This window comes from Suillus clintonianus, assembly GCF_016758775.1.
Source record: "Suillus clintonianus strain FC179 chromosome Unknown DEU56scaffold_101, whole genome shotgun sequence".
NCBI classification, from domain to species: domain Eukaryota; kingdom Fungi; phylum Basidiomycota; class Agaricomycetes; order Boletales; family Suillaceae; genus Suillus; species Suillus clintonianus.
In genome coordinates this window covers 1-65,519 of record NW_024539325.1, presented here as the reverse complement: position 1 = coordinate 65,519, position 65,519 = coordinate 1, and the positions used below count along the sequence as shown (strand labels likewise).

The following is a 65,519-nucleotide window of genomic DNA, read 5'->3' as shown; positions in this document are numbered from 1 at the left end:
ACGCCATCCTGCTCATATAAATTGTATGCGTACATGCTCATTCACGCGGCCACATGCAGCATTTAATTAACTAACCACATGCTATCAGCCAAAGACAAGTCTTTGAGACGCATGTTGGGTTGTCCGCGAGATGAGATTCAGGTGCTCCGGGATGGACTGGTTGAAAACCGACACATTGTTCGTTTGGTCTTCAAGATGTTCCAGACACGCCTGCGTATTACGCAGGAATTTGCAGTAGAATTTATTGCACGGGGTATGTAATCCGTGTCTTTTGGCTTGTTTTCATGCTGATTGAACATACTATTCACTGAAGGACGTATATGGGTGTTGCGAATTTATATGAATAAGAATGGGAGGTGGCACATTGGGTGTGCTCTTTCTGAATATGGCTCGCCAGTGGTGCATCCAGACGTCGACGTTATGATTCAGTCTCACAGGCCGTCGCCTGGCTTTGACACTTCGGAACTACTTCTACGTTTGTGATCACCATCGCATATACTTGAACCTAATGACTCGGAGCGGGTATATTGTTCCCACACATTCGAAGTCAGGGCATACTGATGTTATTGTTCTTCCTATGTAACCATTCTTTGTTTCCTTGCTCTGGCTAACACACATATCATATAAACGTTACACTGCGCCCAGTAAACCAGGCAAGTTGATAATCGAGATGGCCCTCCCGTTATATGATTGGGTAATCGACGAGAAAGTCTTCGTGTTCCATTGACGTGTTTTGCAAATATCCGTGAACTGACTCGGGTTGTATGGCCTTAGTGATACTATATATGTAGACTGCGATGGCACCCTAACTGTAGCATTGAGGATGACAATTACATAGTGCTAGGTCAGTTAGTCCATCTCTTCGATCCAAACAAGCGCTCAATGTCATTTGCATGCAATACAGCTGGCGGTGGTATTGCTATAGTAACGGATGCGAGCAGTGAACCCAGTATTAGTGTCGAGTTCGTACGAATACGGATCCAATTCCAATAGACCAAATGACTGTATTCTGGATATGCTATCCCACTGGCAGAAACATTGCGTGCGTATGTATCTTTGTCATCCCGTATTTCACCAAATCTTGGGGCCTGGCCATGGAGGCGCATACGCGTGCGTAATGTCATCAATGTCATGTATCGCTGGTATCAAACCAACGGAAGTATTTAGAATATGCTACCAGAGACGTCCACCCACCCCTGAAACAAAGCAGGAGGTTCATGCCGTGCAGATCTTCCGTGAAATTCACGACGTCCCGGCTTGCATCTCCGCGGTTTGGCACGCACCTGGGAAGTGCTGCCCTGAGGCTTCGCGGGTGTATGAACAATGGTTGTAGCATCAGAAAGGGTGGTCTTGCAGGTGGTACCCATATTGTATGAGATGAAGCAGCTACACGCAAGTTATCACATACCATTGTTGATCCTGAGCGGGGGGGAGACGCTCGGATGCCGCCTGCGCCCTTCAGCGCTAAAGATGGACCTGAGACGACGGAATTCAAAGTATCCTCCATGTCCAGGAAATTGACATGGCTGGTCTCCGGACATGGATGATCCTGTTGCTCCGTTATCGCAAGCGGTTTGACATCTGGTTGTTGTTGAAGGAGACTCCTCCGCTCCCGTATAATGGCGCTTTGCATCATGAGCAAGTCGATGTGCTCCTGGATTTCATTGATCTGGTGTCGAAGCGAAATTAATTGATCCTTAAGATATATGAATGTTTTAATTAAACGTTGATGCTGGAAGGAATTGCTTGCCTCGGTACCGAGGGCAACGTTGTCATGATTACTGTGCATTTTTTCGTCTAGTTCTAGTGACTAGCAAGAGAAAGTGGCTGAACGAGTGGAATATATGATCAAATGCTTCAGGAAAGGGTGGGATTCAGGAAATGTACAGACAATACCTTCACAGCCTAAGGATTGCGCCTTTATACGACGGTCTGATGACAACGCCGGGGAGAACCTTCGAAAGACGCCCATTGCTGAAATGAGATTTTTGGGTTCTTGATCCTTGCAGTTGCGCTGGTCACTGATCATCACTGCACTGCCTACGCGGTGGCACCTGCTTCTGTTGGTTGCACATGACGGTCAAGTATTACGATATAACGCCATGATTAGAATTTGGTACCTCTTCGTTTCAGCATGCATGTCGGAATGAAATCAACAGGCAACCACCAAGACATGCTGGCCCGGTAACCTTCGCTAAAGCTAAGCGGAAAAAAGACAGGTAAACGTCGCAGCCACCGTCAATAACGAGGACACACTTGTCACTGCTTCTAAGAGGTCCCCACAGCCTGTCAGGAAGTTCCCTCTGATTCCCTGAATGAGTCCACGGCCACCAACCTCGAATTTGGTACTGTATATGACCTACATGCGGAGAGACTTATCTGAATTTGAATTTCTCTCGCATTACACAGTAGGAAAAGGAAGACCGTCCATATGGGATCTCTTCCGTTACTGATAACCTGAAAATAACTGAAAACAAGTTTGATGATTAGTACAAATGAATGCTTCGTACTTTTGATAGGTTGGAAGCTTCAGCGAGGTCTAGAAGCTTGGCTAATATTAGTCAAGCCTCAGCTGGCGTGCTGAATTCTCTTGGCAACAAAACCTGAAGTTGCAGCTCTTCGAGTCGGGCTCGGAGGCGTAGCTTAGTCAGCAGTGTAGTAAACGTGACTTTTGGTTTGCACCGCTTCAGCGTACCTTGTCTTGGTCCTCGAGCTGGCATAACATCATTTTTTGAATTAAGTATCCTTCCGCCAGGTGTGCACTCAAATTACCTAAACAATAAGCCGCAGCCCCTCTTGCATAAATGACGTGGCAGCTCCTCACACTACCGAACGTTGGTCAACTGTGAATGCGTCATGACGATGAAGCTTCCGCAGCGGACTGATCTGCACTACTCAACTGGGCAACTGCCACGCAACTTATCCCAGCTGTTTCCTTTAACTTGCCTACTACTCCTAGTTCTGGGATCCTAATTGTTGTATGGTGGCGGTGCCACACCTTGAAGCTCTCGATAACTCCTGGTTGAGGCCTAGGGTCCGCTGGCCCCGACTTGAAAGGGTATGTAAACGTGTCGTTTCGAGCGGACCTGTCAGGATTTATAAAGAGCCCTCTCGAATTTCCAGTGTAGTAACATTGCCGAAGTAGTCACTTTTCTTGTCCCTAAACATGCAGCTTTCTGTGCTCTTTAGCGCGCTCATATCTTTCGTCGTTCTCGCTGCAGCGTCACCCACGCCAAGAGCCATCTCGATTGAGGAACTTTCCTGTGAGCATTCATGATCATCAGCATTATCATAGTTACTCAAATGCCTCGATGTATCACTCAGCTAAACGAGAGGAACTTGACACGAACTCTCAATGTGATCTCCTAGAAGAAGGTAGGAAACCCGACGAACTTGAGACCAACTCCGTGACTTATATTTCGTACGTTACACGCGATGGCCTTGTTATTCCTGAAGGTGGGATACATTGACTTGCCATTTATTCATTTACGCATCAACTCTGCACCAGGTATCACTAAGAAGCGCGATGAGCTGGATACTGGCTTTTTCTCATTTGCTTTCTACGACTGTCCATGTGGCGTTTGTAAAACGTTCACATCTGCACCAGACAAGAAACGCGAGGAGTTGGAGACCACTTTCGTGGACTATGATCCGCGCGAGGAGCTCGCGGCGGCTATTGATTACGTCGGCTAGGACAACAGACTAGTACTACATAACAGAAACAGACGGGCGGGAGAAAAGGAATACACCGATAAATGACGTCGGTAGAAGACTACTAGGCACAAATATTCATATCAAGCTCATATGTCGACGACTTTTAGCATCCAAACACAGACTTAGATCCACCTAGGCAGCTGCAAAATATTTCTCTAACACACTCTTCGACACGACATGCTTCGGGCATCTATGTCACGTCCAAGTTTCAAATTGCACACAGCCCTGCTCCAGGAGCACCTCAACCCCCATAACTCCCGCCCAGTTGGGAGCTGCACCGAGCAAGTAGCGTCTCGCAGAAAGCTGGCCCAGCAGGTTCAGCGCTTTCTGAATTTGGGCCAAAGAGAGCTACACAGCCTTTGAGGGGAGAAGTGGGTGCGTCACGGGGCTCAAAGTAGCATTCAGTATGCGCGAGTCATCTGAACGTTCAGCGTCCAGTTCAAGTTAACCGTGACAAAATTGCAGGACAATTCGAATTCCCATCTTCACCCAACCCTGCGTCTATTTTAATCTGCTTGGAGCCTCCTATTGCGATCCATCAAAATCACGAGGGCATGCAAGTTCAACAACTGTCACTACATATGAGATTCACTCTGACTATTGCAGTCAGCGAGTGTGCAATACCTTCCACACTCATATTTCTTAATTCGTTCGTCGTCTCCCTGATTATTTTTATTCCAGGCTGAAACAAATGGAACTCGCCGACTCCACGAGATGTGATATTTCACCGTTATCCATCATGGAGACATACGTTGTGACACCAACGCTTCTTGACGTGACAGACTCCTGCGCTATTAGTGCACTCTGATTTTCGCAGGACTTGGTGCTAATCAGACTTTCTCTTCCACATGCATCTGGGTGCATCATGTCATACGGCCTCTCAACTGTCTCCCGATATCACGGCTACATCCGCCGCAATCAGTTTCTTTACTTCTGATGCTTTTCATCCCCGAGACGTAGATCAAATAAGATCGAAGATATTCATGCTGTGCTTTAAGGACGACACGAGCATTCATGGCAGTTTACGGAGGGGGTAGTGGAACGAGCTTCATGCGAGACAGGTAAGTACTGCATTTCTAATCACTTGAACTGATGATACAATACCCGTACAGCGCTAAGATTCAGAAGCATGGCTGGGCGCATATCTGCGTAGATGACAAAATGCAGTCTCCCGTTTTCTCTCCACCGTTGGGGGCTGCCGAGGTTCGTTGAGAACACATTGAGTGACAACGGCACTAAGCCCATTTGGCGAATATGATACCGGGGAGAGCCGTCGTCCGGCGCTTAATGCCAAGATTTCATTAACGATCGATGATCCTCGAGACGGTGGTATTGGTAACGATGCCTTGGATATCGAGAACTAAGGTGGTCGCGCTTATTCAGGTAGCTTCCTTGCGGCGATACAAGCCTTTTAAGGATATGCTTTCCCCCACGCGTTGGTTGTGATAAAGCTTCAGAATCTAAATCTCTCAGGGACAGAAGAACAGGACTTCAAGAAATTTCATCATCTATCGCCCTTCAAGTTATAATGAACCGAAGCTTTGTTCTAGCAAAGCTATTCACAAAATCTTAGATCTTAGCCCCACCGCTTCACCAGTCCGGGCATGAACGTCATGGTTAACCATGATTGGCTTTCGAGATGTCGCTCTAGATCTGTATTCGTACTTGGTATATATACTTCGAGTCAAATGAACAGACAATGTACTGTAATGGTATACATCGAGAGTACATCGGGAGTACATCTAAGACAGACAACCAAGCATTAATGGTTATAATATTAACTGAAGCTGTTAGATGTGGGTATTCTTAGGTCCAATATGAACAAATGACGCCGCCAACAAAAATCCGTTTCCTGCGGTCATCCAATACTAATGTAAAGAGGGCGAGCAAAGTCTACTGCAGGGGCTGAGGGTATAGGGTATATATGCACCACAGCAGGCTTCTTCCATTGATAAGTGCATCGAGCATGCGACATGCAGATGAGAACCTGGTGGGCACGTGCAAAATTGAGCATGTGCGATGCAAGAAGAGACAGACAAAGTTACGAGCTGACCCTCAAAGGGTTGAGTTGCCTGATGGACCATTTATTAGCAACGGGCGGGCGACCTAAGTATAAGCGCCGCTCACTCCAACAACTCCACGGGAGCCAAGAACGCCATAGCGAAGGTCTAGCTTGACTTATAACTACTGTACTGAAAGGGGCGCTTGAGTTTGAGTTCCCAATCTCTGCAATGATCCCGCTGCGCTTAGGTTTCCGCTTCATTGTAGCAATCCTCTAAAAGGAGATGAGTACCCGGGATCCGCGTACGCTACACGTATAACGTGGACTTACATCTCGTTCTATGCCATGGACTTTGCGGTTAGCGCGACCAAATCGCATTTCGAGGATAAGCGCAGTGTGACCAGTGGGAGAACTGCAAGGACAATAATCACAAGACAGATGTGACTGTCATGTATTTAAACAAAGGCAACTGCTGTAGATCCACATGCTTTCACAGCATTCCTGTGGCTGTTATAACGTCAAACCGCAGGCCATAGCCTTGGTCCTTGACAAGGTACTGCCACAAATGGAATAATAGCCTTACCAAGAATGGCATCGATGCAGTGGACCTCCAGTATGCAGGATCCCTTAAAATCTCACGAGTTCCATACCCTACTTCAACTGTGACCACCACTTTGAGTTAACAACAATGGCACCACCAGATTTCAGCGCAATGTCGGTCAGTGACTTTCTTGGGCGAATGGATTCATGAGTACTTACATGAAGGACCAGAGGAATAGGGCATCTAAATCCAAGAAGATCATAGCAGAGACTGTTCCAACAGAACCTGACAAGAAAGAGAAAAAAACCCAAAGACCCTGGCCATTTGGGAAACACCGTAACGAGACACAAAAATCTAGTGTTCAAAAGGTGCGTTGGGTACTATTATCTTATGGGATCAAAGACCTCACCCGGATGAAGTGACGAATGTGATGATTTAACATTTGCTTCGTGCGGGAAGAATCGGTAGTACCGTGATTAGTACGTAAGCCGGAGTGGCGCGAGGACGCTGCGCGCATGAGGGTACCCAGGTTGTTTATCTTAATTCCATGAGCCCCAGAGCTGAGTAAAGGTGGTTTATACGATAGCTTGTTGCCATTACAGTACATATATTATACCCATTCTCACCTTGATACTACATTCTTTATCATTTGTACGTATACATGTACAACTTGGACGCTCAGACTCTACAACGTTTGCTTGATGCTTGACAGAAAGTCGAATTGTCGGGTGTGCGTAGTTCTCGAGGCCTTGCTGGAAAATTTTCACTCCAACTGCGTGTGCTTTAGTTTGATGCTTGGCTTCAAGCTCAGTTGAGGCTAGCACCAAGTGTAAATTCCGAGAACGTATTTCATCTACCCACAACTTGAACCCGTCAAAGTCAGATGCTGGACTTGTATTATGTTACTCCCCAGGATGCTTTGGCTCAAAAACGTCAGTTGATTTACATAGTGGTAAAGCATGTCTTGAGCTCGGACCTTGTTGGGTGTCATTGTCTCCCAATTTCTATGATAGAACGGTAAGCATAGCTCAGATATCACATCCCTGGAGCATTTATTTCAATACGCAGTCCTGAAGGAAGATGTCAGCTTCAACGTACGTACCATACACCGCGATATCGACGTTAGTGAGCACAACGGCTTTAAATCCGTCCGCAGAATCTGTTTTCGGGATCCAAGATGCACATGGATAAAGAAACAAGCTATGAAATTACCCAGCTGATAAGCCGTATCACCTGTAGTTGAATAATATACCGACGCAAGACAATACATAATCGGAATATGCCACCCCACACGTCTACAGCCCACGAGCCTCAAGACGACTGCGGAAGGTCTTCTGGAAGTGTGGGACGTATTCAAAGTCCAGGAGCGTCGTGTGTTCCCCAGGCACCTCAATATACGATACATCACCGCGGCTGAAGCCAGACCATGCCTCGCCGCGGCTCCAACCAGTCCATGGCTTGAGCTGGTTGTTGAGCCAGTCAACTCTAGAACCGGCAAAGGGAGTTGTGTAAAAAACATCGATTGCAGCTGAGGGGTGTATGTGAGTAAGCGGTTCTGAAGTGAGAAAGTGAACAACTTACAAACTGAGCCTGATGGGTTGTAGTCTAGTCCACAATTGATGAGAGACTTGGCGACGTCCGTCCATTTTTCCAACTTCTCGATCGTCAGCTGGAGCTCAGCGATACGTTGAGGAGGCGACAACTTCCACACGAACTCGAGCTGCTCCTGCCTCGCGAGCAGCCTCAGGGAAGGAGGCGGATCATCAGCATAATGTTTCGACACGAAACCGAGGAAGGCCGCCAAGGAGAGCAAGGCGGCCGTCCAATCAAGCTCATGCATGCGGCTGGAGATATTAGGAGGAATGTTGATCGGAGCGAATAACCTCACTTCCTCGCCCATGGCCTCGAGCCGCTTGGCAACTTCAAACGCGACAACACCGCCATAACTGTAGCCCGCGATAGCGTAAGGTCCTGTCGCCTGAATCCTCTTGGCTGCTGCGGCATAGCAAGAAGTCATCTCATCCATGGAGGTGAGGAAAGGGTGGCCAGGTTCGAAGCCACGAGCACGGAACGCGTAGAAGGGACGCTCATTCTGGAAGTATTTGGCAAGATTGACGAAAATGAGGACCTCTCCGACACCAGGGTGAACGAAGAAGACTGGCGTCTTATTTCCGGTCACTGAAAGGGGGACGATGGGGTCGTACTCCTCAGTCTGGGTGCCCTTGGAGAGCAAGGAGTTGACGTAGTTGGCCAGGCTCGAGAGAACGGGGTGCTTCAGGATTTGGATGGGAGGGATGTCAGGAAGGCCGAAGTATTCCTCTCCTTCGCGCTTGAGCCTGGATTTTATCAGTAAATGTCGTTTGAAAGCGGAAACATATATATTCACCGGATAGCATCAAGAGAAGTACCGCCGATCTCGAAGAAGTTGTCGCTCACCGACACTTCGCTTTCTGCGAGGTTGAAGATCCCAGCAAATATCTTAACAAGCGCCTTTTCCGCATCGGTGGATGGGGCGATGAAGGAAATACTCCGTGCCTCACTGAGAAGCTCCTCAGAGCGGGTGATGTGTTCCGCAAGCTGGCCTTGCTTGAACAGACTCATGAGACGCGCACGAGATAGTTTTCCGAGAGTAGTCTTCTCCATCTGGTTCACAGGGATTGGGATGATGAACTGAGGTGGCAGGGTGATCATCTTCACACAGATATCCCGCAGGGCACGGTGCGTGGCGAAGAGCTTGGTGGAGGCATCTGTTCCATCAAGGTCAAAAGTTGGGGAGTAGAAAATGATGAAGCCTTCAGTCTCCTGGCCAGGAGCGCGGTAGGGAGCAGCAGCGAGGAACGAGTGCGTGACCCCTTCAACGGTCTGGAGGTTGGTTTCGAGCTCAGGGATACCGTATGAGACACCATGAACGATGATGGTGTCCTTGATACGACCACCAAGACGCATGACACCATTCTCGATGATGCCAACATCGCCAGTGCGGTACCAGCCGCCCTCAACAAAGCTAGAGGACGTAGCCTTGGCATTGTTGTAGTAGCGTACGAAGACCATCGGTCCACGAATCTGAAGCTCGCCGCTCTCACCATCGGGGCGCAGGGTAGTGCCATCCGTAGGGTCCACGACGCGCATCTCGCAACCATTGATGGGACGTCCGAGATCAAGAAATTCGCGAGTATGCTCAGTCGTGAGGACATCTACAGGGTAGTTGTAAATACATCCGGCACTGCAAAGGTCCATCAGCTGATATCAATATGCTTGAAGTATCCTTACCAAGTTTCTGTCATTCCAAACCCAGAGGCGATCACAAAGGACACGGCAGAGGGGTTCTTGCTAAACCTTTTCATCATAGCAACAAAGGCTTGCGCGGTCTTGGTAACAATAGCTTCACCTCCGCTGTTGATCCGCTTGATGGAGGACAGGTCGAAGCATCCGAAGAGGTCTGTGCGCTTCTCCAGATCACGAGTGAGCTTGGAGAGCAGAAAGTTCGGGGCATAAGCCAGTTCGAGTGACTAAAGTAGAATGATAAGATACACTTTAAGCTATGGTTCAGTATCGGCATACTTTTTCGTCGATCAGACGTAGCAGCCGAAGGGGATCAGTAATAACAACAGATGCGTGCACGTGGAGTTGCGAAGCACCATATAGAAGAGGTGTGATGTGAAATGTTAGTGATCCCCCGACGTGATCAAAACCGACCCCTGTATGTCACGTCAGTTCTGGAAGAAAGATTAAATGATGTGCGCCTTACAGTTCAACACTTGAGATTCAGAAGAAAGGCCGTAGTTTTGCCCCTGCGCACGACATGCAGCAAGGATGGTACGGTGCGTGTGGACGACCGCTTTCGAGAACCCAGTCGACCCTGAGGTCAGGAACAGCATGGCATCGTCGTCCGGCTTAGCCTCGTATGCGACCCAGTCAGCTGCTACAGTAAATTTCTCCCCTGATGATTTCAATCGGGAGAACAAGTGAACCTCCAGACCAAGAATGGAGGTGATCTGCTCAGCCCCAAGCTCACTGGTCAGCCAAGTTGCAGACCCAAACAATTCCTTGAGATGCGCAACATGGGCCTCCTTGTGCGCTTGTTGTGCGCTAAGTGCGGGCTGTAAGCAGGGCAGATAGCCAGCAAGAAGACACGCCCAGACAGCAGCCATGTTATCTTCATGCTCCGTCAGGTACACGACGATAATTGAGCCTGTGGGTTTCCCCAACTCGAGCATGGCCCGTGCAAGTTTGCGAACATATTGGTTGAACGCGCCGAAGGTCTTCGTCTGAATGGAGGAGTCATGTGCCGAGGAGGTTACGAAGCCAAGCTCATGTAACGGATACCGGTCAACAGCTTGAGCGATGACGTCGTGGAGAGTATTGGGTGTGGTAACAAAGTCGGTGGTGGTATTGGGGGAGACTGCGACGGGCGCCATCGTAAGCTGCGTCTCAGGCTAGGCTAGATTATAAAGAAGTAATTAAGAAGAAGATTGGAAAAGGTGCCTAGGATAACGGTCGAGTACTTGCCGACTTTCTTATACATACAGTAAAACATACCATTGACCGCTTTGTAAGGCAAACGAGAATTCTCGCTGGCGAGTGACCTAAAACTAATTGATTGGATCTTCGACTGCACGATGTCACTCTATACGGGGGAGATACCTGTCCGTTATAGTGGCTCGTCACTGGCACCCAGTGGCCACGTCAACCGGAGTTGATTTCAGACACGGTTGGGGACATCGAGGGCACCGGTTACGGAAGGTTTGACTACATAGAGCATGTGACCAGCTGGCACAGAGATGCTGACAATATTTTGTGTGCTGGCGCTCGTCCCTGGAACAATAGAGAGGAGCCAGGCAGTAGTATATAACTTAGTTACCCGCATGGTGTAGTACTGGATTGACATTTTAACCGAAACAAGCATGCACAAACAAACCTGGCTCTAGTGCCACAGTGTGCTTGGCATACTTATAGTCTCCCGTACTGGTCAAAAATTCGAGCTTGGATCGATAATGGGCGCTTCCAGAATCCACATACACGTTCGTCAAAAATCTTCTGTGCTGATGTGGTATCCACCTGTGCGTGCCATCCACCACGTTCCTCGTCCTTTTTGCACCTAGAGACCTCTTCAGAGTCCAGACTCATACTTAGTCGTGCTCAATGAATGAAGACAATGCTTCTCGGAAGAAACACTGGAGGCGGTTGAAACAAAGTCATTCAGACCTTCGATTGGCAAAGGAGAGGAGACAGCCGTCCACAATGATATACAAATTACCGCCTTACAACTATGCGTTATTTCCACGATATCATTCTGGCTATCCTCTCCCCCGCCTTTGAAGAACCGCAGAGGACTCTCGGGGTTGGTTCCCAAGTTCTTGGGCAAGAGTATCGACCGTTCTGCTCCAAACGCTCGGCATCCTCCGAATCCTGAATCCACGACTGCAAGTTCGAGCGCACAGAGTTTCCTGCCCGTTCAGACAAGCGGGGTATGTGCGATCTCAACTCTGTGTATTCCCTGTGTGCAATAATTGCCAATAATTGCTGCTGCAGAATCTTTCACCACTCACCGCTCCCATTCCAAACCAAATTCCGATCAGTCTTCCAGTTCGAATTTTGTGGTTCGGAATATACTTATCCGTCTATTCGATGATGTACTAAGTTCTATCATCAGGTCGAACAAAGTTTGTAAAAGGAAGCATCGCTGATGTCACCAAGGTATACCAGGCATGAAAAATCTCCCGGGAATGGTCCAACATATTGCCTCGGCAACCCACAACATACAGTCCACCCCCGCTACAATAGACATGTTTTCAGCGAGTCTTGTACCCTTGAGCTGGACTCCGCCACTAACAGGCTGGCAGATGTACAGGTTTTTGTCTCTATTTTTTTTTCATGTGGCTAACGTTCGCGCTTAGCTCCATCCTTAACGAAGATGGCCCTTCACTTGCGCGGCCAAGGCGTGCTTGTTTCAATATCATCGCCTTCGCATGTCAACGAGGTTCTGGTGAAATGATTCTCGATCGGGCAAAACGCGATGATGTTTGACGTCTGCGCACGAAATCTGTGCTTTCATCAAGGAAGACAAAGCACTTAAGATTCCATCCATGCTACCAATATATGGTAAAATCGTGCGACGGATGCTAGAGTGTATCGATTGTCCGTCACCCCGAGACAAAGAGCACCTGCGAGTCTTGGTGAACGTGCGCCTACTATGAATATATCATGCTTGATTTTGTCACTGGTAACGATAACAAAGTGTACATAGCCCCATCCACATTGAGATATAATAAGTGCAGATTGATCCATTTCGAACATTGCACCGCCTACCGCCGTGCGTATGCTGCCATCTTGTATATTCTGTTAGTATTAACGTCATCCTGAAGCGAGTGCCAAGGCGGGAATCAATTTGCTTCTGCCAGATAACCACGTTCAGTAGCCTCAGTCATATCATCGATCAACTCATCTAGAAGAATCTATGGTTCACCTTCCACCTCGGGCCTTCCTTAGGTTCACCACGTTATGGAAATTTCTCAAGGCGCTCTCGAATGGATTTCTTTCCATCTCCCTGACCTTGTTCCGGCGCCTGTGTGGTGGTCTGTTGAACGTCCTACGTTCCTTCTTTTCCCGGAGCTCCATACGTTCAATTTCAAGTATTTTCCGACCAGCTGGTAGTCTTAGCACTCAGTCAGATATCCCGGCGGGATTAGCTGGGAGCAGTCTCCTAGGGGTTCCAACAGCGCCTACCAATGCATCTGGTATGTTATTTGTCGGTAGTCCACCGATTCATCCATTGCATGACTCATAAATTTCTGCGACAGTCAATATTGCATGCAGTTCGACACCTGTTACTATGCCTTCCTTTGTACTGCCAGTAGCGACCGGTCCTCAGTCGCAGTCACATCAACATGCGCCCCCAATTATGCCAGCTCGCCGCCGCCGTAAAGTTCCATTTCTTGCTTCCACTGTTCAGAGATACGGAAAGGATATGCAAATGTAAGTTATTCCTGGTGCTCCTTTTGTGGCAACAGCTTGTTGAGTGATATGCACTGTATAGCAAGTCTTCCAGCGGAATAGAAAGTATCCAGCCTGTCGTAAGACAGTACCCTCAGTAAGTGGCAAATATTTGGGTAAACGATGCCCGGCTAATGCTATGCGATTGAGACGTCAATTGCCCAATGGCACTGGTTGGGAAGCGCATGTCCATCCCGAGGGCACCCTGTATTTCTATCATCCAGTGAAGGTTGGCTCACCTTCCTGTTATGGCTCACAGGACTCAAGTTGATTGATCTAATTAGAGGGTCTTCACCGATACCAACGTCCAAGTGCAGGCATTCCTCGACGACTTGAATGACTGCGCAGATGATTTACTCGCTCTTGCCAGGAGCTGTGGTATTGTCCTGACGAACGACATCGAACTGACACTGCAACTCGGCATGGATCCGGATACCGGAGAACGAGTTTGCAGCTACTATTTTGCAGACCGTGCCGAGCGTACCCTCTTCTGGCTCGATGAATTAGGCACTGAAGATCTTTTTGATGGGGTTATGGGGGTCAAGGATCACAGTCATATCCGTGAGTTTCTGCCCAATGTCAGGATGGCACGAAATCAACTTCCTGCTGCAGGTTATGTCATTCAATTCCAGTACTGGTAAATATTGTTCCTGTGTGAGTAGTTTTTCATGTAATGATCTCGAGATGATATACTGATTGACTCGTACTGTATTAGTATTGTTTGTTCAAGCTAGCAATTCAGTTGTAGGGTGCATTGTGAGCTCTACCCTAACAACAGAGAGGTAGAATCGCGAAATGGACTCCTTATGGAACTCAGAGAAATTATTGTGCATGCTAGTGCAGGTCAAATCACTCCAATTTGCCTTTATTTAATTGTACTCATATGTCCACCTAGACGTCATCACGTCTGACAAGTCACTATCACCTTTCGGGGGAGAGGAGCTCTCGAAAATACTCGACCTAATCAATCACCTTCAAGGTGCGCAGAAGTGCACAATATAGCTCACTCAAATCAAACGCACGTCTGACACAACAGAAACCACTTCAAGTGAATGTCGCCCCTACTCCATGTGTGTCATTGGTGTGTCTTTAACACTTTAACCTTGCATATTTTTCTCGTCTCAGATATTCTGATTTCCTCTTAGCACGATTTATGCAATACTTTGGTACGGTTTGCCATTGCATCAATGTTTTTGTGCACTTATCATTCGGGAACAGCCCGAGCCAAATTTTTCAACTTCTGCGGTCAACCTTGTGCACGTTTAGAAGCTGACCAGTCAATATATCGCACGAATGATGAGCACATAGTGAAGTCCGTGCTGTCGTGGATAGTGGAGCTTCTATTCTTCGGTGCTCCCCACGCCCAGATGACGGAACTGCAAAGAGTCTGGGTGGATAAAAGTACAAGTTCACCTCGATGGAAAGATTTCAACGACAAGCTCAGCAGGGAATGGATTTCTATCACAATATATGTGCGATATCATCTACCTTACTCTCTGTGTCTGATGTTCTAAACCGGGCCGTTTTTACAGTCAACGGTGATGCTAACTGTGGACCTCAGCTTTCTCACGGTGCCCAGTGTGAACGCCCAAACTTCTCAATCTGTTGCCATTATTGCGGCTTATCTGTCAACGTTCTGCGTAGTTGGATCCTTGGTTGTGTCCATTTTACTTGCTGGCCAGAACCGCAAATATGGTAACGTGTCTGCCAATAACGCTGTATGAGGTGTACCTTTATCATGGACTGTGCACGCATTAACAACCGTTGTGCAGGTCGTATTTCTCACCAAGATGACACATTCAATATTTGGTGACAGAGCGCTTGCAATTTTACATAGTCTTCCGTATGCACTGCTTATGTGGGGGTGAGTACCTTCGTTCAACTATCCCTTCTGATGCTCAGAGTATCATCGGGTCAGGATGGCATGCTTCGTCGTCGCATTTTCCTTCCTGGTGTTTAAATCTACATCCGTCATACTTCTAGGAATCGTAGGATGTGGTTTGTTTATTGTCATCTCGCTCACTTTGTGGCCGATTTGGGCTGCGAGAGATTATCAGGTTTTTGGTTGGCTTCGTGAACGACTGACTTGACTCGGTCCGGATAGCCGGGCGCACATGCTCTAACATACCTGATGACTTGTAGATTACATATTTTCACTGTTTATAATAATGGAGCAAGACTTGAATAAATCCTGTATATTGAAAGGTGACCAAGTATTCTCACCGCCCTCAAAATACCCCCCTTCATCACGGTACTGATCGTCGATCCCTCTAGCACCCCAACTCGAAATCAAGAATTCCCTCTGAGACTTCTTGCTTCAAGTTCTGTAATTGATACCATGGGCGATGCAGTCGCGTACGGCTATCCCTGTACTCTCACTGACTTTGACCTGGTGATACATTTCCGCTCTGCTTTAGGTGTTCATTAAATCACCACAGATACGCCCATGCAAATCGAGCAGTCCAATCAAAGAACAGTGTTTATTAATGTGCCTGAGCCTACAATGGCGCAGATCTGTTGGCCGATTGTTGTTGCTGCATTCACACTTGTTACGTGTTCTCCCCTGTCGGGCGCCGCCAAGATTCGTTGAGCCCCCAGATAAGACTTGGAGCTTGAGTCATCTGGCAAATATGACAGCGGTGATGTGCTTAGGATTTCAGCCTGTTGGCGCGGAGCCGTCATAGTCTTAATGCCAAGATACTGATGACCCTTGATGACCCTCGAGTCGGTAGTATTGGTGACGATGCGCCCGATGTCGCGGTTGGGTTCCAGTTGGCTTCGGGCAAACGTTCGTGGCCTCTCAAGTGACCTCTAACATTGATACACATTGAGTGACGGTGATATCCATCGAGAATAAACCTTCCCACCACGTATTTGCCTCGATAAAGCTTCACCGTCAGTGAACCTCAGGGATCGGAAAAGCTATCTGTTGCTGGAACATTAAAAAAACATACCACCTTTCATAGCCAATTTAGAGATGAACAGAATCAACAATCATATCGATATGTGGTTTTTATTATCATCAACCCGGAACCGAAGCTGGAACCGAGGCAAACATAGGAAACAACTGTATCTTACTCCACACACTAAACCCCACCCATTCCACCAGACGTAGACTCTAATACAAACGTGATAACATTTCATTCAAAATAAAAATGGAAGATGAGACATAGCGATCTGTTGAGGATCAATAGCTCAACACTTAAACGTTGGAAGGGGCTGTAATGAGAGGAGGGAGGCGAATGAATGAGAAGGTGGTCTGTTGTGTCCAGAAGAGTGAGAGGGCGCCGTAGTATGCACCGAAGGAAGCGATGATACCCAGGGCACCACCTGCGGTTGCCAATGCCGGGATGCCTGCGTATTGGACGTCAGATAGAACATAAAACTAGACGGGTTAAAACACACCGGTGAAAGCATTTGCGGAAAGACAAGTGAGCGCGCAGACAGTGAACCCGAGCGTTGCGACAATTGGGGCAGTTGTGCGGATTGCACCAAGGCTGTAAAATTATTAGAGCTGTCCGCGTCACATATTTCCTTGGACTCACAGGAAAAGGAAGGTGATCAAGTCCCAGATGGCAAGGTAGATCCCAATTGCATTGTAGAACTCCTGTCCGACAACCCCGTCAACGGTGTATGCAGCCCTAAACGGTGTGTTAGGGAGGACATATGTCAATGCTTCCAGGCGACATACGCAAGGCCAATTTGAGGCAGGTAGAGAGCGCCATATGATAAGTTGAAACCTCCATAGGTAGTAAAGACCGTTGCGCTAAATGTGTTACTATAGAAAAATGTCAGTGGTAGCTCCTCCATACAGAGGTCAGAATCATACCCAAGGAACATCTCCCACATGCCCACCAGTGTTTGTGAGATGCCACCGTAACTGGGGGTGACTGGGTCAAAATCAGGATCATTTGTGAATAATGGAAACTCACAAGGTGGCGAAAACCAAGACCAAGCTGGCGGAGTGATTAAGGTCCTTGGCGGCGAGAGTTAGGATCGACGAGCACAGGAAGACAGTACCGTAGGCCAGCATGCCCAAAGGTGCCTGGAAGCCAATTAAATGATGCCAACATACTATCAGTAAAGCATGAAAGACGTACGGGGTTACCGTATGTTCTCTGGAAGGGCTGCATCTGCGGTGCAGGTGGTGTGGGGGTGTCCATGTTGACAGTCTGGACGTAGTAGTTGTCCCTTGGGCCCTCCTTTTCGGTAACAGAGTTCGAAGACATGACTGGATTACCGGTGCTGACTTGTGGTGCTATGATCCTTCAGAGAGCGGGGACAAGTCAGGTGTCCACATTTACTTCGGTCCTTTATACTAGAGCTGGAATGCCTCCTTTCGCGTGTGGAGTGCGGTGCCAATTGCACGCACACACTCCGCTGCAGTGAATAGCGTGATTAAGTTCTAAAATGAGTGAGGGAGTGAACCCTGTTACTATAGAATTCGACGACGGGTGAACGTGATTTCCAGGAACTGATCCAAGAGATGGACATACTGTTCAGTTCTCACTCACGATCCAACTACTCCCGATTATCTCGCGCAGAGCTCCGAGGAAGAGTCTCCACTGGAAAAAACATAATCGCAGGGTATGTGTCTGGTTGTCTGATTCTTTATTTAATTTGGCCCTCTGTTCCTCGTAGCGTTGCAGCAGCCGCGGGCAACGTCCAGTTCAGGGTGTGCTAGTTGTTTATACTGAAGGAAGGGCAACCTTCCTTCTATTGATCTACCTAGTAAGGGAGACTTTGTTAATCGCGACTCGATGACCTACATGAGATGAACAGGCTGTTTCGGGATTTTATGGGGAACATGATTGCACCACTGTGGGCAGCGGCCGTTGTTGCATTTGTCAAGATGGTGGCTTGATGGCGGTGAAAGTCAAAGAAGTGAATGATATTGACGCCGCATCAACTTATCCAAGTTTGGGTTGGAAGACCCACGACATCCGAGTCCCAGGCGATAACGAGTTGCCTGAATTTTAACTTTTTGAGGTTTTATCCGGAGCTACGCGCAATTCCGCAATATCATTCTGTATCGTCACCATATCCTTCATAACAAAATTTGCAGGTATCGTCTAGCCATGGCTTTTCGAGCTGCGAGGTCATGTCACTTTTTGCTCACTAGGTGAGACGTTGGTTCGTGATGTAAAATTTCGCCCTGGAATGATAACGTCGTAAGCGCACGCTATCTTTAGATCGAGAATCGTTGGCGCTGGGTGACTGTGAGTGTTTTGACTTTGGTGTCTTACTTCGGGTTTCAGGAGGAATAATTCACACACCCACAGTAAAAATGCAGGACCCAGGTCCTCCGATGCGCCACTCAGCAGGTAGCAAGAGGGTACCAGAGGACCGAAGGTTTGAAGTCTACTCGCCGTGAGGCTCGTGACCACATGCCAGGATAGCTACGGACACTCACCTGTCCAGCATAACTGACGTAACACACTTTCTAGACACACATCTTCTCGCGCAAATGGCTGGCTGCATTGGACCATCCGATATACATTAGTCTTGAGGAGCCCTTCAAGTCTATTACACGTGGTTGTACGGTAGGTCACTTCCGTATCACACTGAGATCTGGATTTAAACTGCCAAATTGCCTATTGAGTTTGCAACGGAACCAGTATACATCCACTGGCACTGGGTACAAATTGGGTACGTGTGAAGTCCTCGGATTCGGGCTAATTTGGGATGCAGGATGCATATGATCGCGACCACAAAAATAACTCTCCTATGTCCGACTACTCAGAGAACAAAAACCAAGGGAGCATCACCAGGCTGGCTGACCAAAGTGGTGTGCGCTCATATGGACTTCACTGACATTGTGGCAGCAGCGACTAAGCCCGTGACCGTCGAATAATTTCGTGTGGCTTTCACGACTTGTTTAGCTACTGCATGCGGACAACTGGACATACCCATGGACGCACTCAACACACACTGAGGCACCACTAGTACTTGGCCTGCCCAAATTCTTTATTCAACCCAAAAAACATTTTCATTTTGTCTCGAGGCGACACAAGATGTTGATTCCGGTCCACAAATATCGGCGCATCTCAAACCTGCACTCTTTGAGAACAGAGGAGCTGTCTTCCGTACGTGCATCCGGCCACAGGAAAATGTAGACCGCCAAACGCCGGTAACGTGCCTCGCAATTCGAGAGAGAGATAACGCAAACTCTGAAATGCCAGATAGGCAACGGTTGGAATGATTTTTAAAGTTATGTCCTTCCAGTACGAAGGATTTAAATTTTAATCAACGGCCATGTCAGCACTCCAAGTACCTTAGACTGTTTCAGCAAGTTTTGGACATCAACGTTCAACTTAGAACGATTCGTGATGAAGCTAAGTAAGGCTATGAAATCAAAAGAGGTAACAACAATAGACGTTACTTCACTTAAAAACATCAGTCATGCCAGTTTGGCAGTCCCCGTCGTCGTACCTTGATAGAAAGATGATACGCCCCTTGTTTTTGTGGAAATAGCTCGCGCGAAGTCACGGTGACTCACCCAAATGGTTTACATAAGAAACGCGCGCGCACTAACCCTTCTGGAAATGTCACATAAGTAATAGAGAAAAGCTTCAGGCGACTTGACTACATAATTTTGATCGTCATGTCATAAGACATCGAGGGTCAAGAACTTAAGCGTTCAGTGAGTTTTCAGAGGTTTTCAGTACTATGCATACTGGTATGAAGTTGTCACGGTTGACCCCGTCAACTGACGTACATATTACATAAATATCAGGCCTTGAATTCAACTTCCGCGACTCCATAGACGCGCGCTCTCCGTGTTGGTTCTTAGTTGGAGTTATCCAAGACTCCAAGCTACTTCTTCAACAATGGCCTCAATTCTTCGGTTGTACAAGTAGGCGGCTTGAAATTCACCATTCTCGGTTTTGCTTGCTCAAGTATTCCAGTGCCGCTCTCATCCGAAGACCCATGCTCGCACAGTCTGCCACAGCCGCCTTCTTATTTGGCGCAGGCGATGTGATCGCCCAGCAAGTCATCGAGCGCCAGGGGAAGAATCATGATGTGAGTATTGATACTACTACAGGATGAACCGGTATTCATCATATCTGCGTAGTTCATGCGTACTGCGCGCCTCACTTTTTATGGGGGTGATTCAAGCCGAATATGGTCTTAAAGCTTAATTTTCATGTTTATTTTAATCAGGAGCGTTCTTTGGGCCAGCCTTGACAAAATGGTACCAGCTTCTCAACCAGATCAAGTTCTCTACTCCTACGAAGGCTGTGATATATCGTGTATGGGACGTACTGCCTCCTTCAATTTCATGAGGGAATGATCGCCTTTTTGCAGGTTTGGCTGGACCAAGCGATCCTTACTCCTGGTTCGTTGACCACACATGGATCTACTCGTATTTCTCACTCTTTTCACTTTCTTATAGTGGCTGTCGGGTTCTTTTTTGGCACAATGAGTATCATGGAAGGAAAGGGTATTTCTGGCGCACAGGACCGCATTAGTACTGTAAGCGACTTCCCCCTACAAGCTGGTACCCATCTCACCTGTCTCTCAGGCGTACACACCAACGTTAATCCGTAACTGGTAAGATTTGTGGCGCCACCTACGCCATCGTACGCTCAAATAGATCTAGGGGAGTCTTTATTCCCACCCAAATCATCAACTTCGCTATCGTGCCACATCACCTTCGTTTTGTTGTCGTTAGCGTTGTCAGCTTGTTTTGGAGTAAGTTCGAATTTACCTGAGAATCTTTCTTTCCTGATGATAGTCTATTAGACACGTACCTCAGTGCCATCAATGCCAGTTCGCAGCAACATGAAGCAATCGAATTAGTCAAAGGCTCCGAGAAGTAGCATGATCTTAACTCGTGGTGCGCCTCCCACCAGCATGTGTATATCAACTAGACCATCAGCATCCTGAAATATAATTACCATCCCACGTGGAGACCGTATGATTTCATTGCCGAGCATTTACGATGCCAAGTGAAGTCTAAGGTGGACAAGTATCGTCGTGAATGGCTTGAGCATCGATACTGCACGCACACATACTAATATTATTCCCTCTCTTTTTCCTTAGAATGGACGAGGTCTCCCAAATGGAAACATGTGCCATTGATGCGATATAGCTTCCGGAACGCGCTTTGTTCGAAATCAGACATTTCAGGCACAGCGCGAGCTGTTCCAGGATCCGCGCCTATCTCACAGCACTCGTCCAGGATCATTCACTCTCAACCGGTGTTCCTAGAATGCTATCTAGTCTCCAAACTACTTCCGCCCTGGGGCCAGAGTCTCACTTCAAGTTGGAGTCGGGATCAAGAGATTTCTTCAGTACTGTGATTTATTTTTCCTAGGGATTTGGAGACCTGATCAAAAATGCCCACAACCCGCAGTGGGATCAACGACATCGATAATAACTGGTGCTTCTGCTCTGCAGAGGATTTAGGATCCTATAAACAATTGCAATTATTCCCAAAGGTGTACGTATGCGCCCAACGTGACTGAGAAAAATTATTGGAAGAGTCATCACGCCGGCGTCTCTTTTCCTTTTAAATACAATTAAGATTTGGAGCTAACATATATCCCCAGGACTCGCTAGCTGGCAAGCGAGTAATACCCGGTGGTTACGCCTCCGTGCTACTGTCTGACATGACATGACTTCGAACATTAGTGGATAAACAAGAAGCCGGAAGAGCGGAAGCCCGCTACACCGCAGCGCCGACCTTGGCAGCGGACCATAGCGGAACACGTTGGAACAGTACGATTCACTGAGATTTCACACCAGTCAGAGAGTTAGTTGCGTTCCCCTCTGCATGGTATCACCATTGCGCAAATAGTGGTTGCCACTTCATCTGACTCGAGCAGACTTACGAATACAGAATTTCCGGCTTGGCTGGCAAGATATCTGACCGACTTGACAAGTTGGAGTGGAAATCATCCAAAATTCCACTTGATCCGAACAACACCGGACCACATCGTTTTGTTCCGGTACAAGGCGATTGTTTTTCAGTGCACGAGCTGTGTTGTGCTGACACTGCCACATGATCATTCATACAACAAGCTTAGTGAATGAGACATACCTGCATATGACAATTCTCCTTATAACTTATCGACCTCACTCACTACGAGTTGTCGATTGTGAAACGGAAGTTTGAAAAGATGTCTATGTTGTAGTCAGTATGCCCCAATGTTGACTTGCCCTTGTCTCCGTTGTAACTTTGTTTAGTCTATTGCGTCCCAGCTAGCCAGAGCTGTGATGTAAATCTAGGTAAATTTCTAAGGGACCAATCTTCCCATCTCCCAAGGGTCACAGCACTAGATGCCGTGTATCCATGTTTGTTAAAGGCCTCCAGAGGTTCATGCAGTCCTGTGGACTATGCGAGTTTCATTTGATAACAAGTTCAATACGTGAACATGGCTCTTTCGAAGGCTCACCTACGTTCTGGTACCTTTAAATGCTCCTTCAAGGTTCTAACAGTAACGCGCCTCGTCTGAGATCCAGAATGCAAGTGCCAACAAGGGCTGACGGTATCGCCAAACTGGACGTCTTGTGCAATTCATGGATCAGGCGTCTGAGGATGCTCATGGATGTATCGTCCTCCCTGAATGCCCGACGTCCACCCAAACGCAAGACCCAAAGATGTTGCTGGGCTGAACAAAGAATAATACTCTCTCCCAAGCCTGACCTTGACCGTAACCAGATCGTACGGGCTCTCTTTTGGGGTTGTGATCGAGTCAGCAACTTCTCGTTCGAAGGTGTGAGAGCCGCAAACAAGGAAATATTCCCGCAGGGAATACAGGTTTAATTCGATGGGATAGACGGACAAGTCCACCTCTACGATGGAGCGATCGTCGGGGGAGGTTTTCACCGTGTCTTTATCGAGCGCCTTGATTTCATGAACGCGTTCTTCGCATATCCAAGATTCGATCATCGCAATAACGGGTAAGCTTTTGCGAATCTCGCGTACATCTTGATTGCCTTCAAGTTAAATCATCAGATAAGAATTTATAAATGCGTAGGACAATAGGTCTGACCGAGAGCAGAACGCAGCATGCGGCAGTGAGTACGGTGACCGGAATCCCAAGCGTCCTTCTGGCATCTTTTTGAGCAGTAACGCGTCAGCATGCACCCTGAACAACGATATGCTGAGATATCGTCTTCGGAGAAATCGAGAGAGCACTAATAGTTAAGGATGTTAGTCGGCGAAGATAAGTGGACCGTCCTCGAACGCACTTTCGAGCTACAGCACTTATATCGGTAGAAGGGGGCTCCTTCAGGCAACTCGTGGAAATTGGTGAAGGTACGGGCTGCGGAGTCGACGGATTCCCATACTTCCCATAATACAGGGTCTTGGGATGCTCGTTCTTGCAGGCCTGCCCTATCTACTCTATGAAGGGCAGGGTGAAGAGCCCGTAGCACTTTTGAGAACACGAAGAACCGGGGAAGCTCTTTGAGCAACTGAATGTCGTGGTCATCATCAAAGCGTTTGGTATTGTCAACACGTTCAGCTCGCGATGATCCAGTCCGCAGGAGACATTCGAGTAGACCGTGCTGAAGGGCCTGAGATATCACCAAAGCAGAGTCATTTGCGCAATTCATTGAATAGCCGATATAGCGATATGCTATGTATAACACTCTGCGTCGCGCCGCTAGCCCAATATCTGGTTCATTGTCTGAACTATTCCACGCAGGGGTTAGGAGCCGTTCCCAGAGTGTCGTGATAGCACTTAGGACAGTACGAATGGAGCCAATTTGGAGAAGCAGTTCTTGGCAACCGCCCTCTCGGTCGCCCAAGGATTGCATGAAGAGGATGGCCTGAGCCAAGCCAGTAGCACATACTGTCATGGACGAGAAGTCGACATTCTCTCTTGCACGTGACCGGGGTTCTGGCATATTAGCCACCTCTTTAGTCATACGACGAATATATCGGAGGGCTAATGAGGCCATGGGGAAGATTCCGCCAGCAGCAGAGGCGATGATGGATACTGGCAGAGACGCAGGGGTGTCTTCCATGCAAATAACGCTGAGCGAGCACATATTCGCCCGTATCAGTGCACTGAGGTTTTTATCGCCTTCCCGAAGGGGATCAGCGACGTCATCGCTCTTCAGCCCGTCAACGATGACCCAAGCCCGAAAGAAAAACGCTTGAACAGTGGGGTTCGTCCTCATCAACTGTCTTCCATTTGCTGTGAATTGACACAAAGTTGACAATGGATGTATGGTAATCCTAAGGGCCTCGTAAGTGCTAACAGACAGGCCATGCGGGAGGACAGCGGGTCTTCGCGAAGGTGGGAGGAAGTTGTTGCTGAAGAACTGCATCCACGGGAAGAGTATCTCCCACTTTGAAGCCACAGCGTCATGGACAATGCGTTCTCCAAGACTAATATTGTTGCCGAGGTTATGACAAATTTGCACAATGCCACCCAAAGACCATTTAGCGAGCATGATCACTGGTACAACATCAGGACTGATTCCGTCTGGGATGGGGTATGCCTCCAGTTGAGCGTGAAAGACGGGAAGCAAAAGTGGCGTGATATCCTTGAGTTGATTGAGACTACCAACAATGTCTCGGAGGTCTTCAACTGAGCCACGCAATGCCCCATCAATTTTACGCTGTTAAAGCGACAAAGAAATCAGCGCTGTCGTGCCTTTTTAGAGATTTGAACACACCTGCATCAACCGAGGCAGAGCCCTGAGAGCTTCCCTATCCTTTGCGTTAATTCTGGGTGCCATGATGGAGATCCAGGTATAACGGTATCGATATCGGTGGTGATGGTGTCAACATAATAACAATCGTACATAACGGACCATTTCCAGCTGATCTAAGTTTGATATGGGACCAAACTCCCACCAACTAAAAGTTACTGGCAAGCTTAGGTTAATGTTCGTCGTTAACCACTATTCCTATGCATCCGCCGTCATAATACTAAAATCTTTCAGGACCAAGTCAGGGCTGATTGCCAACACTCGGTGTTGAGCATGAAAGTCGGTCCTTTCAACTGCAACTCAACTGTCGAAGTTTCTTCGCCACTCTCATCGTCACACTTCCAGTGCTCGACTCGACAATAGGAACTAGGTTACGCCTTCCCATACGTCACCGTTTTCGACTTCCAAGGCATCTTCTTCTCATTGCAGTCTGGCACCCTTGCTCTTCTTTTTGGGTCACTGATTTCGTGCTGTTTTGTAAGATCTGGCGAGGGACCCTGGAGCACAAGTCTTGTGGACACCTGGTGTGTGTTACGACGAGCTGAAGGCTCTAAATAGATGACTTGGAGTGACCCAGACGCTGGGGATAATTGGATGATCTCTTCGTCTAATTTGCATGGCCGCCGACTGGCTTATCATTGTGTATGTCGCCAATTATCTCCAGGGCGTCTACTATAGCCGGGCTGATTTATTTGCAATGGGCACTAAAATCTAGTATAATTCCCCCGAGAAGTTCTGCAAACGCCTGCGCATCACGCATTCCTGAATACTAAAGCGAGCGCTCCCGTTGGTGGAAGGGTAGGCTATGATTAGATCCAGCGCGTTCCTTGAAGGCGCCCCGAAAGACGATACGGAAATTACGTGCCTCAAAAGTTCTGGAGATGACCAAATTTCGCTCCCGAAGGCGCTTGGGGGCCGCGGATGTTCAGAGGGTTGACTCATTGAGCTATATAGGACACTGTGGATGCTTCCGGCTTCCTTGAAGAATCACCGGTCACCTGTTGTGCAAAGTGTTCGGTTGAGCTTCGTTGATGCGACAGTAGTACCCTTGTCAAAAGGTCATACTGATGCGCACTTCGAGAAACAAACTATCACCTATAAATGTCAATTGGATCATGTTATCGTCTCCCATCGTCAGTCTGACCAGATCAAATGCTTTGCTATGATACATGTGTGCGAAAGGTACAAAACAACACGATCTATCCATACATGAAATGCGATATTATGTCTGCAGGAACCAGTAACAGTACAGGAAACAGAAAAAAAGTATGTAGCCATTCCGTTGGATAAGATGGGAGGGACGATGCTTTCTAATACAGGGTCGGCTCCTCTGCATCAGGCGCAAAGCGAAGTCGCGCAAGGATTATAGTATCCCGAGTCTTGTCGGACCGCCGCCGTGACACCTTACTCGTAAAGCTGGCCCCCGCGGGGAAAACCTCCTGACCATCAGACTTGACCGTGAAAGTGCCCCACGGATGATTCGCTTTGCGAGAAGCGAAAACGTTGAAGTACGCCTCCCCTGACGAAATGGGATCGGCCACGAAGAGAGCGTAGTCGTGCGCGTTTACAGTGCCCGTAACTGCGAAACAGCATCACTAAGACGAAGCCAAGGAGGTATAGATTGGAATCCACGTACCAAGAAAGACGTCCTCTTTCTGTATAGGGTGATTCGGTGCGTATTCTTGCAGGATCGTGTGGATATTGTCTTTAAACCACCGCGAAGCTGGGGTAGTATCGGAGAAGTCCCGGCACTCGAATGACTCGGCGTAGACAGCAGCTGTCGGCTTGCCAGCTTGCAGGGTAAATTGTTGCCTACGAGATACGTTCTCGCCGCTGCAAAAGTTCAGCACAAAAATACAACCATGAACAAGTAAAACCTACTCGTCATGGTGGCAGCCAAAGCTGAACATTCTGCTCAGCCTACGCGAACCACTTCGAACACGCGTCTTCCCAACGTTGATGCTACCGTAATCCCGCAAGGGAGGTATGCATTTTGCTACGTCACCCTCGGCCTTCTTCTTTCCTCCAATCTCAGTGACGTTGCAGAGGGTTATGAACTCCCCGTCGGGTTTGGAGATATATCCCACAGCACCCACCTCGACAGGTGATGGATACCATAGAGGCGTCGAGACTATAAACGATGAGTATAAGCACACATGAAGGTGAACAGAACGATAACGTACAAAAACCTCCATGCCCATGGGTGTCCTTGGCCAAAAGCCTGTAGCGCCTCTCGTTCTGCATGGCCTGTGCCCACGTATTCGTGGACATCTCGGGAAGGAGGCCGTCGATGGTGTGCTCGGCGACGGGGCCGACCTCACCGACAGTGTACGTATCCATGAAAACCGGTGTCCCGCTGGACATAGACGGCTCTAGGACGTCCGTCAAGTCAGAGTCAGGCTCTGAATGTCCGAACTCAGATCCAAATCCAGATGACGTGCTATAATATTCGGACATCGATGGAGAGTGTGCTATCCAAGAATGGCCGTCAGAAGTCGGTGTGCCAAGAACTCGAGGGCCAGGTGAGAGACGGCCCGGGAAGCCAACGACTGGGGAGTTCGCGGGAGCACTTGGCGTGCAAGGGTTTGGTAAGACGTTTGCACCATGGCAATATAAGACATCCCGACAGCCTCGAAGTGAATGCACCGTAACGGAAAATAATGAACGACAACGAGGGTCACTCGCCCAGCAGCAGGTGATGACTGGGAGAAGAATGTCGGTAAGACGTGAATAGGACACCTCTGGGCGAGCATCGTGTTCTAGAAACGCATAAGCAATTTTGAGAGTTGGACAACACAGCTTGAACGTACCGAGCACAATCCTCTTCACATCTTCGTCGTCCCGGGTGCCGTAAGGAATGCCGCCCATGTTGAGGATCTCCACGCAGCAGATGGCAAAAGCGTAGACGTCAGCTTTCATTGTCGGACCTGCGGCACCGTCCAACACTTCCGGGGCTTTCCACCTCGGCGTCCCCTCTGTGCGATCAAGTGGTCAGAAACAAGGCATCGCTTCAGAAGCCAACATACTTGGTCGTTGATACCCGCTTAGCCTGTAAGCATCATCCTTGAGCTCACTCTGACCAAAGTCAGCAATGGCGCAGTTTCCCTCCAGATTCACGAAAACATTCGCGCACTACTCCATGATATACATAAGCAAAGCGCTGGGATATCGGATGGGTCACGAACCTTCAAATCACCGTGGACCACCTTCTGATCGTGCAAGTATTCCATCCCGCTGGCGATCTGGCATATGAAACGGAACTGGTCCAATTCGCGTGACGTGGTGTGATTTTCGCGCGCTGCGGTCAGCAACCACTCCACGAGGCTTCCACGTTCGTATAACTCGCTCACGATGAACCAGGGCTTGGATCCATGAGCACTGCTCGCCCCGAACATACGAACGACCTGTGGGTGCCTAAGTCTGCGCCACAGCTCGACCTCTCGACGAAACGTCGAAGCTGGGGTGAAATCGTGGAGAACCTTGATGGCGACAACCCTATCGCGCCAGGATCCAGCATAGACTCTGGAGAATGACCCTTGGCCAATCATCTCAAACCGGTCGACCTCATACCTGAGAAATTCTATCAGAACAAGGAGTACGGCATGAAATTAAGAAGGGACCCACCGCGTGATCGTCCATGAAGGAAGTTCCCATGGTAGAAGAGGATTGTCAGTGCCAGCGCCTCGCACCTGCATGCAGCGCAGCTTCGACATAGAGACGATACTAGCGTCCAAAAGCTCCATCTCAGCGAGAGTACTGTCACTGGCAGCGGGGGTCGTCCGCGAGAATGCATGCAGAGACTCCAACTGTCGCCGCATGGCTTTCATTATCTCAGCGACCTCGTTTCGTTCAATCTCCAGACCATTGAGGACGTCCGCATCGCACTGCGCGGTGCTAATGAAGCCGGGGAGATGTTCAAGCTGGAACTGGTCGTGTCGGAGTTCATTATCCGGATTGTCTTTAGGGAAGATGGGGTGCAACTCGCGACGAACATTGCCCTCGGTAGTCGTCAGACACTCTGGCATAGATGGGACGGTCTCTGTAAGCAGATAGTTCGTGTCGCAGAGGTTGGACTTCTGTGCTGCGGACGTCTTGATGTCCAGAGTTGAGGGTGCATGTGCTAGCGACTCGCGGTCAGCACATAGTGTCGCGGTGTTGTCTGAAAGAACAGTTGACACCAGGTCTTCGATCTTCTCATCAAGACATGCGACATTCTGGACGATCTTCACGGATACCGTTGCCTGCCGGAGCTGTTGTTTCAGATCGTGAACATGCGATAAAAAGACTGGCATACATTTAATCTTAGCCAAGCATCCATCAAAGCCTGATCACAATTGCAAAGTTCTTTCGCAATTTCAGCTCTCCTGATGAAGCGCTTGAGCATTGGTCGGCGGCTGATTCTGCAGAGAAATCCCTCAATCTATCATTTACGCTGTCAGAGTTAGAACGGAGGTAGATAGATAGTAAGAACATACTTGAAAGATGACTTCTCTAAAGACGTGGAAGGCCGCGTCGAGTTCCTTTCCAACGATAGGACCGACCCCTTCGATCTGCTCGCGCACAAAGTAAAGCATTCCTGCACAGCGTTCGACGATGCGAAGACAAGAAAGTCTATTCGACTGCAGAACGACGTTGAAGGGAAAGAAGTCATGTTTCCGATGTCAGCAACGATGGGGACGAGTAACCATGGAGCAACTCACCGAAAGCTGCTCACATGCCTCCCAGATAATTAGGAGGGTCCGCGACGCCTCCAGAAAAAACGGTACAGGAACTAGAGCAGCTGCACTGTATGTGCACTCCAGGATGGTCTTCAAAGCAGGGAGTGCCTCATCAATAATTGTCCCAGCCGTCGAGAAAACGCCTGAGAGTGATAAAATCAAATTCCTTTCGTATCAGCGAAGAAAGGGGACCTACGGGATGCTGTAGAATCCTTTTTGACATATTCAGAAGTCCGCTCATCTCGGGTCATTACTGAATAGCACGCCAGAATGACATTCTGCGAAACACAGTAAGACAAGGCACATAACGGGACGGGGACGGCGAAGGCCTCACCTTCTGTGCCCTGTTGTAACCATCTAGTTCGGCGCCAGTAAACCGAGAGAGTACCTTCGATTTATGGCCCCTCTCCTTATCACTGCATTTTCCCTGGTCGTCGGCGCATACCACCATACGCTGCGAGAATGAATGCCATCGAAAAGAAGCCAAATAGCTCTTCGATCTTGCTCTCTCTCTCTCAGCATCCGCGATTCCGACACACAGTGGCCTGATTGTCACCCCGCCAGCTTCTCCATTGGACGTCGCGTCGCCGGATGGGAGATGCAGCTGCGCGGGCCGTACTGGATTGAGCCTTTCATCATGTTTAACTCTGGGTTCGTCTTGATATACAAACTCTCCGGGGGTCCACCACTCGTCTGCATTCCATGGAACTGTCATGTTCCACCAGTGCCTTGGCGGGCGTCCTGGAGGTGTGAAGTCGCCCTGGACATGTGTAGAACAATCGACTTCGTCGTAGTTGCGATCGGCGAACGAACCACCAGCTTGGGATGACACACGGCGCGTAGGGGTAGACGGGACAGGCAAAGACGGGAGTAATGACTGGTTGTGCATCGACGTCGCGGGAGAGAAAGACGACGGATATTGAGAACGAGGCGATGGTGAGTGAGAAAGGGAGTGCGAGTTTCTATGGCCTGGCGTCGAAGGACTGCTCACGTGAGTGCTAGACCTCGGGCGGGAGTAAGACCCGCCGCCTGTCGCAGGGAAGTTGTATGACGATGAACGCCTATGGCCTGTATTATGAGAATCCGCACTACCATGAGGCGATGGGGCTTCGAGTACGGGAGAGGCCGCAAGTGATGGCGGCCGATATCCGGAGAGAGCAGGCGACATCGACTGGTTGAAGGAACCAGAGGGAGAGCGATGGCGCACATAGGCAGTCGATCCAGCGGAAGAAGTCCCAATGGACATCGTCGATTGCTCTACGACGCTCTGTCTGGGTGACGTCTGCAAGCTGGCTTCAATGGAGCGACGAGCGACATCCGAATCAAGGATGGGGCGAGGCGGGATGAGATTATACTTGGTTTCAATGCTGAAATACGATTGACTGAAAGACGATCTGCGCGTGTGTGCAGGAATGATCCCGCCGCCAGGGCTCTGTAGTGGAGCCTGTCGAAGACGAGGGGAGGGATTGAGAGGAGAGGGAATGAGCGGGGAGCAAACAAAATCTGGCGAGGGGCAAGATGGCAACGACGTCGACGCCAGTTTGAGCCCGGTGGCCGCATCCCGCGGAGAAGCTCCTGGAGAGGACATTATCTAAGTTGTCGACGATATTAATATTGAATTGATGCAGTCGGAGGACGTTGGGGAGAAAAGTTGGGTGAAACTGAACGGACGGGCGGGCGGTTAACTTTATAGTCCTCAGCGATGGAGTTCAACTGGAGATGGAATACTAGACTTGCCTTTCTGGGTGCGTCGGCGATCGCTGGCATCGAAATTGCCAGTCCGTGGATAATCTGTGCCGACAAACAGGAGGACCAGAACGCAAGCCATCCCGAAGAACGATGGCCAGAGAACACCAGAAATGGATCGAGGGCCTGCCCGCCGCTAACTCCCATCATGACGCAGAAACGTGCGGTCGAGCCCAGGAGATTCTAAAACAAGGCGTCACTAGTACTGTATCAGGATTCCACAGATTGACAAGGCCGTTCAAATATTGCAATCGGCAGCCGGGACTACCAGATGGCTGCCTTAAGAATGGCCGGCGGCGTCATGATCTAAATATTTAGCACTGATCGGGACATGGCGGTGACTCGACATCCCGCCAGACGAACAGGCAAAGCTGACGCATCCATACTAGTGCGATGGGGGTGACAGAGGCGTTCGGAAAATAAGTTCAAGTTCATACTAAGCGCCGGTCAATGCATCTGCTTTTGCTTACAAGAATGAAACGTCCCATATACATTGGGTACGGGTCCTGGGTGCGTGTCTGCACATGACTGCACATGATCACATACTACTTGTTGCATTCTCGACAGATGAAGCAGAAGGATAGGTAGTTGACTCAAGACTGGCGCTAGCAAGTTTTCATTTTGCAGCAAAACGGAGAACACATGTCCGAATGTGGCGTCAGACAAACTTGGACAAATACGAAGTCTAATCAAACGCCACATGAGTCGCAACCACCCAGGCCTGTGGCTGTCTAATTCACAAGCCATTTCAATTCATTGCTATCTTGTGACCGTTCATTGACGCCGCTTCGCCCCACGCAAAATGGCTTCAGACTGATGTTTGTAGCTTGCCGTGTCGATATAAATCAAAAATTGACATTCCTTCGCGCCAGTCGCATTCCGATCCAATTTCGTTGCCTATATTGTCATCATAACCTCGCTCAAGGATTGAACAATTCATAGGTACGAGTTTCTCGGAAAATCACGCTTTCTCGATGTCCTCGTGGACTACCGTCAACAAACAACTGGGGTAGGTCATTATGGTCGCCTATCGCCGTCTTGGTCACACTGACGAATGTGCCAGTATGTTTGGGGTGTATATCTGCGTAGTTTGACCCCATGCATGTATACTGATACCGTCAAGAATTTGCTTCTATCGTGGTTTGGGTGAGTCAGCAGAAAAGTTGGTGGTCAGCTGGCGTCCTTGTGATTGATTACTTTCCTGACTATTTCCTCTCACTGGATCGCGAGATCTGCCTAGGCTGCGTTGAACCATTTTTAGTCGCTCCGCCTTGTAAACGAGCAGAACGATGAGCGAATTTTTGGCGCTGGAGCTTGCCTGTGGACCTTTCTTTAGACTCGAGAGCTCGAGCGTCGACGCTGGGAGTGCAGCCCAAGTTGCTGACGTCACAGTCTTCTGCTAGATCTAGGTCGTGAAGGTGTTCTCAGCTCCAGCGCATAGTTGCGATGGTATGATCAACAAATCCGAGTTAAACATGACATTGTGTTACACGGTACAAGACTTACTTGTTTGATGCGTTTGATACACACTCGTACAGGAAAGCGTATCTATATGGTTTCCGCAATAGCTATAGTTAGGTATGCTTCGTGAAATGGTATTTGAACTACTCTCACTTGGGACCAGCCACTCCAATGATCTCGTGGGTCCAGATGTGTTTGCCCACTTTGACATCCCCGGCCACTTCAAATTCAGCTCCTTTGGGGAAGATGAGGACGGACGAAGACCCACCGTAGTGGAATATCCACGCCTGTTCTCCAATGCACCACTCTCGGGCACGAGCACGTCCACGGTAGCCGAAAAAAAAGGCACGCGGGCGGGGCCGAGGCCACCATGTATATAGCGTCCAGGAACTATATCAACGAGCCATCGCCTACCTTTCGGTGCGCCGTCGTTATTCCTACAATATTGCAGAGTGGTGGGCTGACCAAATAACATGGCTTGCTTACACGGTACGTACCACGTATGTGCGAAGCTCGATCCAAAACACAGGATCTATCCATCCAATCAACTACTCCATTGGATAAGATGGGAGCGATGATATGCCTCCTCCTTAGTACCTGAACCTGGTACATTCTGCAATCGTGTAAATCTCTTGTCTATTCCCCTCGCTCGTATTCATCACCAATAATCAATTCATCACCGTTACTCTTAGTTTCTGACAGTAGTCCTCACCATGGTCTTCTCGTACCATTCCCTCTCGAATTCAATTGCCTTCTTAATTGTCTCTGATGTGCGCCACCCATGCTGTTCGCCATCGAAGAAGTGCGCCTCAACATGCCCCTTAGATTTAAGGATCCCATCAACAATAGTCCAGGATTGGGCGGGCGGAACAACTGCATCATCATTGCCTTGAAGAACCTGTCAGAAACATAATATACCCATCAGAGCGCACATCATCAAAATATAAACATACGAGCAACGGTGTTTTGATGTTTGCAGAAAAATATACTGGGCTTCGGTCGTGCCACACTTTCGGAATCTCTGCTATCGGACCACCGAGAAGCTTTATGACATACATAAGCTCGAACTTGTGCGTATCCTCTGCAAACAGCCCCATTTCTGAGATCCCGTAGCTGTTCGTGGCACTTGCGAAAAATTTCGCCTTGCTCGCCGCGGAGGAGTCAAGGGAAATGGCGGCAAGGGTAGTATACCCACCTGCGCTCCCCCCGCGGATCGCAGTGCGCTTGGTGTCGATGAGGGAACGAAGTGTAGGTGTTTGGATTGCTTCGACACAGTCGCTTACGTCGGTAATACCCCAATTCCCTTGGAGGCGCTCCCTTTGTCACGTCTTCAGCGTTGTTCCATAGGTAACACGGCGGAAGGTAGAAACGTACACATATGCGCGTCCATAGGATGAAGAACCGCTGTAGTTTATATCCAACCTGCAATTTATGAGCATGATGATGTTACGGTGGTCGACAGGACCTACCAAGCATATCCTCTACTTGTGAAATACTGCTTCATCCAGTTCAAATTCTGGGTCTCTAATCCTGTGGGGCCACCGTGTACGCCAAGCACGCAGGGAGGCTTCTCTTTGGAAATGCTCGAACCCGCATATGCTGGGTTGTTTGGAGCGTAGTACACGGCATACACAATCTTGTCACTTGCCAGTTTAAGCTCAAGCGGGATTGGGAGCGAAATGATGCCCTCAGGGAACGGCGCAGCGGACGTCGATGCAGTAGATCTGAGCACCTGGAAATTTGGCACAAGTGTTGGTCCGGTAAGACTGCAGAGCATAGCTGCACCAGGGGCGTTGCTTCGTAGTCCCGTGAAGACAAAAGTATAGTCCGACAGACGATGGACGTGTTCGACAACTACAAAGTCGAACGATTCGTCCTTGATCTCCGTGTAGGAGCCCTTGGCGATATCGATAACGTACAGCACACTTCGGCCATTCCGCCATGCAACGCAGATGGCTTTTGTGCCCTTCTCATCGAGGAAAGCGAAGGAGTAATTACCTAGTGTCCAGGATGGCCTGCAGAAGTCTTGCTCCACAACGGACGAGAGAACTGGTTTGGTGCATGCCTGGGTATACTCCCACAGGTTTGCAAACTTGCTTTCGTCGGAGGTGAATAAAAGCTTGTCGTTAGAGGCCCACAAGGGGTAACACGCGCTGATATTGTTAGCTTCGCCAGCTACCAGCTTCGCGTTGCTCAGGCTAAGTGTATGGGTATTGGAATTGTAGTGGACATCAGCCACGCAGATCTGTCCACCCTCCCAAGGCATGTCTGGGTGTTTCCAGAACTGCCATGCGAGCTTATCGCCAGAAGGAGAAAAGGTCGGTGCCGCATAGAATTCAATTTGAGCATCCTCGGTGGAAACCAAGGACGTGACAGTTGCAGCTGTGGAATTGATGACGCAAAGAGAATTGCGCACGGTTTGCGGCGTGTCGTTGGTATGGTCTTCTAAGATAGCGACGAGCAGATCTGTGTGGACTGGGTGCACACAGAGGTCTGCGTAACGATAAATCTTATTCGGGTCCTCTGTGCACGGAGCGTTAGTACGATGTTATAGCACACGATTTAACCTAAGCACCTGGTGTAATTGGTTTTATTTTCCCGTCTTTTGCGGCATATATAAGGAAATCCGCGAAGTTTGAAGAGTACACAGTCCCGTCATAAGCGATCGCAGCAGCTCCACCGTATTCATGAACGCGCGTGCGCGAATTGAAGTCCTTGCTGAAGACTTCCTTTTGAGTCTGGTTGCTCATAACCACGCATCGACCACCCTCCGATGCACGCTGTTCAGTGTAGTAGATATCCTTTGTGACTGGATCTACAAAGATGTTGGCCAAGGAGACGCTCTACGGCGTAGATCAGTCTCAAACACCGAGCTACCGGAGATGACCTTGGAACATACATCCTGCGCAATAGCATCAGCTGTGATGGGGGACTCCCAAAGGCCGTACGGCGCATATTTTTGAGACATCGTGTTGAGCGTTGAGATGGTTAGGAGATCGGATGGTTATGTGGGAGGAAGAAAGGCAGTGGGACCCGCGACGTGTTACATACTGATGAAAGTTCGGATAGCTGTATTTATGGCACATGCACGTTGCAGCGGTCGGAGTTCTGGCTTGTGAACACGTCGATCATGAGACCTTCAAGTTCAAGTTGCGCATGCGCGTGATGTTTGGATCAAAGGCTCTTGACAAACAACTCTTGATCGGGCCTTAGGAAATTGCCGCATCTGTGCCGCACCCTGCTGCACCCTACTCAACAATGTCTTATATGCCTCTTAAATGCGTCTACGTCGTACGCAACTGTCTGGAATATGATTTAAGAATAAGTAATACTATATTCCAGGTGTTTGTGTAAGGCTAACAGTGGTACTACAGTGATATATGTACTTGATGGGTGCGGCAGTGATGCGGTAGGGTGCGGCAATTCTGTAATCGGGTGCGGCAATTCTGTAATCGGGTGCGGCAATTCTGTAGTTGGGTGCGGCAGTGGCTGTGCACTACCGCACCACTGCACCGACACCAAACCACGCATCTTATCAACTCCACTTGCAGCACCGTTACCAGCAGCTGCGCGAAACTTGGTGAGACAACTCAACGACCCCTCACACAGGCTCGCGCCTGTCAGGTTTGGCGCCTCGATGCCTCCGCCTATCATTCAACACCTGTCTTTGCTGGTTGCATGCCTTGCCTGACTTCCCTGTCACACATCTCCTCGACCACGTTCTGCAGCAACCTGTGCAAACGGATACCGGGGCTTTAAGGTATGTATGTCATATCTGTGTGGCCTTTTGTCCTTGCAAACTGAGTCTCGTTCATTTCAGAGTACAAACTACTACTACGAGGCCCCAGCCTATGAAGCCTTGTGTATCTTCCTTGGTCGTGGCCGCGGTTTGGTTTTTTTGGTGCGTTTCTCTTTCTTAACTATGTCAGGCTCACTTCCCTCGCTAAAGTTCGGTCCACACTATTAGTCGAACCATGTCAGACTGATCCGCGATGAAAAGCGATGATGACGCACGTCTACTTCTCCTTCAAATTCTGGTGCGTATGAATCTCGGTCGCCATGATTCCAGTGCTCAGGGAGGCCCTCATAGGGATTCCATCGCTCTTGGTGTGCTCCAGCATCTTTGCCCCATTGTTCATTTCCTGCAGCTCCTGCAGCCAACGAGAGCTCGAACATCCGCTGTTCCAGTATGCCAAGACACTCCAAGTCGACGTCTATATCCATCGAGGTCAGATCATAGCTGAGTTGGAGGTCAAGCCAGGCAGCCTGGAGCATCGCGTTTTCTCGTTCTTCGGGAGTAGGAACTGAGTCCACGTCAGGTCCTGACGAGCGACGTTCAATGAGGATATTTTCGGCCGGCTCCTGGAGTAAGTCTTTCTTGCGCTTCGAAACTACGATAGTGCAAGCATGTGCATATGTAGCACAGTTCAGCCAATCAATAATTCGTTTAGCTGCGCCAGGGACATGTCGGTAAATCCAGTTCGCAATATGGGCACAGTCCGTGAGTGACAGATCACCACAATATGGGACTGTAGTGTGCCTACGACCTGATTTCTCTGACAGGTTGGCGAGATATCCAAGAACTGGGACTGTGTCGCGCATCTTCACGGGATCTGGATGCTCAAGAATATCTGTAAGAAGTTGAGTGTGAGGAGCCAATGCTTCGTCGATATTGATGCTGTAGGGTATATTCCTAAAGTTTGCAACGACATCCTCATGCTGGGGAACTTCGTGAGCGTGTGTCCACTTCCCGAGCTATGATTTTTGAATATGTTAAAGTCTGACATATATCCACAAGAATTACACACCCGGATCATGCGGCGACGTTTTCGATCTCCATAGAGAGCATCAACTATATCTCCCTCGCCAACCTCACCTGGAGGTTGTGTGGTACCAAGTTTGAAAGAACAGTGCCTCCACCATTTGACGGTGAACGATGTCCTCAGACTTCCAGACACACGTTGACATGACTTTATCCTGACGGGATACCAATATTTGCCATGGCGTGCTAGTGCCCCCTTCCCTGGTCTGCATATAATAGATGAGTTCCCGCTCACTATATAGATATCCAGGCAAACTTACAACAAGCGCTTCACCATAGGAATCGTGACGTGGCGGGAAATACTACAACAATATAACATTGTGAGTCTCGATGCAACAAATAAAGAGACACACCGCTCAGGCCGTCTAATTTGCGAGAGTGATACACGATCACCATATGGCGCACAGTCAGGAGCATCACAGTAAAATGACTGCTTTTTTGTCAAGTTACTTGCCCGACCATCCCTCTGGCAAGCTACGTGAGACCAGCGCTCGCAGTTATCACACTGAATTGCCACTTCGCTCTCTTGCTGGAGATCTCCATGTTCCCGGCTTCCACACCGGCAGTAGAACTCGTATTCTTGGGATAGAGGTGGTGGTTTGACCTCCTGGATTTCATCATCATCGCTATCTAGGACATTCAACTGTACCCGCTTGCGTTTCAGTGGTCTTGGCTGTGAAATTGGTGGGGGGGGCAATGAACTTTCCACGGTGGGTTTGCGAGATACATAGTCCACATATTTTGACGAGTTCGTTTGATCCAGGGCCCAGAACCGCTCGTCTGACAGAATTGGGAGAATATCACCATGCAATTGAATTTCCCGGGGTATTGACAGTTCGCTATCAGTCAACTGGCTGCCATTATGTGAGTTGACAAACTCGATGTTCAACGTCTGCTGCGCTAATGCCATCTGGTGTCGTGAAAAGTATCGTTGAGCTTCGGTCCCTCCACGAAGATGGTAAATCACAGCGCAAGTGTTGAATCGAGGGGGTGGGGATATCAGGCGATGTGTGCCTGCGACGTGGGTGGTTATTTTTGCCTTCCTATCCACTGTCGCATAACCACCGAACTTTATCCCGTCGTAGTCGTAGATGTGTTTGTCGGGAGTGGCATAACGAGCAATGAAATGACTGGTGCCCGGACTAAAGAATGCTCGCCCAACAATATCATATACAACACCTTGACGTTCCTCTGCCTTTCCATCTAGTGGTCGAATCGTCTGCGGGAAGTGCCACGATGAGCCGTTGTTATCATGCCCTTGGATGTCTTGATCGTCATTTTCAATTATTAACGTGACGGGTATATGTGAGCAAAATTTGAGACAAGTGGCTGCCCCATTGCACAACACGTCACCATCCAATACACACCAGCAGGAATGTGATTTCTCGGGTGGCTTCTTGACCTGGATTAAGTGTCGAAACCATTTGCTCGCATCCCCGTCAAACTGCTCTGCCATAGATCTTCCCAATTGGTGATGAAAGACGGTCCTAGGCTTGCGGACAATTTGCCAGTGCCGATCTTGCATGAACGACGAGTCGTTAGAGAGTGAACCGGAGCATGAGCGAACATCAATCATGTGAAGATGGAAGTAGCCATGCATGAATTTCATAGGACCGTTACGTGGATAGTCGAGCAATGATCCTAACCAAGTCTGCAAAACAAGAGTTCTGTTTAGGATGTGACCAGATTAGTTCGTTTCATTACATACAAAGATTGGTTCGAAAGAGTCTACGTCCGAGATTATATTCTTGTCGGAGAGGTCTTTTCTAAGACTATCACGCTGCACAATCAACATACCAACAATATCATCTGGTGCTGAGGGATCGGGGCCTTGCACCACAGCGCGAGCATTGAGGGCACGACTGAGGAGTGAAAGCGAGTCGTCATCAGTTAACTCTGACATTCGGGGGCTGAATGATGTCTCGAAATCTCGTGAGGCAGCAGCAAAAAGAAGTTCGAGTGAAGTATCAAGCCAACATGAGTTGTTAGACCACTTATAGGAAGCTCGTTTGATGTCATTTAGTAGGCGGGGTCGTTTCGTCGGAGACAATGATGTGTCATGTAGGGCCTCTCCATTGGTAGAGTGATTGCCAAGTAATTGACGAGCTGTATCAGGGGGGCGACCATCATTTCGAGTTCGTTTTTTGGCTGCGATCTTGTCTGGTGCACGAGAAGGATGCGTAGTGCCAAGCTCGGCTTTCCATTTCTGCCAAAACTGCCGCATATTTCCATAGAAAAGAGGAATCCCAGCTAGGCCCTTAGTGATTAGTGAGCATATATGCCTATAAGGGTATTCACGTACAAGAATTACCAGCCAATTGCAGCTGCCAATACTCAGAAAATGCCCGCAGTGCATGTAATCCAGCCACGAAGCTATGAAACTTGCCAAGGCCACAGTATATCCGCCAATGCATTGCCTCCTCCGCGTTGGTGGTGTCCTCGAGATTATACCAGAGATTATCTGGCATGCGCCGAAAGGGAGTGAACAACATTTCGGCACGCCCATCTGCCATCCACCAGTTCAACCAGTCCTCAGCCTTGGGGTAGTCGCGAACGAGAGAGGATGAGATAGACTTGAACGTCGCAAGGTCTTGACACTGCAGGAGCTGCACGTGATACTGCAAAGATCGATGCGCATCCCTCGATATTAGTGGCTGTGCCATTGAGGGGTGGTGTGACGTGCACATGGTAAGCCTATATGATATTGCAGTCAGAGGGCGCCTGTCAAGGGAGACAGGCCGTTGCGAGGTGGGTGCTGTAGACAGTCTGAATGTTAGTGTCTCATATATAGTACACAGTATACTAAGACTCACCTTGATTGGAAGCTGCCGCACCCAGTACCGCATCCGTGCCGCAACATGCTCAAAATTGTTCTCTGAATTCAGCCTCTCAGATGCATTAGTGTGAAGTGGATAATTGAGGAGTCGGACGAGAAACACTCCTAGTTCATTTATTTGGTGCACGAGAACAGCGCAGGCTGAAAATAAGTGTAGTACTCATGATTTGGGATGGGTGCGGCAGTGGTGCGTTAGGGTGCGGCAAGTTGCGGCAGTGATGCGGCAATTTACCTGAGCCCCTCTTGATCAGGAATTTTTTTCGCGCACTTATTAAAGCCCACTACCGTTCCACGTTGCACACATGCCAGCCAGTGTCTGTTTAATCACGATTTTACCACTGCTATATAATGCGTGCTATTCCATTCTGATACCACAATTCGGGAATTTCTCAACCAAGCCTACACCGTGGACCGGGTGCTAGGACTCCAGGAGAAACTCAGGCCAAACCTCTATTCGGACTGGAGGCGGCAAGCTCTATCTATCGAGGACTGACTAGTACCAAACGCACATCAACGTACGACAACCGACTACAAGCCTGGACTCCAGCCACTACGCCAGGATCTTTGGTACTTACAAGGTGGACCTGCACCAGAAGAATGGGCTCTTCCGTTGAGCAAAACGAAGCACATCATGAGTCCGAATGTAGTGTCTAATCAAACGCCACATAAGTGATCCTTTGTATAACTTAAGCCTGTGTTTATTCATACATATGCATCAGATTGCCATCAGATTCTGTCTTCTTTCAGGGCGCTGCGTGGTCATTTTGGGTCAGCAACAGTCGATCGAAAGAACATGCCATTTCTGCACAACCTACAAATCAGCGCACCCGCCTTCTCGCAATAATACCACCCGCTCATTGTATGACTGGGCTACTCAGGCTCATACGCGCTCTGGCATGACTGCCGACTGGTGGTACTCGTCGTCCGCTATGCCGTATTTTCACACCTGAGTTCTGGCTTTCTCATTCTTGACAACAGCGTACGTCGATCATGAGGACAACTTGAGGCATCGGTAGGCTCCATACACATAGGTTAACAGCTTCTACGGTAGTAATGTAATATGACATTACCCAGACGTCATTCTATCCTCCGAAATACCAAATAAATACCGGGACGAAGTTCCCTACATCCTCTAAATCACTTATACTTAAATACCACTATGAAACTCAATCAAATATATACATAATTCCTGCCCGGTACCGGTACCGTTGTTCACTTGGATGGTTTCCAGTGCTACGCATCTCCGCCAGCCAACGCGTCTCCACCAGCCTGGAAAGCAATGGACGTCATGTGTGTTCCCCCGTTGGACCTGGCCACGAGCTTAGCGTGATATTCACGAATGTCAAGGATCAGACGTGGTCCCAGCACACACATCTGGAACTCCTGGACTATGTTGAAAATGCCGCGAAAAACAACAACTCCCAAAGCATTTGAGTACTGTAGACATAATCAGGACTGACCAGATGCAGCTGCCAGTCGCAGGTCAACGCACCTTGATGTTCGTGGACAGTGAACTAAGACTGAAGCAAGCCATGACAGCAAAGCTAGCACATGCACAACTTCAGCGAAACAACTTAACAACATCCAAATGACCGAACTCACGCTAGAAAGTACAACGCGTGACTTTGCATTAGGACCGTGAAACAGTCTCCAATGATCGATCCTCTCTGCGATTGTCGAGCGCCGAGTTCACGGAAGTGTTTTATAACAATCCAGACTGCAAGAAAAAAGGTAAGGATCTCCCATACCGCGGTGGGTATGATCATATCGGAATCCAGATCCATCAAGTCTGCGTCCAAGTGGAAAACACAGACAGGATAACTGGCCAGCACGGCCTCCCCTAATATGTGTCCATGAGCCCCGCGTGCTCAAGGCTTTCACCAATAATTAAAGCTTACCCCCTACAAAACTCAAATTTCCAATTACCATCCCAACTCCAGTGGTGATCGTGCACACCAGCAAGAGTACAGCGAGAAAGATGAGCATCTTGTTGGATCTCCCATGCATGGCATGTATCCGAGTCATCATGATGACTTGCGTGATATTTCAGTCAAATCAGTATCAGTAAGGTACCGCAGGTGAGCTCACCACCCAGCATGGCATTGATGACGACGGGCATCCATATCCATATGAAATAAACGATATTGCCTGAAAAACTCGGTGTTAGATGTGCATTGATGGACTCAATACTTCAAATAAACTTACAGCTGTTGCAGTCATGTTGAACCATCAAGCTGTCCGAGGTTGTTACTCACCCCTGTGTAGGAGAGCAGTTAGTAGTTGAACGGGAATGGGAATGTCAGGCATCGGTGCCGAACACCCACTACGTCTGTCATCGGGACCGGGAGAAACCCTATAATATTGCGAGTCAGAAGAAACGAATAGTGTATTTGGGGATACACACATAGTGTAGCATTGCTGATTGTGGAATATGATTTATTAGCGCAGCGTCGGCTTGTTAGCATTGCAAACATACACAGCATAGACTATTCCAATGTAGCGGACCTAGCATATGTTGAAGTCAGCACAAGATGTCAGCTGCGCTTGCAATACAACGTACACAAACATAAAGAACGGTCATCAAGGACCAGCGTTGTCTCTGCCCGAAGTCAATCGCGCTATCCTGTTTGCTTCTAAAGTTCTGATATAGAACTTTGCTCACCCATATCAGTTCGAACTGTTAGAGTATTCTTAGTGAGATGCGTTCCGGAGGTCGTGACAGCAACTTACCTCTTGTACAAATGTTAATGCTTGAGTACTATATACATATCAATGATCCCCTCGGAAAATGTTATTTCGCTCACCCCAATCATATACCACAACAGCAGAGGATGCAACTGCGAAACCACAGTCAATGATAATGAGACGTCAACATCATCATCCCACTTGCTCTCTACGAACCTATAAAATAGCTGAAAAAACGAGCGTTGCTGATGAGCGACCACCAAGCGGGGCCGTTTGAGACGATGACAGTCATATTGGTATGGGGCGTATGAAGTTTGTGCAGACATACCACCATCCAGCGATTTTATAGTGATCAAGTTGAACAGTGGCTGTTTCTCAAATGACAATGACTGATCACAGAAAGTAGTAAGGGGACAGCCCTCGTTTGACAGATTTCCAAGTAACTCACATTTTTAGGTCTGCAATTTGCGGAATGAATATTTGAACACCGAAAAAATCTGCTCGTGAAGGAACTTGTTTTTTGAGGTTCTGCATGCATCAGTTCCATCTGTGATCATGAAATTATCGATTAACATGGAGTAACTGCAGGACTTCATCATGTCTTAGCCGTGTAATGACAGAACGGACCGTCACGATGGGGATATGCAAGGGTCAGTGTGACATTTGCAACATTGGACGATCAAGACACAGACTGGTAGGAAGGCCGCCAACGCCTACTCCGGCATGACCATTCATGATCTTTCCCAGAAATCATCTGATCATAATGCAGTGACATACCTAGCCTCCGGTAGGATGATTGGGTGGGCTCAGTTTAGTGCTCGCAGGGCAAATTGCGAGGGAATTCCTGCGTCAATGAAGCACCTTCAAACGTCAAGGCTATGTATAGCAGATGTGCAGAGCCCCAGAACAGATTGATGTTGTGAATTCACAACACGAGCAGTACTGCCAGTGATGGCTGGCCGTGCGACAAGTAAGAGAACAACGATTTCCGAACTTGGGACAACAACAAACCTTCCAGAAATCCCATTCAGTTCAACGAGGATGATCAGAGTTGTTACTAGACACGTGAGAGGACTGCCTCGTGGTGTTGCCAGAAACTCTGGTCCGATACTCATCCTTTTTGCCCGTCACATGTAGTGTCCTCATCCCGCCTCAGTGTGAAGTTGGAACGAAACTGCAAGACATTCAATTTACCCTCATAATCACCGTACAGCTGATTAATATTCAAGTTCAGGCTAAATGATCGATTGTTGGGAATTCAACGAACGCAGATGGGCGCAGATATATTGAACTAACCACAATCATAAGCCTTCGTACCAGACAGACCTTGCAATCCTAGCGAGGCTTAACACGCTCCAAGCGCCATCGAGGAGGCGTCCTCAGTCTGCCACGAGACCAGCACGAGTAATAGCAGAAGAACGCCTTGAGCCAATGCACGTCTGGGAGTGAATCGGCGTCAGACGAATCAGACGAGGGGTCATCCTGCGGTACGGTGGTCTGTTGTCTAGAGGGGTGTCGGGTATCGTCGACTTTCCTATATTCTGGTAGTTTGGCTGCAACAAGCCGCTGTAGGACAACACATCAGCAAAAATGTGACGAAAATTAAGGAGACTGGGTTACAGTGACTTTCCGGCCTGCTGCGACTTCAACAACTTGTGGTTCATAGCTGGATCCGGACCTATGGAAGGAAAGGCCCTGTCGCAAGAATTGTGTGACTCTGCTCGAGCGGCGGGGCGGATGACTTATTTCAAACTAGATAGGACTTAGTGATGTATTGCGAGCTGATTGAAAATGGAGACAAACATAATCGAACTGAGTTGGGGCCTGCGCTGAAGTCGAGTGGGTGGGAGGCAGGGGCGACGTAGCAGGCAACTGTGGGAAATGCGTGAGTTAACCATGAAAGAAATGAGATATAGCGACGAACATCCCATGGATCGCGAGGCTGGCTATGTCGTACTGCGTTTGTATGAGAAGTGAAATGAAAGAGTTTGCGAACGTGGTGAAAGAATGTGGGTTGCTGATGGTCTATTGTATGAGAAGGCCTTTGATGACTTGAAGGGAATGATAAAGTAGGTGATTTCGCTGGGGTACGGCGCACGATAGTGGAACGACGGCCGCGGGTTGCGTCAGACTGTAATCATTCAATTCAGCACCATCGTGACAATGAACAGTGGGGTACATACCTCAAGTAAATGTCGGAGGGTGGTATCGGTCTTTGAGGGAAGGTGGGTTCACAGAAGATAGATTCATGATGCTGGCAAGTGCTTACTTTGGGGAGGATAGACTGTATTTCCGGTATAGAAAGCAGAGAGGACATAGTGTTGCATATGTGAATATTGGGATTACCCCAGGCCGTGAAAGCTAGTTGAAGTGAGTCTGGTGAGGGCATGAGGAATCTGACATTGTTAACGTCGAAGGAGGCAAGGAGTTGGCGGGACTCAAAGGCCCAAAGCTTGATGGTGCCGTCGTAACTGGAAGCACTGGCGAGGAGGGCGCCGTCAAATAAAAGTGCTAAGCCGGTGACAGTTTCCGTATGCCCTTGGAAGGGAGTTCCGACAGTCTCCAACGTCGACGCGTTGAATTCATAGATTGTCTTGGGTTCGTCATCCGTCAAGGCGAGTGCGGCCAAGATGTTCTTGTTTTTGTTTGTCCAGAAAATTGGCGCAGATTCAGACGTTATGATTGCTCCACCGAATCCTTTCTTCACATCCAATTTCTGACTTTGAATATCCCAGACCTCAAGGCACTTTCCCACCCATGAGTTGATTGCGAGCTTCTTCGAGTCCGTCGAGAATCGAACTGTGCCTACCAAATCACCACTCTCGAATGGACGGGCCACGAGTTTGCCTGTGTCCAAGTTCCATATCCGCGCTGTCCTATCAATTGACCCACTCGCCAGCAACTTGCTGTTCGCGGATATATCGATGCAGTCGATCCCATGTGAGTGCCCTTTGAATGTCTTCACGATCCCCGTCTCAACCTCACAGGCCTTCAGCTCCCCGGCTGTATTATTTCCATCAGCAACGACAACCCATCGACCATCTCTTGATACCGCAACTGCCCGTATCTCCCCCTCGCAAACACCCCGGGCCCGCGCTTCCTCAATCTCCTTTCCTGACTGCAAGTCCCATTGCCGAGTGGTCTTCTCCCAACATCCACTGATCAGTCGCTGGCCGTCCGGAAAGTAGGCTATGGATGTAACACCCATGTCATCTTCCGACGTCATTACCGGTTCCAGGATCATATTGACGTCTAAACCGAACCGCTTCGTCGATGTGGAAGCCATTGTTGTTTCCACGAGCGAAATTGCAGTTAAGTAGTCTTAGGATTCATGCGTTCGAAGGAACTGCGGTGAGCTGTCCTCGTGCGCTGTGAGCCTGATGGCTGATAGGGATTTGATGATGACAGCACTTACCCTGCTGAAGCCGATGATCAGTCAAACTGGCTAGGAAAGAGAAAGAGCGAGGATATCTCGAATGTAAGCACAGCAGGTCTCCTTGCTTTTCACTCACAGCCTCACAGCCATTGGCAATGTTCCTATATTAGGGCATCAATTTCAATTTCCATTTCCAACTATGTAACCCAGTCCCTTGAATGACGTAAGTACATTTCATGTGTAGCATTCAATTTCTATCCTACTTACCTTTGAGCGATGACCATGATGTGAGTTTCTCCGGCTAGATTTCGCGGAGCTGACATTCGACCAGAGAGAGAATACGGCCAAGCGTTCGTCATCTGGATAGGCGCCCATGTTGATATTGTCGCGGCCTCTACCGACGCGGAATCTCTCCCATTTTTCCCAAAGCTCAACCCCGGTCTCGTCTTCATCGGTTTGGAGAAGGTCATGTCGAAACGACGTCTGTAATATCCAAGAGCTTGATAGGCGAGTCGGTTTCTTGTAGTGAGGGGAGGGCGCAGATGCTGACGCATCGGCAAGATGGTTAAAAAGCGATGACATTCACCCACAACGAGACTTCCCTATTGACCCAATTTTTGATGCAGACGTGCTCGATCTGAGCGTCGCGCCTAGCACAGGGACATTGGTGAGTATTTCAACTTATTTGCATTTCGCCAGTCGGTTCGGTGCCTGTTTTGGTGGGGTGGAGTTGGCTGTCTTGTCTGCGCGCTTTTGATGAGCTGGTGCGCGCCAAAAAACCCTTTGACGGGGATGTATATTGAATACAATGCGTATCATTCCCTACGCATCTTGACCTCGCGGGAGCTCTAAAACGTGCCCTACGCGGGACGGAAACATGTTGGCTGATGTGGGCCCTTTATGCTGCTCTTGTCCTTGTCTCACTGGAAATATAACGCTTTGATCCATCGTAGGAATGCCCAAGCATACGGCGGGCAGGGACCTACACAAATTTAGTCCAAGTCAACTCGAATCTCAAGTCAAGGACTAGCACTGACCAACATCCCGCAGGTGCGCAGCGATCTCACATGACACTACATCTGCGAGGCAATTCACGAGGTTAAGTTACCCGTCGCGCTTGACTTAATGGTACGGCTCTTACCTTGACCTTCGTTTGCATGGTCCCTTATCGTGATCTGACATGTTCCGCTTCACGCAGACGGAGATCATGCGCCAGACTATTACGCAGGGTGCTCATTCAAGAACACGATGAACAAGTGTCATGTGATAGAGAAGAGAGGCGTGGAGATCGCATTCTACTAAGCGTGGACCTGCTCTTGGCCAGTGGGAGACGCGATGCAAGTTGGACGCGTTGGAGAGACGCACCCTTCTACTGGTGGTTGGACGGGCATATCATTCGGTGGTGTCAATAAGCACGCAATCTCTTGTTCAATATGTTTATATTGATAAACCCTGTCGATTAGATTTCGTGTATACAATTTTTGGAAGCAATCAATACCCAGCAGCATATAAAAAAAAATCATGTCCGTACACACGAAGAACATGCTCAGCCAAAGGGCAAAGGAATCTGAATATTGAGATCCAGCGCGTCGTGTTCAATGTTTGTTCACCAATACCTTATTCTACTCTTCACGACAATCACCCTAATCACTCATCCCCACAGCCTCATGGGGGATTATCCGGGGGTGTTGTGTTATTGTCAAATCTGGTCGGTGGAAGCATTCCTTTGTATAAAACCAGGCTGTGCTCACTATGCTGCTTAGTATGGGCAAAAGGTGTGGACAATCATACGAAAAAGGAAGTGATATGTCGGAGACGCTTTGGAACGTCCACCAAAGACCAAAGCGTGACATACATTCCAACAGCTTAAATACTGCTTCCTGCGTCCCTCTACTTCTCTTCAACATCCATCGCACTTTCCTTGCAAACATCTGCCATATAACTTGTGCACAGTGAGTTACTCTTGTACACTTCCTCCACCTTCTGTCGCTCATTTGCCACAGTATAAGGCCTGGCGCCATCAACAACACATCTCTCAAGCATTCTATCATTAACTATGGACCACTACGCGACTCAAATGAGCCAAAGTTCCATCCCAGGCCCGTCCCAAGATGAGCCTCAAGCACAACTCCAACATGCCGAACTTGTTCCTTTCGACATGTATGCGGATCCATCTCAGTACGCTCCACCTGGGCCGGCTCCCACAGCGTACGGAATGGAGACTGCAGTGTTCGATGCTGATATGTTACCATATGGACTGCCCCCCCTCATGCCGGATATGATGGGGCATGTAGACGTTCCTTCATTCGAAGCGCATTTCCCCCAGTCTCAGATGGCCCCAGGGGCATATTACGACCCCTCCATCCCTCTTTCATTCGAACTCTATTTCCCCCAGCCTCAGATGGCCCCAGGGCCATTGTACGACCCCTCCATCCCTCTTCGATTTGAAGCCTATGATCCCCAGCCTCAGATGCTGCCTGAGCCATCGCACCACCCCTCCGCCCCTCTTCCCATGGGGGTCTATTTGCCCCAGCCTTCATACGGCCACCCCTCCCCACCCTCCACGATACAATCCCTTAACGACCTACTCCTCGAGCCTGAACCCGTACAAGAAGGACGAGTACTACGGAAGCGCAAGGCGGTAAATAGTGTTGGCGCGGGACGCAAGACTCTTACGAAACGCAAGGCGGTAAATACTGTTGGCGCAGGACGCAAGACTCTTACCAAACGCAAGGCGGTACACAGTGTTGGTGCGGGACGCAAGACTCGTACGAGACGCCCACCTCTTAACTATGCTGCACCTCCCAATTTCGTGAGTGAAATTTATTTAGTTAGTCAGAGTTATCTCACTGACTGCTTCATCAGAAACGGGCCGTAAAGCGCGGCAAGGTCGAGTACAAATGCCTTCTTCCGCAGTGCAAACATACAGATCCGATGCAAAAAGGCAGCTTGCTGAAGCATATCGGATCGAAGACGCACAGTGGGCGCACCGGTCAGCATGTATGCCAATACTGTGGCAAGGAGTAAGTAATGCCAGTCTCTCAAGTACGACTGTGAAGCTGATACTCTCACTAGGTTAAGTCGCTCGGACTCTTTGACGCGTCACATCAGGTCTTGTTCCAAAGGACCTAGTGATGAGGACTCGTCGGAAGAGTCGGAAGATTGATCATATGGTTTCGATTGGAACAAGGTTCCAGATATCTCCCTCGGACAAGATCATCGGGCAAGTACGCATTATGTCATCTGGACTGCATAATTCATCACTACACGTTACTTTATCTGTCATTTATATTTCTCTGCCGTATCCGCCTGCGGGCATCCTTCATTCATTGCATTTCTTTATATGTCATATCGCGCGGTCGTATCTGCAGCATCCTCCACTCATTACGCATTATATTGCTCTGTCGTATCTGTAGCATCATCTCACTCATTACGTCTCACACCATACTTATGCATGAACGCATCAATGCTATAACGTTCTTTGACCTTGTAAACAAACTGTCTGAACGTAAGGAATTCCAATGCAATTCATACCACAAAGAAACTAGGGCAACCGTGCATCTATAGTGGGCCCACTAGACTTGTATGAAACATTGTGTTCATATGCACGAAGCATGATGATCACAGCATTAGCAGTAATTTTCTCCCGAGGTTTTCTTTTGAGGATCACCACTACTTCGTGCTGATGCTGAGACACGTTCCTATGCATCTGGATTTATGCGACTACGATACGCGATTGTGGGATGATCAACGAGGTGGAGAACACCATGTCTGGCTGTGTACTAGTACAGTAATAATCTAAGGTCCCGCCGATCACTGGAATCAGACTTTCATGCAAATCACTGATCGGAAGTATTCAATTTAGGAGTAAGGCCCTATAGACATACTCAGCGGCTGTGTCAGCTAAAAGCCAAGCGCTCGCAGACACGAAACTGCTTAAAGAAAAAAAAAACAAATAAAAAGGAAAAGACGACGAGTCGCAGAGGATGGGAATGGAAAACCATAGAATGATCAGAACGATAATAATCTCAAGGGAAGAGATGACGAGCAAGGCCGCGATGCATTATGTATTGTCCTACGACCCTGGGATGTATGAATCATGCACCGTCAGACTGTAGTAGATACTCGTCACTGTGTAATACGAAAAAAAAATGTGCAGAAAGAAGTTTGAATCATCAGTTGGCGGGGAATCCAACCAAATCGAATACATCTACATTAGGCTAACTGCTACCGTGAGCCCCAGCACGGCTACTAGTTGTCCCGGCTTCCTGACGGGGGATTTCAACGGGCTGCAAGCGCCATCGAGGAGGCATCCTCAGTCTCCCATGAGACCAGCACGAGTAATAGCAGAGGAATGCCTTGCACCAATGCACGTCTGGGAGCGAATCATTGTCAGACGATTCGATTTCCTGAAGCACAGGCTGTTGGCTAGAAGGATGTCGGGTATCGTTGACTTTCCTATATTCTGGTAGTTTGGCTGCCATAAGTCGCTGTAGGCCACACATCAGCAAAAAAGCGACAAGAATGAAGAAGACTGGGTTACAGTGACTTTCCGCCCGGCTGCGACTTCAACAACTTGTGGTTCAGGGTGGGATCCGGACCTATGGAAGGAAAGGCCCTGTCGCAGGAATTGTGTGACTCTGTTCGAACGGGGGGGCGGAGAACTTATTTCAAACTGGATAGGACTTAGTGATGCATTGTGAGTTGATTCAAAATGAAGACAAACATGATCGAACTGAGTTGGGGCCTGCGCTGAAGTCGAGTGGGTGGGAGGCAGGGGCGACGTAGCAGGGAGCTGTAAGAAATGCGTGAGTCAACTATGAAAGAAATGAGATAAAGCGACGAACATCCCATGGATCGCGAGGCTGGCCATGCCGTATTGCGTTTGTACGAGAAGCGAAATGAAAGAGTTTGTGAACACGGCGAAGGAATGTGGGTTGCTGATTGTCTAATGTATGCGAAGGCCTTTGATGCCTTGGAGGGAGTGATATAGCAGGTGATCTCGCTGGGGTACTACGCACGACAGCGGGACGACGGGTTGCGTTAGACTGTAATCATCCATCTGATTGGGTACCATGGTGAGAATGAACAGTGGGGTACATACCTCAAGTAAATGTCGGAGAGTGGTATCAGTCTTTGAGGGAAGGTTAGCCCACAGAAGATAGGTTCATGGCGCTGGTAAGTGCGTACTTTGGGGAGAATAGACTGTATTTCCGGTATAGAGAGCAGAGAGGACGTAGTGTTGCAAATGTATATATTGGGATCATTCCAGATCGTGAAAGCTAGTCGAAGTGAGTCTGGTGAGGGCATGAGGATGTGGACATTGTCAACATCGAAGGAGGCAAGGAGTTGGCGGGACTCAAAGGCCCAAAGCTTGATGGTGTTGTCATCAGAAGCACTGGCGAGGAGGGCGCCGTCAAATAAAAGTGCTAGGCTGGTGACAAGCTCGGTGTGCCCTTCGAAGGGAGTTCCGACCGTCTCCAGCGTCGATGCGTCGAACTCGCAGATCGTCTTGGCATCGTCATCCGTGAAGCTGAATGTGGCCAAGATGGTTTCGTTTTTGTTTGTCCAGAAAATTGGCGAGTATGTGATTTCTAGATCTTCTCCACCGTCTTCCCCTTTCCTCACATCCAATTTCTGATTTTGGATATCCCAGACTTCAAGGCACATCCCCACAACAGAGTTGATCGCGAGCTTCTTCGAATCCGTCGAGAATCGAACTGCGCCCACCCAATCAACGCTCTCGAATGGACCGGCCACGAGTTCGCCCGTCTCCAAGTTCCATATCCGCGCTGTTTCATCAACTGACCCACTCGCCAGCAACTTGCTGTCCGCGGATATATCGATGCAGCTGATCCTCTCTGAGTGGCCTTTGAATGTCTTCACGATCCCCGTCTCAACCTCACAGGCCTGCAGCTCCCCGATTTCGTAATCTCCACCACCAGTAACAACCCATCGACCATCTCTTGATACCGCAACTGCCCGTATTCCCTCCTCGCAAACACCCCGCGCTTTCTCAATCTCCTTGCCCGACTGCAAGTCCCATTGCCGAGTGGTTTTATCCCAAGATCCGCTCATCATTCGCTGCCCGTCAGGAAAGTAGGCTATGGATGTAGCACCCATGTCATCTTCCGACGTCATCACCGGTTCCAGGATCCTATTGACGTCTAAACCGAACGGCTTCGTCGATGTGGAAGCCATGGTTGTGTCTCCACAAGCGAAATTGCAGTAAAGTAATCTTAGGATGCGTGTGTTCGAAGGAACTGCGGTGAGCTGTCCTCATGCGCTGTGAGCCTGATGGCTGATAGGGATTTTGATGATGACAGCACTTACCCTGCTGAAGCCGATGGTCAGTTAAAGAGGCTAGTAAAGAGAAAGAGCGAGGAAATCTCGAAGGTGAGCACAGCAGTCCTCCTTGCTTATATCCTAACGCGCTTTTGCATGGCAGTGCACATCTTTTGCTTCTCCTTGTTTTTCACTCACAGCCTCATAGCCATTGCCGATGTTCCTGTGTTAGAGCGTCAATTTCTATTTCCCACCAGCCAGTCCTTTAAATGGTGTCATATGCATTATCATGATATAGATAGCCAAAACGTTACATGTGTAGCATGCAATTAATCTCATACTGTCCTCGTTCACAGACCCACGCACGCACCATTGCAAATGTGCATGGAGACTATCATCCCGTACTCCCTACCAGCCCGCACCGCGGGTGATGTCTGCATCGATATCTAATTCAGCATTAACAGTCACGTACATTGACCTGTAACTTCACATATCCGACGTGATTGCAAGTATTCTCGCACGGTGTAGACAAGGAGGCGTGCAAAGGGCGGAAAGCTGAGTGTATACCACTGTGAGTCGTCGTGTAAGGACATCTTGGCTCCTCGTCACATGAGGCCGCCTCGTATTGTCCCAGTCTCTGCGCACCCACATAGATCCTCTTCTCTCGAGCTCGCCCTGGATGTTATAACACGGTTTTGTCTTCAGAGGAGATTTCAGTGCAGCAGGGGAACCGCGAGCAGGATGGTGATGATGTGCTGGGGGATATTGGACAAATACGCTTTTCCCTTGATGACTATCCCGACCACGTGAGTCTAATTTCTTTTCTTCTCGACGCGCAAAGGGTGCGGTGACAACTACTCGGGTCATTTCCTAGCTAACGCCCACCCCGGCCGTACACAGGCCACCAAAAGTCGACAGTCCTTGGGCAAGTCTCAGGCCACAGACCGAGGCGATGGTGAACATACTAAATGCTTAAATTGCGAATCACAGAAATCAATAACTTAGGATTTGTACGACGCCAGAACATAACATACAGATGCCAACTTCACTATTGAAGGCCAGGAAACACGACTTCAGACAGGCAAGTCAACATAACAGACAGGAGGAGGTGCAACCTTGTACTTGCGTTGGCGCCAAACCCGTATCTTTCGAATCGAACCAGCCGTTCCCGGCGTTGACCGATGGAGAAGGACTCGGGAGAGAAGGTGGGAGGCGGAAGAGTTGGAACTGCACTAGTGGACGTGTATGTGGGGAGAAGGGACTGAATTGCTCCAACTGTAAGGCCGTTGATAGGTGTTGTGAGCTAATCTTGGGCTGCGCTCCATTAATAGCTTCACGCACGCAATACAGTCTCGAAGGTCCCTTCCCGATTCCACTGTCCCCACGACTTGGAGCCACTGAGGGAAGTTGGGTTGAGTACTAATGAACATTTACTGGAAGAAGGAAGACACCACGCGTCCCACCGTGAACTGGGGCTACTTTATCTTTGTCCATTATCGATTCGGCATCTCCTGATCACAGGTTCCTGTCAAACTTATGCATGAATCCTTACAACTGTAACGCTACTTTGATGCAACAACGCTACAGTCCTAACACATGTGTGATGCGTGCCCCCCCCAGTAATGTAATGCATCCCTCCCTTCAATTAATGCATCCCCCTGCTACTAATTAATGCATCCCCTCCCTTCAATTAATGCATCCCCCTGCTGCTTAATGATGCATCTCCCACCTCTCGTTGATGCATCCCTCCCACCCTACATTGATGCATCCCTCCCGCCCTGCATTGATGCATCCATGCATGTCCCTCCCGCCCTGCATTGATGCATCCATGCGTGCATCCCTCCCGCTCTTCGTTGATGCATCCCTCCCGCTCTTCGTTGATGCATCCTCCCGCCCGTCGTTAATGCATCCCTCCCGCTCTTCGTTGATGCATCCCTCCCGCTCTTCGTTGATGCATCCCTCCCGCCCATCGTTGATGCATCCCTCCCACTCTTTGTATCCTCCCTCCCCTTCAACGGATACATTGTATATTCAATTGCGTAGCTACGATACTGTACATTACACATGCCAAATGGATATAAACTCGTTAAGGATGTCCCAGACTGAGAGAATTCAGATCAGCGTGGAGTGGTCTATGAATGCGCATGTGTCTTCCCAACTGGAACGACATGCGACTGATAGTGCACGACGCAAAGCTGCTTGGCGCTGAGCATATGCGATCTTGCCTTCTCTTTCTGCAGGACCCTCGGACCAGCTCTGATTCGCGCGCTCGTCCCAAGACGTGGCTTGCCAGTCGAAGAATTGTAAGATCCTCCGCATCTCCTCCCGTAACAACTCAACCTCCTCCTTCCACCGCATTGCACGCGCCCTGGCTTTGCACCACTCGATTTTCATGTCTGGAAGATGTGCGCTGAAGTGAGATGGGGTGGAGTAATGAGACCGTAAGTGCACATACCTTCCATAGATCCGTCGTTGCCCAACTCATCTCCATGTGCGCCCCGCATATTCCAAATCCAAGACAACTTACGCCTTCCCTCAGTCTGGCCCCACAGAAGATCTGACATTCCCCGGATATCTTCACGATTGAGCGGGCGCAGAGAGGACTGCCAGCCTGTCTCCTTGACGAGGGGAGCGAGAACTACCAGCGCCTTGCGTGCATCCTGATATCGGCTTGATGCTGCCTCGATCCTTCCATCGATCCCTTTGAGTGTGTTACGTGCTCTGGTGTTAGCACCTTGACCACGGAGGTTCCGGTCCTTGTACTTTAGGACAGCAGTTTGCGCACGGAGATTAGAGCGTAGGGAGCGGAGGGTATCGTGGGCTTCTCCATATCGAAGTTTCCACTCAATGGTCTGGAATTTGAGGTCATAAGTGGCGGTTCCGCCGACATGAGAAGGAAGCAAAAGCTGGAAAGATTCGGGTGTGATGACATCGTTGGACTTGTCTCGTCGTAGGGCGGCGACCATTGGGATGTACAATTCTTGAACTTTGACCCAAGACTCGATCCGGCGCTGAAGACTGTTGCTGCGTTGAAGAAGCCTTCCTACTTGGGTATCTGTGGCATGAATGCCCAGACCTGCCTTGTCAGCAGCAAGACGCCGTCTGAAGCATTTAGTTAGTAAATATTCATTCAGCCGAATATCGATATCACTTACTGTTGTTCTTCGAGTTCGAGTCCACTGCTAATCAGCGTACTAGGTGAGCAATCTTCATGCAGCGCACGGGAGCCATCAGTTTCTATTTCCGATGCCTCCTCTTTTGCGAGTTCGAGACGCACGGAGGCAAGGGTGATACCTGTGTGATGTGACATTAGATACTACGCACGAATAACACGGTACTCACGTTCCACGCTTCGTTCGTATGGGTTCGGCTGGGAGGGATCCTGCTCCCATGCCTCGATCTCCTCTTTCCACCTGCTCAACGCTTCCGAGTATTCTTCTTTCAGCCCTTCTTCGAGGTCGTCCAGAGCCGCTTCATGTTCCGATAATTCGGGCAAGGCATCTTTCATCTTGCGCAACATCGTGTGACCTATTCGTGCATTAGTGATGCATCATTATGCAGCGCCTCTCGCTGTAAAAATAACTTACGTAGATTAGTAATCTTCCTCCAATTCCAATCCCCAAAGAAATCATCCAGCGTGTCCCGTCTCGCGCCTGGGCCCATCTCTTTGGTGCTCGACGCTACGGGGTTGATATTAGCCCACCCCCGCTCAGGGGCTTCTCCGTCCGTCCGTCCAACACCGGGCGTAAAATTGAATGAAAACGTCGTTTGACACTGTTGAATATGAGCCGGCAGATGGAATTTGGGGACAAAGAATGTGATTTTCTTGTTGTTGTGGTTCAGCTGCATGGAAGGGGGAAACGACGTCATGCGGTGCCATAGATTCTTATTCCACTGGCAAGCAATGTCGTACGAGATGTTGAGAATATCGACAGTTGTATGGCGAAGGGCCGAGAAAAACAAATAATCCATATTTATGTACCTAGATGTAGTTAATTCGATGCGTCTGAGTCTGAAGCGTAACAAACTTACTTTTCTCCTTTTTGGAGGTCCCCAACTGCCGTCGGTAACTTCATGTTGTGGCGGGCGCAATCAATGGTTCCGAGCCCTGTAGCTGCCAGGCCACGATTTGATTTAGTATCCGCCATATTTACAGCGTTATGGCTCGAGCAGGTGGACTTCTGTTTAATAGGGTATCACTATAGAAAATAACGACTACAAAAAAAACTCACCTCTTGGCTAACATCGGATTTATCGTTCAGGAAGGCCTTGTACGCACTTTCCTCGACAAAGTACCCCCAGCCATTACTAAGGCTAGGGTCCACGCTATCTTTCGACACGACTCTCCGTTTCAGCCGGAAGTTCGCGTCGATGGCCACAAATAGGCCATACAACCAGCTTTTGTCAGGAGGGGCCTCTCTCCAGTTGGACGGTAGGTTCTTCTCAGGATGTGGGCAGGCTGGACATATAACAGCGCATGCACCCTCCGCCGTCGCATTAATGCCGTTGGGATCGTGCGCTCTCCCAGATCGCTTGAGCATTTTGAGGTGACGCCATTCGCGTACCATTCTCAAGAATGAGTCATATCGATCCTAAAGGGAAATAAGCCAATGTCCCTACAAAGCGTTAGGATAGGAATAGGACCCACTTTAATAGGATTGATCCCTGTGTTATCAGACCTCCGCATTAGGGCGTAATAAAACTCATAGCCCGACACTTTTGATTCCAAAGACAAGAGGTGAAATTCTTCTAACAGACGAAACGTAGCAGCCGTTTTGGGGTCTGCAGTAGTTGCAGGGAACAGTGACATGCGCAGCAGTTGTTGTACGTGGGTTGTTGCCAGAGCGCAGTCACAAAAATCTAACAATACTTCGTGCACGCCATGAGAATCTATAATGACGAAGTCATCATCGAACGCGCGACGCGGTTTGGGACAGGTATGGCCTAGTGCGTGACCGAGCTGAATCCGGAGACCAAGGCTCTTCAGGCTTGCAAATTCGAAATATTCACCGTTCCATTTCTGTAGTATGTTCTAGTTAGTTCGTACCCTAAATTATTGAGTAATTGGCACCTACCTGCAACCGGTGTAATGGGTGATCCTTGTGCACCATCACCGTGCAAGAGGAACAACGGAGTTCAGTCCCGAAACAATCTTCACATCGATATTCTGGATGTGGATTACCACAACCGGAACAGGGCTCTGCACTAAGGTCACCTCGTCCTTCGAGTCGTAACATCTCCTGAAGGAACAGGGTACGATGCTTGAGCCACATTAGCAACGGATGATCCTGAATGATGTCAGTGGCAACAACAGTGTGATTCTGTCAGTTTATCGACTTACTCCTATCCTACGCTGTCTCCCCAGACGTTGAGCACCATCATCGGCGTCCCATGATAGATCGTGCGAATCTTCACTGAATAGCATGGCAGAGTCATTTTGTTGAATGTGCGCAGGCGGATCAGGTCGCGGGGGTGGCTGAGCGTTTGTTGGAGGTTGAACATATTTTCGTGTATAGCTTATAGAGCCATCTCCGTGAACTTGATACTCCATGTGTTGTCGCTGCTTGAGGCCTGAAGGCTTGGGACGTGAGTAAGAATTGAGGGTCGGCCTTTTCTGCCGCTTCTTAGCCCTCGCAACAATTGGTAACAATTCTCGACGCAACTCTGGTGTGCATATGATGTGCGATGAAGTCGAGGAGTCCATGATGAAGCGATCGATCGATCAAAATTTCGAAATACTGTACCGGCCAGTTCCGTACCACATTCTGGACAACATTTCAAATAAACAACCTCAAACAACTAAACGACCTTCAAAGTTCAAACGTAAGTTGGCATCATGCAGGTGATTCTCCATCGATATCGTGGTCATCATCCTTGGTCGAAGTTCCAGTGGGTGAGTATTTATCTTCTGTACTGTATAGCCGTATCTCACTCATTTGACTTCCCAACAATGGCCACCACCACCACCAACCCATCCAATGACGACACTCAAAGCAGCCTAGGTGCGTTTTTGCCTGTCGCTTACTCAAAATACTTCAGTAATCCATATATTTTTCAGATGTTGTATTGCAACTGTTGTCATCGTTGACATTGTCGCATGATGACGCACAATCAATTATTGATGTAATCACTGACCAGATACAGGCTGCTGCACTTCCTGCCGTGCAGCCAGCTCCCACTGTCGTTGTCCCAGTCGTGGCACCTCCCACTCCCACTGTCCAGGCCGCTACACTTCCTGCCGTGCAGCCAGCTCCCGCTGCCGTTGTCCCAGTCATGGCACCTCCCACTGTCATTGTCCAGGCTGCTACATGTCCTGCTGTGCAGCCAGCTCCCGCCGTGGAACCTCCCGCTGTCATCGTCCAGGCTGCTGCACTTCCTGCTGTGGTGAACCATCCTACCCCAACAGCACGCTCCGGCTTCTATGGTTTTCCGCATCTCCCGCTGACTGAGGTCGTCGTCAATGGTGAGACAAGGGGACAGCAGCATTATCGTGGATTCGCATTTGATGTCCCGCGTGCTGCGGCCCTTGGTCCATTCTACCTCATCACCCGTGGTTCCCGGGTAGGTGTCTTCGAGACATGGTGCGTATTTTCATTGGTTCCATGTTCCTGCTCTGATTCTCTTTCAGGCAACGCACATCCCCATATGTGCTTGGCGTTAGCTGCTCCTCTTTCAGCCGCTGCAAGTCACTGTATGATGGTCTGATTCGCATGCTTGATGCGATAGATCTCGGAGAAGCACAGTGGCTTCCTTAAGTGGACAATGTGCGACTCTCAAACTTGACACATTTTTGACGTTTTTTTGCTTGTACCTACTCTATGTACCATGTACCGCTGGTTCCACCAATGAAAATCTTGCTGAGAATCAAATATGTCCACGGGCAAACTCAGAAATTCAACCAGCGATGAGCACGGAGGAAGCACAGCACGCTATACTCATTGGTTGAAGTCGCCGTCAACTGCTGTTCCACCAATGAAAATCTTGCTGAGAATCAAATATGTCCACGGCGAACTCAGAAACTCAACCAGCGATGAGCACGGAGGAAGCGCAGCACGCTATACTCATTGGTTGAAGTCGCCGTCGACTGCTGGAAGTGATCCGCTAATTAATCAAGCAGTTCCAGAAGAGATGTCGTACCTGTGAATCAGGGACTGGATTATAGACCCAGGCCAGAGTACTAACACCGGTTAGATGGATCTGAAGACGACACATAGGGGAGACGAGTTCTGTACAATACAAGAGGGTCTTGAGGGCATGAATGTCAGGCTATGTTCAAGTTTGATAATGATTTGGTGTAAGTGTTGAATGACTGTGGTGGCGCAGTGTCGGGAAACATTGATACCATGATAGTCATTGCGTATATTGCATACTGTAACATACCTAGCAATTGTGCAACATAGCTTGAAGGACTTTGGGACAGGAACTGGTTGTGCTGGTAAGGTCTTGCATGCGGCGCTGAATCGTCGACATACTCACGTAGTAAAGGTCATTACTTAGTATGACCAGTTTCGCATAGTCTCACATAGTCACGTAGAGTTGTCGAGCTAGAAGATAATGTATATTAGTTGAATCCAAAGAGTTGAACGCTTTGTTGTTGGGAGTTTTATAGGAGTTTTACTACATCTAACAACATACTGCACTGCTGCAGAGCACGAACAAGTGTTTCCTTAAGCATAAAGAGTGCAATAGAAACTCACATTGTTGCTTGCAAATGGAAACTTCAAGGGAGTACAGACATAGTAAGAAAATAACTGGAGGTGTACCCGACTTCAACTCATCGTGGACTGGCAGAGCAGGACTGCACCTTTATTCATCGAACAAGCATACTAACGCTCACTTAGTATTGATCGGTGGGTGTCCCTTACTGGTCAGCATCGACCCTCGGGCACTGATATTAACAACTTTGCATTTTCGGACCAGTCGGGTCTCATATGAAGCTGAGTACTTATCAGTAGTAGCCGTATCTTCAACATGGCACCTGAGCAGGTGTTAACGGTGGCACATCAGAGGGCTCGTTTTCCAATGGGGTCACCACAAGTCATAATCGGTCTTCATACTCTAAAGAGCATGTATAACCAAGTACAAAAGGCTAACGAGGCATTCGAACAAAGGTTTCAAATAATGAAAGCCGCCCTCGCATCGCAGCAAATGGGTGGTCCTCATATAAATCGAGCGCCCCCACCATCATGTTGCTACGACCACTTCGATTGAACGAACAGTACTAACTTAGGCATTGGCAGGCTGTTACTGGTCAGTATCAACCCTTGGGCACTGACATCGACAATTTTCAAACCAGCCGGGTCTTGTTACCTGAGCTGAGCACTTAGTAGTAGCTGTATCTTAGACATGGCATCAAGTGCAATCCGTTGCCACGATCTCTCGGTTCAAAAGCCTTCAGGCTTGCAATTACGAGTCGTTCATTCTTACTAGCTAGTAAGTATTGAGGTATGTATTTCAGATTCTCACATGTTTCGCAGAACTAAACCATACGTTCTGGCGACAATCATGGAGTCCGCAATGGCGGAGTACAAAAATAGTACTACAAAGTTCAAGTTCATCTCCTTCAACTCACCCCCTTCAACTCACCCAACGTTCATTCAACGTTAGCATGCCGGTACAATATTTCTCAGCCGAACAACGCTACTGGTTGGATAACCAGATAGACATGTACAGGTACTGCGACGAGCACAATGATCTTGTCAATTTCTGGACCTCCTTATTTGAGATCTTCTTCACTTGTTGGCCAGAGCATGAGGTCTTATTCCCTGATGGGTCCGCACCCCAGGATTTCACTGAAGAGCAGAGGCAAGCGGTGGTCAAGGCTGTAGCGACGAGGAAACGTGTGAGTACCTCACTAACGTTCGCATTGCAACAAGCTGACCACTCAATCATCATAGCGCCTTCAGAATTGGTTCCGTAACCAAAGAACCCTGCATACTGATGCCCTAGCAGGATATGTCCCATTCACTATAGTGTCCGTGCACGATCACACAATGGTCTTGCAGGTCGAAGAGGCCTTTGTAAATTTGGACATTGCAGCCGATGAGCTCGATGTCGAGGGTGTGGGGAGTAATGTTGAGGCAGGGGGGAGTGGATAAATTTAGACACGATCGATCGATCAATTACTTACGATCAATTACTTAAAATTGTCACTTGCCTCGGGGTAGTACTTCGAGCTTCAATCTTAGCTATTGACGAAGTGCCCGCCCCTTCAAGTTACTCGCTGTACTGTTCGAGATGGCGAATCACCAAACGTTTGGCCTGTGCGTGAGATAGCGAATGTGACAATCTCACCTACATATAGTTTATACATGGCCGCTATGAGGGGTCATTCATTCTGCGGCCATAGTGTGCACCTTTTAATTTGCAGTGACCTCATTAGACGTACGACAGCGTACGACCATTAGACGTACGACAGCGTATGACCATTTCGTTATTTTATTAAACTTACAAGGACTAACACACCGACTAGATGCCTGCGTCACGATGGACCACAACGGAACAGGCAGAATGGCTTCAAGAACGCCTGCCACAATATATGACCGAGCACCTGAAAGACAAGGACTACTCTCACTTCTGGCCTGTTTTGCACGTAGAATGGTTTAAGCAGTTCCCTGAAGAAGCGGTCACCTTTCCCGACATTCCCGCTGATACTCTTTCGGCAGAGCAAAAGGCAGCACTGGACACAGCTAAAGCCAAGCGGAAATCAGTAAGCTTGTCTATAATGGGTGCAACACCATATCCTGACGTACCATAAATTCTAGCAACTGCGGACTTGGTTTCGCTGGCGTGCGAACGCTTCCAAGAAAAATCGCAGCCTGAAAAAGCAATCAACGGTCTTCGATGATGCATTACAGCCAAAAAGACGTGCCAAGTCCGAGGCCGAGATATACTCCGATATCTATTATGACGAGCGCATCAAGCCATTAGTGAAGGCCGAGGAAGAGGCCGGGCACGTAACTTCAGGTGGACGCATCGCACTGAGTCGTAAATTCTCCAAAGAGTTGCTGGATGATGAAGAGGAGGACGTCAAAGCTCAGATCCACGAAATGTACAAACAGCAGCAGCGGAAAACTCACGATAAGTTGGACGACGACGAGGATGACTGCATGCTTGATGCAGAGGGAATCATACGGTACATGTTCGGATTGATTCTATCACAGATTCAACAGCTAATGTACAACATGTAGGGGTATAGATGACTTACCGATTATATGCCGGCGATTTGCGCACCTCGTCAAGAAGAAGACGGGTTTCATTATGTCCTGCATGTTCGCCGGCCCAGACCCGAGAAGTGACTGGGATATGACATCGCTATCGTGAGTCACAGATACTATTTCGAGATTCACACTGACTCACGTATTAAAGGTGTCATCCTTCTGAAACCCCACAAGGGAAGAACTTTGCACAGTTATACCAGACGGCGGATAGGGAGTTCCTGCAGGCTTTTCAACATTATGCAGAGTTGATATTCCGTGAGTTTTTTTCTCAACCAGTGGCTAGTCGACTCACTTTCTTTGTATCGTTCCAGCCTCCGATAAGCGGAAGCCCGTGTTCACTGTAGGGGACGACGATGGGGGGGTGTCACAAACAGACCCTGATGATGGGGAGCACGGAGAGTGCGATGAGGCATTCGAGATGGTTGATGAGGAGGAGCCCAAAGGGCATGATGAGACCAAAGCGGTAGAGCAGGAAGTTGGCTCTGAAGATGGGAGTGCTGGGATGATGGATAATGGTGAGTAGATCAGCCTTTATATGTGGTTCAGTAGCTGATGCATGAGATGAATCAGAAGGCTCCTCGCTGACATCGCCTGATGATGATGCATCGTTGAGTTATGCATCAGGCGCGGGAATGATGGATGCATCAGGCGTGGGAATGATGGATGCATCAGGCGCGGGAATGATGGATGCAACCAACCTGTCGGTAAGTGCCTTAACTTTATCGCGCAATTATTCTCTATTAATGCTATACGTCGTAGTCTAATACTAGTGCTCACACATTGTCAGCCGGGGTTGGTACCGCGCCAGTGTCTGATGGATCGTTCCAGTCATCAGCATATCCTTTGCCGTCGCACATGGCTAACTATAATGGCTTCCTCGTCCCAACTGCCAATTCACCACCAGTCTACGCACCCTCTGTGTCCAGCAATGTGGCTCCCAATTCTTTCATGCCAGTCTACGCCCCCAACATCCCCAGCAATTCAGTTCCCCAGTCTTTCATGTCTGGCTATGCGCCTCACGTGGCTGCCGATGCGTTCACGCCAGTCTATTCACCCTCAATGTCAACCTCCAACTTCTCATTCACTGAGGCATTGCACAATATGAATTGGAACGATCCGATGTACCACGCATCCCCGAACACCGCCGAGTGGCTACGAGCACAACGTACCAGTGTCTTGCCTGGAACTAGTATGGGCTCGCTCCCAGTACTGCCTGGAACTAGTATCGACTCGCTCCCAGTACTGCCCCATCCCACTCAGCCACTCCCAATACTGCCTTATCCTACTACTGAGGGTACATCCGATAAATCTATCGACCCCTCCACCGAGCCCGGTGTGGAAGCTGTCACCGCAGAGTCAATTGCCCCCAAGTCCAAGAAGCCCAAGGCTGCCCCAAAGCCCAAGGCTGCCCCAAAGGCCAAAGCCCGCGCTGGCAAATGTACTGCCTCCCAGCCATCTGGCGAACCCACATCAGCTAAGTTGAGTCCATCAAGTAACACGGCTCCAGGCAGTGCCAACTTGACGAGTGACTCCGCGAACACTGGGGGACGTACATCCAAGCGCGTCCCAATCAAGTCCCGGCGCAATGAGCTGGCGGACGCAATTGGAACTGATGTTGGCTTGTCTGCAGGGGCGCAGCCTTCGTTGAAACGACCTGCACAGAACAAACCTGCTAGTGCGGGCGCTTCCAAGTATGTCACCCAACTCATCTCTGGTTTCTGCATATACTGACGGCACTGCAGGAAAAAGCGGGCAAAGGCCTAGTCCTCGTGCGACCAGATCACTGCATCCCTCTATACATGTATCTTCTTGCACTGTAGCTCACATAATGTTACTGCTGTAGTGTTCTTAGTTTCTTGATAGTTGTCCTTAATATCTTGATAATATCTTGTACCGCCGTGCTCTGTGACCTTGAATAAATAACTTGTCTTTTGTATCATGATAGTTCGAGGTAGTACATGATGCATCACTGAATGGGCGCTACGGACTTCGTAAAATTAAGAAGTACGGTCAGATGTGTGATGCATCATTGGAACTTCAAGCTTCATGCTCGTCCCGTGTGTGATGCTACATACTTAGTGGGTGTTCCTTGTACACGTAGGACTTCAACAATAGATACGGGTATATAGCATTATATTACTAGTGCTAGACTACAGTATAAAGAAGTTTGACGACAAATACAAGCGGGCAGAACAGGTACCTCTATACTATGTCACTGGCGTCAAGAGGGTCACAGAAACACACCGTGCATATCAGGAGGAATGCGCATTTAGGTATCAGTATGCGCATCACGAAATCGGGGAGGAGGTGCTTTTTATAGATGAACTTTGCAAAGTCGGACCAAAATTTTATGGCATTTTATGATAATATACCGTATGATAATATATTATACACACACCAGCAAAATGACATCAAGGGATACAATATCGCAAGCATGCTACAAGTCT

At 48.8% G+C, this 65,519-nt stretch overlaps 14 protein-coding genes across 14 annotated transcripts; 6 read left to right on the top strand and 8 right to left on the bottom strand.

Annotated features, from left to right (window-relative positions):
• Positions 1 to 1,115: 1,115 nt before the first annotated feature.
• On the bottom strand, positions 1,116 to 2,594 carry DEU56DRAFT_828357 (uncharacterized protein). Its single transcript, XM_041354423.1, has 5 exons — positions 2,257 to 2,594; positions 2,168 to 2,200; positions 1,751 to 1,781; positions 1,409 to 1,696; positions 1,116 to 1,349 (listed from the first exon to the last, which is right to left on the bottom strand). The coding sequence occupies exons 2-5, from the start codon at positions 2,173 to 2,175 to the stop codon at positions 1,164 to 1,166; spliced, it is 513 nt and encodes a 170-aa protein (XP_041203889.1). The 5' UTR covers positions 2,176 to 2,200; positions 2,257 to 2,594; the 3' UTR covers positions 1,116 to 1,163.
• A 730-nt stretch (positions 2,595 to 3,324) lies between these two features.
• Positions 3,325 to 3,812, top strand: DEU56DRAFT_828352 (uncharacterized protein). Its single transcript, XM_041354422.1, has 2 exons — positions 3,325 to 3,456; positions 3,509 to 3,812. The coding sequence occupies exons 1-2, from the start codon at positions 3,436 to 3,438 to the stop codon at positions 3,704 to 3,706; spliced, it is 219 nt and encodes a 72-aa protein (XP_041203888.1). The 5' UTR covers positions 3,325 to 3,435; the 3' UTR covers positions 3,707 to 3,812.
• Positions 3,813 to 7,178: 3,366 nt separating this feature from the next.
• Positions 7,179 to 10,817, bottom strand: DEU56DRAFT_40475 (atromentin synthetase). Its single transcript, XM_041346063.1, has 7 exons — positions 10,006 to 10,817; positions 9,819 to 9,955; positions 9,528 to 9,766; positions 8,644 to 9,480; positions 7,839 to 8,593; positions 7,360 to 7,785; positions 7,179 to 7,300 (listed from the first exon to the last, which is right to left on the bottom strand). The coding sequence occupies exons 1-6, from the start codon at positions 10,673 to 10,675 to the stop codon at positions 7,553 to 7,555; spliced, it is 2,871 nt and encodes a 956-aa protein (XP_041203887.1). The 5' UTR covers positions 10,676 to 10,817; the 3' UTR covers positions 7,179 to 7,300; positions 7,360 to 7,552.
• Positions 10,818 to 12,535: 1,718 nt separating this feature from the next.
• DEU56DRAFT_828313 (uncharacterized protein) lies at positions 12,536 to 15,458 on the top strand (the record flags this gene model as incomplete). Its single annotated transcript, XM_041354421.1, has 15 exons — positions 12,536 to 12,570; positions 12,623 to 12,994; positions 13,058 to 13,232; positions 13,294 to 13,347; positions 13,401 to 13,479; positions 13,535 to 13,811; positions 13,863 to 13,887; positions 13,999 to 14,093; positions 14,146 to 14,229; positions 14,287 to 14,331; positions 14,396 to 14,416; positions 14,469 to 14,722; positions 14,783 to 14,968; positions 15,023 to 15,114; positions 15,169 to 15,458. Coding segments are annotated over exons 2-15 (1,834 nt in total), but the record flags the coding sequence as incomplete, so codon positions are not given.
• Positions 15,459 to 16,408: 950 nt separating this feature from the next.
• On the bottom strand, positions 16,409 to 17,569 carry DEU56DRAFT_40284 (GPR1/FUN34/yaaH family-domain-containing protein). Its single transcript, XM_041346049.1, has 7 exons — positions 17,351 to 17,569; positions 17,183 to 17,295; positions 17,080 to 17,130; positions 16,942 to 17,028; positions 16,796 to 16,891; positions 16,656 to 16,747; positions 16,409 to 16,604 (listed from the first exon to the last, which is right to left on the bottom strand). Exons 1-7 carry the CDS (start codon positions 17,477 to 17,479, stop codon positions 16,453 to 16,455), a joined length of 720 nt encoding a protein of 239 aa, XP_041203885.1. The 5' UTR covers positions 17,480 to 17,569; the 3' UTR covers positions 16,409 to 16,452.
• A 2,256-nt stretch (positions 17,570 to 19,825) lies between these two features.
• Positions 19,826 to 21,281, top strand: DEU56DRAFT_828302 (uncharacterized protein). The gene is made up of 10 exons (XM_041354420.1): positions 19,826 to 19,929; positions 19,987 to 20,106; positions 20,159 to 20,273; positions 20,326 to 20,359; positions 20,415 to 20,503; positions 20,559 to 20,589; positions 20,647 to 20,726; positions 20,776 to 20,804; positions 20,854 to 20,945; positions 20,997 to 21,281. Exons 2-10 carry the CDS (start codon positions 20,081 to 20,083, stop codon positions 21,071 to 21,073), a joined length of 573 nt encoding a protein of 190 aa, XP_041203884.1. The 5' UTR covers positions 19,826 to 19,929; positions 19,987 to 20,080; the 3' UTR covers positions 21,074 to 21,281.
• Positions 21,282 to 23,122: 1,841 nt separating this feature from the next.
• Positions 23,123 to 25,005, bottom strand: DEU56DRAFT_40208 (uncharacterized protein). Its single transcript, XM_041346046.1, has 3 exons — positions 24,888 to 25,005; positions 23,451 to 24,830; positions 23,123 to 23,396 (listed from the first exon to the last, which is right to left on the bottom strand). The coding sequence occupies exons 1-3, from the start codon at positions 24,948 to 24,950 to the stop codon at positions 23,223 to 23,225; spliced, it is 1,617 nt and encodes a 538-aa protein (XP_041203883.1). The 5' UTR covers positions 24,951 to 25,005; the 3' UTR covers positions 23,123 to 23,222.
• A 1,055-nt stretch (positions 25,006 to 26,060) lies between these two features.
• Positions 26,061 to 29,720, bottom strand: DEU56DRAFT_863614 (uncharacterized protein). The gene is made up of 11 exons (XM_041355359.1): positions 29,624 to 29,720; positions 29,399 to 29,542; positions 29,218 to 29,343; positions 28,548 to 29,164; positions 28,109 to 28,493; positions 27,950 to 28,055; positions 27,734 to 27,898; positions 27,107 to 27,682; positions 26,805 to 27,054; positions 26,560 to 26,756; positions 26,061 to 26,502 (listed from the first exon to the last, which is right to left on the bottom strand). Exons 2-11 carry the CDS (start codon positions 29,495 to 29,497, stop codon positions 26,234 to 26,236), a joined length of 2,790 nt encoding a protein of 929 aa, XP_041203882.1. The 5' UTR covers positions 29,498 to 29,542; positions 29,624 to 29,720; the 3' UTR covers positions 26,061 to 26,233.
• Positions 29,721 to 33,536: 3,816 nt separating this feature from the next.
• DEU56DRAFT_917173 (Alpha/Beta hydrolase protein) lies at positions 33,537 to 35,816 on the bottom strand (the record flags this gene model as incomplete). The annotated part of the gene is made up of 6 exons (XM_041357957.1): positions 33,537 to 33,746; positions 33,802 to 34,165; positions 34,223 to 34,270; positions 34,318 to 35,371; positions 35,424 to 35,691; positions 35,748 to 35,816. The coding sequence occupies 6 exons, from the start codon at positions 35,814 to 35,816 to the stop codon at positions 33,537 to 33,539; spliced, it is 2,013 nt and encodes a 670-aa protein (XP_041203881.1).
• Positions 35,817 to 36,587: 771 nt separating this feature from the next.
• On the bottom strand, positions 36,588 to 40,722 carry DEU56DRAFT_893292 (uncharacterized protein). The gene is made up of 9 exons (XM_041356345.1): positions 40,484 to 40,722; positions 39,973 to 40,425; positions 39,375 to 39,920; positions 38,308 to 39,188; positions 37,977 to 38,193; positions 37,657 to 37,871; positions 37,183 to 37,603; positions 36,664 to 37,131; positions 36,588 to 36,603 (listed from the first exon to the last, which is right to left on the bottom strand). The coding sequence occupies exons 2-8, from the start codon at positions 40,355 to 40,357 to the stop codon at positions 36,812 to 36,814; spliced, it is 2,985 nt and encodes a 994-aa protein (XP_041203880.1). The 5' UTR covers positions 40,358 to 40,425; positions 40,484 to 40,722; the 3' UTR covers positions 36,588 to 36,603; positions 36,664 to 36,811.
• A 7,901-nt stretch (positions 40,723 to 48,623) lies between these two features.
• On the top strand, positions 48,624 to 49,733 carry DEU56DRAFT_759812 (uncharacterized protein; the record flags this gene model as incomplete). Its single annotated transcript, XM_041350355.1, has 3 exons — positions 48,624 to 49,379; positions 49,433 to 49,590; positions 49,679 to 49,733. The coding sequence occupies 3 exons, from the start codon at positions 48,624 to 48,626 to the stop codon at positions 49,731 to 49,733; spliced, it is 969 nt and encodes a 322-aa protein (XP_041203879.1).
• Positions 49,734 to 54,964: 5,231 nt separating this feature from the next.
• Positions 54,965 to 58,125, bottom strand: DEU56DRAFT_744876 (uncharacterized protein; the record flags this gene model as incomplete). The annotated part of the gene is made up of 9 exons (XM_041349108.1): positions 54,965 to 55,248; positions 55,308 to 55,954; positions 56,008 to 56,146; positions 56,195 to 56,380; positions 56,440 to 56,834; positions 56,885 to 57,033; positions 57,085 to 57,444; positions 57,501 to 57,872; positions 57,928 to 58,125. 9 exons carry the CDS (start codon positions 58,123 to 58,125, stop codon positions 54,965 to 54,967), a joined length of 2,730 nt encoding a protein of 909 aa, XP_041203878.1.
• Positions 58,126 to 58,802: 677 nt separating this feature from the next.
• On the top strand, positions 58,803 to 59,607 carry DEU56DRAFT_759809 (uncharacterized protein; the record flags this gene model as incomplete). Its single annotated transcript, XM_041350354.1, has 3 exons — positions 58,803 to 58,854; positions 58,911 to 59,433; positions 59,481 to 59,607. 3 exons carry the CDS (start codon positions 58,803 to 58,805, stop codon positions 59,605 to 59,607), a joined length of 702 nt encoding a protein of 233 aa, XP_041203877.1.
• Positions 59,608 to 61,460: 1,853 nt separating this feature from the next.
• DEU56DRAFT_759808 (uncharacterized protein) lies at positions 61,461 to 64,836 on the top strand (the record flags this gene model as incomplete). The annotated part of the gene is made up of 12 exons (XM_041350353.1): positions 61,461 to 61,694; positions 61,858 to 61,942; positions 62,020 to 62,115; positions 62,223 to 62,284; positions 62,325 to 62,561; positions 62,617 to 62,987; positions 63,043 to 63,171; positions 63,221 to 63,327; positions 63,384 to 63,587; positions 63,697 to 63,776; positions 63,832 to 64,763; positions 64,815 to 64,836. 12 exons carry the CDS (start codon positions 61,461 to 61,463, stop codon positions 64,834 to 64,836), a joined length of 2,559 nt encoding a protein of 852 aa, XP_041203876.1.
• Positions 64,837 to 65,519: the final 683 nt, after the last annotated feature.

What these genes read in the sequence shown, in the direction of transcription:
- DEU56DRAFT_40475 (XM_041346063.1), bottom strand. Translation starts at nt 10,675, where the DNA reads ATGGCGCCCGTCGCAGTCTCCCCCAATACCACCACCGACTTTGTTACC. An exon ending in ACTTCTCTTGATGCTATCCG is followed by an intron (nt 8,594 to 8,643) that starts GTGAATATATAT and finishes GATAAAATCCAG; the next exon opens with GCTCAAGCGCGAAGGAGAGG. An exon ending in CAACCCATCAGGCTCAGTTT is followed by an intron (nt 7,786 to 7,838) that starts GTAAGTTGTTCA and finishes TACACCCCTCAG; the next exon opens with CTGCAATCGATGTTTTTTAC.
- DEU56DRAFT_893292 (XM_041356345.1), bottom strand. Translation starts at nt 40,357, where the DNA reads ATGTGCACGTCACACCACCCCTCAATGGCACAGCCACTAATATCGAGG. An exon ending in GCAATTGGCTGGTAATTCTT is followed by an intron (nt 39,921 to 39,972) that starts GTACGTGAATAC and finishes CTAAGGGCCTAG; the next exon opens with CTGGGATTCCTCTTTTCTAT. An exon ending in GCAAGCGGGTACAGTTGAAT is followed by an intron (nt 38,194 to 38,307) that starts GTCCTAGATAGC and finishes CTCCAGCAAGAG; the next exon opens with AGCGAAGTGGCAATTCAGTG.
- DEU56DRAFT_828352 (XM_041354422.1), top strand. Translation starts at nt 3,436, where the DNA reads ATGGCCTTGTTATTCCTGAAG. An exon ending in TGGCCTTGTTATTCCTGAAG is followed by an intron (nt 3,457 to 3,508) that starts GTGGGATACATT and finishes ACTCTGCACCAG; the next exon opens with GTATCACTAAGAAGCGCGAT.
- DEU56DRAFT_863614 (XM_041355359.1), bottom strand. Translation starts at nt 29,497, where the DNA reads ATGCTTTACTTTGTGCGCGAGCAGATCGAAGGGGTCGGTCCTATCGTT. An exon ending in CCATGGGCATGGAGGTTTTT is followed by an intron (nt 27,055 to 27,106) that starts GTACGTTATCGT and finishes CATCGTTTATAG; the next exon opens with TCTCGACGCCTCTATGGTAT. An exon ending in GAAAGAGGACGTCTTTCTTG is followed by an intron (nt 26,503 to 26,559) that starts GTACGTGGATTC and finishes GCTGTTTCGCAG; the next exon opens with TTACGGGCACTGTAAACGCG.
- DEU56DRAFT_828302 (XM_041354420.1), top strand. Translation starts at nt 20,081, where the DNA reads ATGGCCTCAATTCTTCGGTTGTACAA. An exon ending in TCAATTCTTCGGTTGTACAA is followed by an intron (nt 20,107 to 20,158) that starts GTAGGCGGCTTG and finishes CAAGTATTCCAG; the next exon opens with TGCCGCTCTCATCCGAAGAC. An exon ending in CGAAGGCTGTGATATATCGT is followed by an intron (nt 20,504 to 20,558) that starts GTATGGGACGTA and finishes GCCTTTTTGCAG; the next exon opens with GTTTGGCTGGACCAAGCGAT.
- DEU56DRAFT_40284 (XM_041346049.1), bottom strand. Translation starts at nt 17,479, where the DNA reads ATGTCTTCGAACTCTGTTACCGAAAAGGAGGGCCCAAGGGACAACTAC. An exon ending in GTCTTGGTTTTCGCCACCTT is followed by an intron (nt 17,131 to 17,182) that starts GTGAGTTTCCAT and finishes AGTCACCCCCAG; the next exon opens with TTACGGTGGCATCTCACAAA. An exon ending in TTGATCACCTTCCTTTTCCT is followed by an intron (nt 16,748 to 16,795) that starts GTGAGTCCAAGG and finishes ATAATTTTACAG; the next exon opens with CCTTGGTGCAATCCGCACAA.
- DEU56DRAFT_40208 (XM_041346046.1), bottom strand. Translation starts at nt 24,950, where the DNA reads ATGGCACCCAGAATTAACGCAAAGGATAGGGAAGCTCTCAGGGCTCTG. An exon ending in CTCTGCCTCGGTTGATGCAG is followed by an intron (nt 24,831 to 24,887) that starts GTGTGTTCAAAT and finishes TCGCTTTAACAG; the next exon opens with CGTAAAATTGATGGGGCATT. An exon ending in ATAAGTGCTGTAGCTCGAAA is followed by an intron (nt 23,397 to 23,450) that starts GTGCGTTCGAGG and finishes CTTAACTATTAG; the next exon opens with TGCTCTCTCGATTTCTCCGA.
- DEU56DRAFT_828357 (XM_041354423.1), bottom strand. An exon ending in ACGTTGCCCTCGGTACCGAG is followed by an intron (nt 1,697 to 1,750) that starts GCAAGCAATTCC and finishes ATATATCTTAAG; the next exon opens with GATCAATTAATTTCGCTTCG. An exon ending in CCCGCTCAGGATCAACAATG is followed by an intron (nt 1,350 to 1,408) that starts GTATGTGATAAC and finishes ACCACCTGCAAG; the next exon opens with ACCACCCTTTCTGATGCTAC.